Source organism: Chiroxiphia lanceolata, chromosome 3, assembly GCF_009829145.1.
Source record: "Chiroxiphia lanceolata isolate bChiLan1 chromosome 3, bChiLan1.pri, whole genome shotgun sequence".
Classification (NCBI taxonomy): domain Eukaryota; kingdom Metazoa; phylum Chordata; class Aves; order Passeriformes; family Pipridae; genus Chiroxiphia; species Chiroxiphia lanceolata.
The window spans coordinates 55972410-56044498 of NC_045639.1; the positions used below are offsets into that span (position 1 = coordinate 55972410).

General features: G+C 36.6%; 1 non-coding gene across 1 annotated transcript; it reads left to right on the plus strand.

Moving 5' to 3' along the window:
- Positions 1-12819: 12819 nt before the first annotated feature.
- Positions 12820-12891, plus strand: TRNAE-UUC. The gene has a single exon. It is a non-coding gene; the product is annotated as a tRNA-Glu (tRNA).
- The last annotated feature ends 59198 nt before the right edge of the window (positions 12892-72089 follow it).

A 72089-nucleotide genomic window follows, 5' to 3' on the forward strand; every position in this document is an offset into this window, starting at 1 on the left:
TTTCTTAGAAATCAGGATCTTCCAGCACATCTTTCCATGTTCTAAACTCTCAGGAAACTTGTTCCACATCTGTTGATGGTTTATTTCCAGCACTTTCCATTTCCTGGGCTTCATAAGCTGTATTACCAAAAGCATTCAAATCTAATCTGAAATAAAATGTGAGTGTAAAGAACAAAAGAATGGGAAAAGGAACTTAACACAAATGGCTTTCTTGAGCTTTGATTTAACTGAGGTATTTCAGTCAGTCTCCTTGAAAGCCTGCTCTTCATCAGATTTAGAACTATTCAGAGGAGAACAGTAATAATTTAAAAGTACTTAAAGTTTTATCCAGAATTTTTTGTGTCTGGAAAGGAAAGGGAAAATGTATTGCGGAAAAATAACTTAAATGTCTGTTTATATTGCATTACTTATGTTACACTGGCAATATCCTTCTGTTGCTCTACATTTGGATTATTTCTATATAATTTCAAAATGAACAGAGACACTGAGATGAAGTAGCTTGAGAAAAATATTATTCAAAGTTTTTGATGTTAATGAACATACCAATACAAGAGTTGTGAAGAAATTCAGTGTGAAGCAAATCCTTTTTTCTTATTTATAGAAGCCTGTATACCTGGAAGTGAGCCAAGGTGTTTTCAATGTTGATTTTGAGGAAGCTTGTGGGTGGACATTGCTTATTGTATTATATTTTTCAATAACCTTCTGAAGCATTGAGGGACTCTAGATTTTGATGTGTATCAATAAAAATATTTTTGTCTGTCCCTTAAATGACTTTTTAGGGGAGGGTTGGCTGAAGTTCTCACTTTTTCTCATAGGATATAACAAATGGACATTGGACGTAATTGGTGCTCCAGAGAACAGAGAAATTGTATTTTAGCTTAACCAAGACTGGTGGCAATAAGTTTCTCCTGAAGTCAATTTCACAACACTATGGAATCAGAAGTAATACCCATCTGGTGTTTTACCCTGTGTAAAGATTTCATTGATCCATGTTACCTCCAGTTAATCCATCAGCAAGAGCATTTTTCACCTATGAACTTGTAGAGTTCAAGTTGTAAGACCGTAAATGTTAAAGTGCTGTGTTGTTTATATGTTGCATGTGATAGTAGAACACCAATAACCAAAGCCTGGCAAATCTCAGAAGGACTTGCCTACATTTATGAGAACCCTGAAAAAAAGCTACTTCTTTATACCAGACCAGAAACAAATGAAAGTGCAAGTACTAAAAACTATCATCACCTTAAAGCTGTGGAAACAAGGAAAAGAAGTTAAAGAATTTAGGTGCTGTCGCAATTTAGTGGGAATTGAACTTCTCATACTCAGCCAGAAATCCTAAATTTTGGATCAGATTTTGAAAAAATTTTATGTATTGAATGAAGACATGCACACAGTCATGTCCTCAGAAGTATGCTGGCTGCCTAGCACAGTAACATCCCTATCCTACAGCTGGAGCCAAGTAATACCAAAAGTCGGTTAAGTGTTTGAAACTCTCTACTTCATTTTTCTTATGTGTTGCTTGCTGTTGATGACTCTTAATTTTCTGGCCATTTAAGAATACTTTATATTTATTCTTAGTCAGGAGGTAAAATAGCTGATAGTATATTGCTGTCCTGAGACTACTATAGTAATTATGAACAATCTTACTTATGTCAATTCTTCTGAAACGCATTTCACGGGAATTAAGCTAAATATTTTCCTTCACAACACTTGCAGAGATTTAATTAAATCTTTCTTTATCAATGATAATGATAAAAATGTATTTCTAATCCTTTACTGATTAAGTAAAAACTTGTTTTAAAGATTTTAAGCTGCTTATTTTTCAAATCTTCACACAAATAATTTCAGAGAACATTGATAACAGAAAAATTTTTCAATTAAAATAGTTTCTATAGAAGCTAAAATTCTGGAATGCTTAGGATGTCCCCCCAAGTTCCTTAAAATGATCATCTTACTTCATGAGGATCAGCGCAGCCAAGTCAGACATGGTGATGCACTTTTGGAGCTCTTTCAAATAACCAATGGTGTGAAACAAGGCTGCGTTCTCACACCAACTCTGTTTGCAATCTTTTTCAGCATGATGCTCCAAAGGGCCATGCAGACCACGACGAAGAAAATGGTATCTACACCCGATATCGTATCAACAGAAGCCAATTCAACCTAAGGCAACTGAAGGCCCATACTAAGATCTTAAACTGTCTTGTCCATGAGCTACTTTACGCTGATGATGAAACCCTCATCGTCCACACAGAAGTAGCTCTGCAGCGTTTAACATCCTGCTTTGCAGAGGCTGCTGAGCTTTTTGGACTGGAAGTCAGCTTAAAGAAGACAGAAGTTTTCTATCAACCTGCACCTCAGGAAGTCTTCCATCATCCCATTGGTGAATCAGAGCTCAAATCAGTCCAGCAGTTTAATTACCTAGGTAGCCTCATCTCCTCGGATGGTAAGATTGATGGAGAGATAGACAACAGGTTGGCAAAGGCATATAGAGCTTTCGGAAAACTGCATAAAAGAGTTTGGCGAAATAAACACCTGAAGAAAAGTACAAAGATCAGTATTTACAGAGCCATAGTGCTGTCTACTCTTTTATATGGGTCTGAATTGCGGGTCATCTACCACCACCACCTGTGACTCTTAGAACGCTTCCATCAATGCTGCCTCCGTACAATCCTAAACATCCACTGGCCAGATTATGCGACTAATACATCTGTTCTAGAACAGACAGCAGTTACGAGTATTGAGGCCATGTTGCTGAGAACACAGCTGCACTGGGTAGGGCACATCTCTAGGATGAAGGACCACTGCCTCCCTAAGATTGTGCTCTATGGTGAAGTTGCCACTGGCTGCTGCAAGAGAGCAGCCCCGAAGAGAAGATACAAGGACTCCCTGAAACAACATCTCAGCCTTGACCATATCAATCATCATCATTGGTCCACTCTGGCCTCTAATTTGGAGGCCTGGAGACACACTATCTATAAAGCTGATGCTTCTTTTGAGAATGCATGCAGGATCACTCTCGAGAAGAAAAGGCAACGTAGAAAGAATCATGTCTTGTCAGTATCATCTAAGGAGCCTTTCCACTGAGCCTTTTGCAACTGGACTTGTCTCTCTCGCATTGGCCTTTTTACCCACCAGTGAGCTTGTAGCAAATGTGGGTAGAGTCCTTCCCAAATCTTCATTCATGAAGCCTAGCCATGCCAGAAGCTAAAATAGAAGACTCTGCAATTTTTATAATCTAGTAGAGGTAACTATGTTTTAAAGTAACTTTTTTTTCTAGGTAGGTCTTGAAATAAAACAGTAGGCACAGTTGTGGGTTGTATGTATACAAACAGTATTCAATGGTATAGGTTGTATGAAGATCTTAACAGAAAAAGAAACTACAATCCTGCCACAAAAACTTTGTACAATAAAGAGAAGATTAATTTACCAGCTTCTATTCCCAGCTGAGACGAGTACAGAGATATAGTGAATTAAAAAATCTTGTCAGTTACTAGCCCAAAGTTACATATCTGAAGTCCCCATGGTTATCAATTTTTCCCTTGATATGATTCTAGATTCTTAATATCTCTTAAAATATAGGGATTAAGTTATGCTAAAGGAGTCGCATACATAATACATAATGTTCTGATGTAGTCCATAAGATAATTATTTCCTATACTCTTGTTTCTCTCATAAATTCAGCTGGTCACCTCATTTCGTCTGTGGGGAGATGCCATCCCTCTATGGAGAGACCTTGTAAAAGCCACCACTATACAAAGAAGCCACTTGGTTTACCACATGAAAATCATTCAGGGACAATATTACTCTGACATGGCAGTCAGAAAATGAGCTGGAACTAGAGAAGGTAAACAGCTTGCTAAGCTTGGAAGCACCTTGCCCTTACCATACTGAGGAGAGACGCTTCCAATGTGGCAACGAGGACAGGAGGATGCTCTTTCTGGCTGCTGTGCATTGGCTACAACAGCAGTTGTGTAGCAATCGGGCACGGAGGGACACAAAGAGGGAAAATGGAGATCAGGGACTGCTTGAGAGAGCAATCTCAGAGCTGGCCCCTCTCAGGCCTAAGCCACCCTCAGTATCAACCAAACCAATATCAGGACTCTATCAAAAGGGAAGGAAAATGCTTGAAGCGTCTTTTGCTTGGAAGTGTCTTTTGCTACTTGCAACAGAAGAGAGAAAAAGAGATGTTAAAAGTCAAAACCTGCAGTAATTCCCAGTATGAAGACTCTCAGTTAAGTCAGTTCCCATAATTTGCTTTCCAGACCCAACACTTTTCCAATAATAATATTATAATCTCCCTGACTCATAAATTTCTTGAGTTCTTTTCTGTATTAGCCAAAAATTTCCTCATTCTGTTTCCAACAGATGTAGTAAAAAGACACAGGTTGTGGCAAAAAAGTGATTTAATAACATTCTTACTTCCTCCAAAAAACTACCCAATATCTGCTTACAAAATGATCCCACTGTGTTAGTAGCTGTCTAACTAAAATTCCATGCAGCTCTATGAAAGTAGAGCGTGTTTATAACAAGATGATATGTACTCTATTTTAACGTGCTTTCTCACTTTGCTATTAACTGAATGTTACATTTGTTTGATACCTACAGTGCTATATATAACTGTTAACAGTCTCATGATGCTTAGTGAGCATATTCAGTTAGTCCTGATTTATAAATTTTTCTTGGAAATTACTAAAATTACATTTCATTGTTGTAGCTACATCTAGCAATTGTGTTCTGGTATATAACTCCTCATGTGGAGAAAACAGTGAGGAGGCTGCCTTGTCAGATGTGGTTTTACACAAAGTATCCTGGGCAACTGCTAAGACATGAGGGAAAATGTTATGATGTTTCTAACACAGGGGCTTTTGCTGCAAAGTAAATGAGACAAGCATAGCAAACTGATCTGTGCTCCCATGTGCTATTATTAATGGGAAACATCTGAAAAATATACATTGTGATTTGCCTGTCAGTGTGAGCAGGGACCTGTGCGAAATTGTGTCTCTATTTAACACATGATGCCTTTCAATGTCAGAATTGTTGATTGTCATCTCTGCCCTTTGCACTCAGCTGTCCTGTCATTAATAAAGCATCTGGGAGTGGAGCTTCAACAATTTATTGTTTTGAGTCTTATTGCCACAGAATAAAATCACCAGTGTCTCTTGTGTGTCAATCAAGAAATCTAACACAGGCATCTTCAAACATTGGTTCCCGCAAATCATAGCATCTCTGAAACATCAACACTCCATGGAGCTATTTCTTACAAAATATATATTTAAACAAAACATGCTTCATTATTTCGCTATATAGTATATGGTTAAATTGCCTTATTGCCTTTAGGATATCCTTTTAGTTTTACAGATAAATATTTTTTTCCCTACTGTTCATTTTTCTCACCCATTGCACCATTATTCATGACTATAAAGTACTCAGTTAAGATTAAAAGATTTGGTTACAGTCCAGGCAACATGATTTCACTCAACTTTAAATTTATCTTTCTACAATCTTTTTTAAAGCTAACGCCATTGCTGAATTTGAAGTAATAACATCACTGTAACTAAGTTCAAAAGCCTTTCAGAGAAGAGGTAAAAATAGGGGTGCTGAATCTGGTAACCTGAAGACAGAGGAATTGTTTTTTAGATACTGTCTACAAGATATTAAAAAAAAATAATCAGGAAAATGTTAATTGAAAAAAAAAAAGAAATAAAATTTGTTGGGGTAAGATCTAAATCAACAGCAGCTATTCTCTTACAATAGATAACCAGCACCTAGTTTCTTTCAGCATTTTGGCTTGCCGGGAATAGCCATACTGAACAATTGAGAGGTCTATTTACACTGCAGCCTGATTGACACAGAGACTGTTAGCTCTGTGATTGTGCAATGCTTGGTCTGCTCTGTTACTTTCTTTCACTCTATTACCCTTCATGACGGAGTAATAAACATTCTCTTCTTCCCACTTAACTCTGTAAACTGGTTGGTCCCTGTAGCAGAAATTAGGAAGAAAGAAAAAGCCCCGTAGCATGATCTTTCTTTGAGATGCCCTCTGCTAGGATACAATTAAAAAAAAGTAATCATTACTGAACAAGACATTTGTCTAAACATATAAATTTTATATAAATGCATGTAGAAGTGTATATTAATATATGACTTATATAAATGTATTACAAATATAACTTTGCCTTCATATATATGTCTGATTTAGAAAGTCAGTAATTTGATTTGTTCAATGTCACTCACTGTCATTTTTAATGTAGATTTTATATGAATAGGTGTATCAATACAGAGACTATTGTGTGGGAATGAATGGCTGACTAAGAGAGATTAAAAGTCTGACGTACAGTTCAGGAGTGTTAATGATAGATCAGTACTATTTTTCATGCGATTAAATGGTCAGGGCAATTATTTTTAGAAAAAAAACTAAACCAAAATCTGTATTACATTTAACAGGCTCATTATAGGGAGCTTGGTGGTATTTGATATTTAGCTTTATTAATTTTCACATGTATGTGATCAAGAAATGCAAACAAGGCAAATAAAGCAATTTTTATAATAAGCTATTCAATTGTAACTGAATAAAGTACACTTGAACTATACTGTTGTGAAGTAGGTTGGATGCAGGAAGGGAAGTTGACCATCTACCTATCTTCTGTGCAGGTATGTAATAGCAAGAGTTTGAAGGATGCCGAAATTGAAACCAAACACCGTTGAAAGCTCAACAAAAACCAATACTTAATACAAAGAAGTGGTGAAGTAAACGGGAACCCGAGAGAAAGAGAAACAATGAGGGAATACAACACCCTACTCAGGTGTCACTTATGATGTTATCTTACCAACTCCGAATGCCAAAAAATCCTCTGTAGCAGCTGCATTCTCGGAGGGTCAGCAGGCTCACACGTAGCGGGTGTCCCCACAAAAGGCAACGTGGTCCTTCGTGTGAAGCAAGCCACCCCAAAATGAGCTATCTGCTTTTTATACAATTAATTGGTGACATCTACCTGGGCAGGTGTGGCCAGGACCGCCCAGCTAGAAGCCTTCAGTCCCACTCCTTGTTATGCAAGTGGTATCTCTTCCGCGCATGCATGGGTACCTTGAAATTCCCCTCGAGCATGCGCATTATACCTCAGGGGTCTTTTCTAATTGAGTCTGGGGGTTTACTTCATCATCCTCCTCTTCAATTTCTTCTTCAAATACCGTTGAAAGGCTATAAGCCAATCATAGGACACCAATTAAATATAGTTTAGACAAGATACTCCCTTCAAGGACGAAGTTCCCGTTTATCAGTGCTTGTTTTCTCATAACTTGGCAGGGAAAAGATCAACTCTCACAGGCGGCTGGGCCAAACACAGACCAAAAGTATCAACGTCTAATTAAAAGACCAAAAGTATCAACGTATCTGACACAAGGTACCAGGTTTAGGCATTGCTTAGGTGTTGTTCATAGACCTCAGTGGTCAAAATGTCTACTACAGGACCTAGGTGCATGATAGTAAATTAAAGATGCTGTTGTGGTTTTCGTTCAACATTTTTATTGCCAGCAGAGAACCGCAGTTCCTTAGTGAGAAAAAGCAGGAGAGAAAGAGAAGCATGAAAGGGTCTTGCAGATCACAGTATAATTTCATCTTTCTGGGGCTGAAAACTTATGTGAAATTATAAAGCGGTTTCCAGAAGATACAAAAATACCCACTAGAATTTTGGCAATATCTTAAAATATCTTAAAATCTATCAGTTAATTGTGAGGGTATTATAAGCAACAGCATAGCCTCTGTGGATATTTCCAGTCACTATTTTGTCTTAAACTTTCTATTGTTGACAACAACCTTTTATTAATTTTCAAAATAAGAAATTGCTTGGAAATAGCAATATTAGCAACACCTCTTGTAATAAAGAGATGACATACATACAATTTATGCTGTCATTTTACATCATGACTATGCATGAATTATGGTCAGAAGCAGGTTGTCTTTGGAAGACAGAGTTAATATAGTTCAGGCAGTAAAAACTTGTATGAAAAGAGAATGGCAGTATTCTACACAAGCTAGTCTCAGGCTTTGCTGTGAGATGATGTCTAATGTGATGTGAAGTATGTGTCTGTGATGTGAAGTATGAGATTCACAACAAATGTTGGCATGTTGAATTTGGTAATATTGAACTTTTCATTGATATTGCTGGCTGTTGTTCAGCCTCAGATCACTCTTATATTCAGGAAAAGCTAAACTTGACGTGACTTTCAGTCAGTGTGCATGACTACATCTACATATAATCTGACTGGAGGTGAAACACAAACTGTGTCTGGGCATTCCCTTTTAGATTGTCATCCCTAAGGTGGGAGTATAGGATTCAAAATACTGGTGGTGCACAAGTCTGGCTTCACAGGTTAATTCTGCTTAGTAAGATAGTTTGGACATAATCCTAATTAATGACCTTCAGAACAACTCCTTATCAGAAACGTTACAATACAACTCGTCAATATGGGCAAGGCTGTGTTTCCAAAAAAACATTTTCAGCTTATGATCAGAGAATATGGCTCTTGTATAGATTCATAGGATGCTGTGAAGGGTTGCATGAGCCCACAGGAGATCATCCAGCCTATCCTTCTGCTCACAACAGGTCCAATTAGAGCAGGCTGTACTGTGTCTTGTGTGAAGGATAGCCACAGTTTCTCCTATAAGCTTTCCTTTCAATTCATACAGATGATGAGTGAAATAAAAATAAACACACATTTTTTTTCCATGTAGACCTTCTTCTCAAGTGGAATTCAACATTGTGTTCTGAACCATACCAGTATGAACAGCAGGCACTAAACTTGATCTCTCAGTTCTATACCAGGCTGTAAATGATGGAATATTACTTTATCTTTCAATGCTGTTTTTCTTCTTCTATTTTCATCAGGGCTTTCTCTTAAGCCTGGGAGATATTTGGTGAAAGGATTGCACACTGTTATACTAGTAGAATGAGCCTAGCATATCAGGTCCTCCTCACCATGACCTTGACATAGGACTGCAAAGGATTCACAGAGGCACAGTGAAAAGCTAATTCTAATGAGGCATCAGATCACTACATGGAACAAAGTACAGGATTATTTTAATGTATTCTGTCCCTGTTCACAGCAATTAAAACGACAGGCAAATCTGTGTTTTTAAGGAAATATTTTTACTCTAGCTAGATACATGTCAAAAGATAAACTGCATGAGATAAATGACAAAACCTCACAATTTAAGAGTGAAATTATGACAATATAGATTAAAGCAGGACAAATGTTTTCATGTAACATACATTGTGAGATAACTGTATTGCTAGGGACAGTGTGACTTTTAGTCTTTGACATGGATGACAAATTTTCATCTTACATTTGCAACTTTCTTATTAGACCAGAGAAGAAAAATTGGAGAAAGAAGGGGAGTTAGGGAATAAGATGGATAATCTTGGACTTTCCTTAGAAAGAAAGTGAAAAACAAAAAAAGTAGAGAGGAAGAGTGATATAACTGAGAAAGAGGAAATGTGTATTAAAATGTTGCTTTCTTAATCAAATGAGTAAGTGCCAAAATATCCAAGAATTTCCTTGCAAGAATAAATGAGAACACCTGCTTTATTCCTTTCTGTTTATATTGAACTGGCAGAAAAGAATCACCTATGCCTTTTTTGAGCTCAGATCCTGCAAGTCAGTGATGTAAGACAGTGGGGCTTCTGCTTTGGATAAAATAAATCATGTCAGTAAATCTTTGCATTACTGCACTTCTGAAGTGAGCTTTAGGATGGGAAAACTTTGCAAACAGCTGTAGAAAATTGTTCATAGAGATAGCAGCACAAAGATTTTGCCCAGAGAATATTTAGTTTCAAGGCCTGCTGACACTGGACTGTTTCTCATCCAGAATTCCGTATTTCTGAGTCTTTTCATTTCTCATTTTTGCCTAAAGTAGTCCACTTTCTGTAGATTTTGCTACTTGACTACTCACGGTGAATGCAATTTTTATTAGTATGCCATGAACTTCTTTTGCCAGGGGAAGATTTCCCTCCTACTTCACGTCTGAATCCTCGCTAGCTTTTAGGTGTCTCTGCATCACACCATTATTGCTTAGCTTCTGAAGTAACTTCTTGTGTAGCATATAATGAAATCTAAACTAAATTTGTCAGCAAATTCCCTTTTCTGTGATAGTGAACACCAGGAAACTTGTTCCTAGAGTCATGAGTAAGGTCTCTGTGACACGGTTTTTACAAGGTATCTTCAGTACAGAACCAACCATAAATGCATACATGTCTAAAAATACATAACATGTGTGACACCCAGCAACAGCAAAGAAAATAAAGAAGACTGTAGAAAAGGAGTTAAAATTGAGGAGAACAAAAAAGCTCATGAGACACTGATCCAACACAGATCACATAGGCCACTGGATCTCTGCTTGGGCTCCCATGGATTAAATCACCAAAGTTTTTTACGTGTTTTGAAGATGACATCTGGCTCTGATTGAGCTGAGAGTTTGAGATGTACAGGCAGCACAGTATACCCCTCCTCTTTTATATTAGGAGGTAGCTCAGGGGAAGTTCAAGTACTGAAGAGTGGGTGCAGCCTGCCAGGGCAGATGTCCTCTCTAATGCCACAACACTAGGGAGTAAAACAATATATTTGCAGCTCCACCTCCCCCTAAGAGTCTTGATGTTCTTCCTTCTCTGAAATAGGGGAACAAAGGTTAAAAAAATAACAGCTGGCAAGAAGTTTAGAAAATAGAAGTGGGAATAAAATGAGTATGAGAAATATGGACAGAAAAAGCAAGAGACTGTTAAACAGGAAATGTATTGGGAGAGGAGAAGATGGAGGACTCAGATAAAGAAGGAAGAAAACTGCAAATGTGATCACTGAATGCCCCAAGAGGGTATACAGAAAGTAGAGAGCATTGAATCATCAATCCATCACAAAGGGCTCTGATACCCAACCCCATTTACTAGACAAATGTGCATAAATATTCTTATAGACAGTTAAAATATTGCATTTTGAAGAAGAAGGGACTTATATAAATATATTAGCAATATTAATGATTTCAGACTGTGCTGGGTTGATCCTGGTCGCACTTCAGGTGCCCACTTAAGTTGTTCTATGACTTCCCTTCTCAGCTGGATGGGGGGAAGAAATACAACAAAAGACTCATGGGTTGAGATAAGGGCAGGAAGAGATCACTCACCAGTCACCATCACGGGCAAAATGGACTCATCTTGGGAAAAAATTGACTTAATTTATTGTCAATCACATCAGAATAGGACAATTAGAAATAAAATGAAATTTTGAAAACACTACCCCCCCCTCCACCTCTTTCAGCTAGGCTTAACTTCACCCTCAATTTTCTCTCCCTCCCCTCCCCTCCCCCATCAGTGCAGAGGAATAGGGAAGGGAGGCTGTGACCAGTTCATCACAAGTTGTTTCTGCCACTCCTTACTCCTCAGTGTGAGGACCCCTCACAGGCTTCCCCTGCTCCAGTGTGGGTCCCTTCCCCAGGGTGCAGTCCTTCAGGAACAGGCTGCTCCAGAGTAGGTTCCCTATGGGGTCACAAGTCCTGCCAGCAAACCTGTTCCAGTGTGAGCTCCTCTCACCATGGGTCCTGTCAGGAGCTTGCACCAGTGTGGTCTTCCCATGGGCTCACAGTCTCCTTCAGGCATCCCCCTGCTCCAGTATGGGGTTCTCCATATGCTGCAGGTGGATATTTGCTCCATAGTGGACTTCCAGGGGCTGCAGGGGCACATCCTGCCTCACCATGGTCTTCACCATGGACTGCAGGGGAATCTCTGCTCCCGTGACTGGCACATCTCCTCCACCTCCTTATTCACTGACCTTGGTGTCTGCAGGGCTGTTTCTCTCACATATTCTCACTCCTCTCCCACTGATGTTGCTGTTGTGCCTGGTTTTTTTCCCACTTCTTAACTATGCTGTCCCAGAGACTCTACCACCATTGCTGATGGGCTTGGCCTTGGCCAGCAGTGCGTCTGTCTTGGAGCCAGCTGAGATTGGCTGCATCGGACATGGGGAAGGCTTCCAGAAGCTCTGCACAGGAGTCACATCTGTAGCTCCCCACTACCAAAAAGTTACTACACCCAATAGATAAGCAACTGACTGATCATCGTAACCCTGACTGTGATCAGTGGAAATTTTGATATTGTTTCTTTGTAGTCTGTTTTTCATCTTCAGAGTGTCAGTGCTAAGGTTAAAGTGAGAAATGAAAGACAAAAATTATCTGTAATGCAAGCAATGATCTCAGGTGGGTGATGGATTACCCCGGAAGATTTAACACTGAGCATATATTTTTGAAAAATTTGATCTAAAAGCTGTGTTTTGTACTGCTTCTGATAATACTTAGTGATATTAAACTGAGAATCACAGAGAAGATGGATTTTATCCCAGTGGAAATAAGTGGTGGGATAAAGCAAAAGGAGAAGGGAGACAAAGCAGCAAGTCACTGAAAAAATCCCTAGGAGGTCAGCTCAGCAGTGCAGAAAATGTATAGACAGGGTTATGGTACACGTACTGCAAACAAACATCATATTGGTGTGTGTTACAGCTTCACATCCACAGCAGCACTCACACCTAGAAAGTTCCACGGGGTGGGAGCTTCACAGCTAAGATGCCTTTTCTCATGTGAAGAAAGTTGATCACCATCATGTGTTTCACAAGCATTATTATCCCATTGGCTGAAGAAGATACTCCTCTCTCAAGTTTTGTGTAGCTGATAAGCTAGCTGTTTGGAAAAGTTCTGTGGACTTTTTTTTAAAGTAAAAAATACTAAGTGTTGCTAAAAAAGTCTACTAAATTTTATCAACAGACCATGCTAATTTACAAATCGGCCCCCTGGTGGTCTAGTGGTTAGGATGCGGCACTTTCACTGCCGCGGCCCGGGTTCGATTCCCGGTCAGGGAAGTCCTCTGGGCAGATGGAGCTCGTCAGCGCTGTAAGGCCATCCATCTAAGAGAAGGTCACTCTAAACAAACCTACGTCCTGAGGACCTCACTGCCACTGTCCAAGCTTGCTTGGCCCCGGCAGATGAACCTTAGGATTAAAGGGTGGGCTCAGCTCAGCGCACACTGTGTCTCACCTAAAAAATCCACTGCGCAGGCTGAAGGGTAAAGACCTTTCCCAAATCTTCGTTCGCGAAGACTGGCCATACACATAATTATAAGCTCATTTTTAACTCCTAAATTATTTCCTTTCCAGATTTTTTCAAATTCATGATCAATAGAGCTTCATCAATTCCTTTCCTATTAATAACATCTGAGTGTATTATTTATTTGGTTGATTTCTATTCAGAGCAGGTGATGTACTTTTACCGAAAATAGAAAATTTCTAAAAACATGTTAAATTCTGTAATTTTGTATGACGAAATTTACCCACTTGTGATACAGTGTCATTAAGGCATTTTTCCTATTTTCATTCCCTGAAAATTAGGAAATATTCATGTTGTTTATAGGTTGATAGGTTGTTACATAGTCATATGCATGAACATTATAGTTTCAAATTGTGCATGTGCACACAGATTTAAGTCTCCTATTAATTCAACAGATACTGGAGCTTAGCTGTCTGGCTCTTAACTCCCATTGAGTGAATTATCTCTTGGTAGAGAGAAACCTTTTCCACAAGCTTCAAGGGCTACTGTGAGCTGCGTATGAAAAAAAGCAACCGGAGATCCATTTAAGTGGAATACGGTTAAAAATGAATTCTCAAGAAATCAGTTTTATATATGAAGCTGTGAAATCTGTTTTTCTCCTTCTCTGGATCTGACAAAGCCATGTGCCAGGTCTAGACTCAGCATGTGTAGCTTCTGTTTGTCTGTAAATTATCTAAGTTACTTGAAGAATCTTAGCTCTTTTCATTTCCTGCTATTCTTTTTTCTTCTCAGAGCTCCATGATAACATAGACCAAAAGGATTTCATTAGACACTCTTCATGTCTGAAAACCAGAAGACAAGTAATAAAGAAAAAGATATCAGGCATTCTGATTCAGGAGGTCAAACATGCTGAATGTAAACACAGATGTGGAAAATTTACAGGGAGGAATGACCACTGGTCCCCAGCGTTTCTTTAAGTGACAAATACAGTTGATCCACAGTCATAAAAGAGTCAAATAGACTACTGAGTGAAGAGTTTGGTTGTCTGCCTCCCTTCTATTGCACACAAATGTACCTACTTTCAGTGTGTTGTGAAAGACTAATTTGTGCATTTTCAATGACTTAAATATTAGTTAAGTCATTTACAAAACAGCAATCACTAAAACCTGCTGTTTAAAAACCAAACCAAACAAACCCCACAAAGATTCAAAAATGTTTTGAACATGTTTTCAACAATTTTATTTCTCAATATAGAAGTTGGCATATCATATAACAAATGCCTGGTTATATTTATGGTCACTCATAGCAATGAAAGATATGATCTCTACTTTTGTAGCATTGTCCCTTTGTAAATGCATTTTAAAAGAAAAAACAGCAGTTAAAATTTAAAGAGTTTCTTGTTTACTGAATTCTGAAATGATACATTAAAAACATTTAGTAGGTGCAGTTCATTATTGAAAAGGCGTGTAATTATTTTGCTCTTTAATAAAACATTCACTAAAATACAGAGGAATTAGATAAATAATACAAAACACCTAGAGATTGCTACTGTAATTACAAAGTAAGTAGACATTTGATTATATTGCTTTACAAATGAAGGGAAACAAAATTGCTGATATTTCTCAATAATTACAGGTCCTGCAGGTATTTTCTTCTCCCTAAAAAAAGAGGATTAAACAAATGCTGTGAGTCATTACATTTCTGTAATGACTTGCAAGGTCTAGTACTAGGAAACTGTCAGGGAAAACTGTTGGTTAAATGAGCATGAATGATCAAACAAGCTGCACTTTTATTGACAATCCATTCTAGAATACAATTTGAAAATTCATTTGAAAATTTGAAAAATCATTCAAAATTATTTATTGAAATTTCTTTTTTACTTTTTGCTTCTAAATCCAGAAAATCTTCTTACTTAGGTTTATGTTTGTTCAGTCTCCATGGATTTGAATGGAAACCTCCAATTCAATACTGTTTTGGTTTCACTCCACATAGTTGCAGGGCAACAGTACATAATTTAGGACACTGAAATTTTGCAAATAGCTGCACTTAGTAGCAGTACTAGGTTTTAATACAGACAGTAATTTTCAAGGAAGAAATAACCAAATACCATGGATGAAACTGAAATTACTTTGCAACCTGAAGACATTGTTGATAAGGAGTCCATTTATCAGGACTCAATTTCTAAACAAAATTAAAGGAGTAACTTAAAACATATTTTATACAAAAGTTTAATAATGATCATACTATGTATTGTCCAAAGTTCTGGTTTCAGTTTTCACCTGTTACTTGCACAACTATTTAATTTCTAATTTATCTTATGAATAATGAAAACATTACATTAAGAACCTAATAAGCAATACTTTATATGCTTTGGTAAAAGAGCTAGGACAAAATATTTAAGTTTTTGGGACAAAAAAGTATGTATTATATACCCAAAAGAACTTGAATTTCTGTAGATAAAGGAAATGCTGCAGAAAACTTTTGTTACTCTTTTCAGTTGGACAGATATTCTCTACTAGATTTTTCTAACTTATGGTCAAAAGCCACTTTCCAAGATTAAAGAATAATACTGCATAATCCAAAATGTAAAATGGACAGCTGGAAAGTTTCAAATACTGAACCAACTGATAGTGGGATTGAAAAATTTAGCAGTAATTTCCGAGATGTGCAAGTCAACATATATTAAAAGAAGAAGAAATATATGTCATAGAATCATATCCTAGAATAAAGATTCCATCTTATCCGAGCCCAAGTAGAACTTCCTGTTCCCTACCTGTGGTAGGGAACAGATTGACTCGCTCCTCATTGCTAACCTTTCCCTTCAGAATGAATTGACGTAAAATGTCAACAAGTTTACAATAGAGTATTAAAAGGCAATTGAAAGTAATTTCAAAGGGAAAGAATAAGAAAAACTCATGGACATGCATTATTAGAGTTAGGTTCTTTTTCACTAGAAATGAACTTTTCTCTGTAACAGTTTCCTAAATAGCAACAATTTATAGTGCATATATCATCTATATGTATGTTGTATGTATGATATGCATCTGTATCTTATCTCCGTATTCACATACATAAAAACATTTACATATATATATACACAGAGAAATGTGTACATATTTGTACACTCATAATTACACATATGTACACATGCAAAGCAATACTTTATCTATCAGTAGTATCCTGGACCATATGGATATATATATATATATGCTTACATGTATGCTTACATATACATATGTACACAGAAACACACATATCGGTATATGTATAAAATCTATACATCCTGTATGCTGTAGGCCAGTACTTATAGCCATATTACAGGAAAAAAAGTATATACTAGCTTCTTTCTTTCACTTGAACATCTGCTGTACTAGATAATTGTTTTTATACCTCCCAGTATGAAATTTTCATGGTGGACATAGCTTATAAAACACAGCCCATAATCACATTTTATACATCGTTCCTTCAAGGTCATACATATTTACATGTCAGGCCCAGTGCTAATGAATGAACACTTCAAAATGTAATTTCTCAGTTGCCCCACCTAGCTTCCTGTCAGTACCCAGGCTGGTTAAAACCAAATGAAGCATCCTTATTGCTGACATATATTTGCCAGAAAAGCTACAGGGGCAGAAGGGCTCTCTGCGCCAGTCTCACTTATTTATAGGGACTGGAGAGATGCTTTCTCCCGTAGCCTGTGACATGGCCATGCACCCAAAGAATGGCTAAGTCCTTTCCTGATTTCAAAATGAGGTGGCAGCACACATTTCTACAAATCAACCCAGTTTAAATCATGGGTTTTACAGTGAGAAATACCCAACCAATGTTTCCTGAAGGAATCTCTCCTCTACCATCCATTTGTGAGTAAGTAATTGGGCACACAGGGAACAAACAGATCAGTATATCAAAGCAGCCAGTGTTTGTATCCCTGTACCAATGTAGAACATTTTTTGGCAAGTTTGTCTTCTGAGTAGATTTAGTGTGGTCCCCTGGACTAAACATTTGCTCATATGTGTGGTTTAAAGTGAGTCAGACCACCATCAAGAGCTGGAGGCTCTAACACATTCTAACAGTGTTCTTATTTCTGTGTTTCTTGGATACTTTTCAGTGTGTCTTTGGGGACTTACTCCACTTCCAAATCATACTTTTACTAAACAAGAAAACCCTGCTGAACCATAGGTAAATCAGAAACAAGAACAGAAAGAAAGTTGCTACCCACTATTAAACTAAAGTTTGACTGTATTATTTGAGTGTGATGTAGAGAAGTAATTGATCTTGTGCCTACATGTGTGAGCACTGAATGTAGCTGTTTTCTCTGGGGAGACTTCGCCTCCTGCAGCGCTGAGGCATCAGGCTCTCTAGTGGGAATGAAATAATGATACCTGAGCAATCCCAGATCCATGACTTTCAGGAGTCTGCAAATGTCAATCATCTGCCAACAAAATATTTCCCAAGGTAATGTATTCCAAACTGGGATTATCTTTTAGACCATAAAGTGTCTTACAAAAATCTGTTAACACTAGTGCAGAGACCAGATGGATGTTTTTATGCAGTTTATCATCCAGTATACGTAAAAGAGAAGGGACTATTAAATCTAACAAGCCTTTGTTCTGGCACACTGCAGTAGGGCCTGTTGGATCCACCCTCATCTGAGGGGTATTTGGAAGAGGTAAGCTATGAAATACGATATCATCTGCCTTGAGAAATCAACTGGTAAAATACATAAAATGGTTAGTGTGAAAATCTTATCTCTTTCCTGCTTTTATGTAAAGTGATGGCATGGCTCTGAGTTCTGGCTAATGAAGAGCATCCTTGGTGCAGCAAGTATAGAGGCAAGCACAGCTCTTCTCCAAAGGAGCCTAGTAAGTTCAAGTGTGTGGGTATATTGAGGACAGGATCTGTCAGGTTTGTCTCATCTTGGGCATTATTGTGGAGAGGATCAGTGCAACTAGATCTCTTGATCTCTCATCACAGCCAACCACCCTGGATTACAGGTTGCCCAGAGAGGTTATGGAGTCTCCCTCACTGAAGATATTCAAGAACTATCTGAACGCAATCTTGTGCAATGAGCTCTTCGATGACTCTGGTTGAGCAGGGAGGTTGGATCAATGACCCCACTGTGACCCCTTCCAACCTGACCCAACTGTGGTTCCGTGATTTCAAAAAATGACCAAATCCTACTTTGATTTAAGTCTGCATAGTAACATTGACTGACTTTGCCAGAATTATAGACAGTATTGCCTGTCAGTGTCATGGATTGCTGATCAAATCTAGATTTAGTGTGTAAGTCCCCAGAAATAAGCACTAGAACACAAACCTTTGCATACCAGGAATATAGTTAGACACAAATCAGCCTTGATTTGTCTTTTACATGGCATACTGGACTAAATCAAGGGAGGATATTCACTATAACTTCTATTATACATATGTTATTATATTATTTATATATTCCATTGTTTCTATTAAAGTCAAACTTTGCGGGCATAGTAGGGGATCTGTATTTTGAAAACAAGGCAGTCCAGTATCCTCAGATCTGTCCCATAATCTTTATTTCAGTGTGATATATGGGCTCCAAGTCTCAATAGAAACAAGAGTGGGAAAGAAAGAAGAGGTCTTCATGCTAAATCTCATACTAAACTGGAAGAACATGTAAGGAAGGAACTCTGCAAGGCTCATGAAGATCAACATATTCTCTATCATCTCTGTGAGATATTTTCAAACAAAAAAGAATGTCTGATGAGTACTAAAAAGTACCTGAAATGATCCCTGAGAAATCTGACTGGCTCCATTTGTGGCAGCATCTTTCTGCTATCATTTCAGTGCATCTGTGACAGACCACCTACTACTGACTCATTTTTGTTCATCGAAAGTATTTTGTTCAGGACCTTACTGCTTCCTCATGTGACTTCAGGACAGCACTGGAAGATACTCTTATGCTGACTTCTCTAAATATGATTTTCAGAAAGACAACTTGAATATCAGATTTCCTGCCCTGAAAACAAAACAGTCAACTAAGAACCCCCAGTTTTTAATAGACTGTAGCCTACCTGTTAGTCTGTTTATTCCTTTTTTAGTAATAAAAGAGCTTTTATGAATTAAAAATATTCTTGCAATTATTGTAGCTGAAAATGTGTAAAATATTTATTAGTAGTTTACATTCTTATAATCTGTATGTGTATACACATATATTTTTACACATATAGGTACAGGAAATAGGTTTTGTTTAAATCACTTGTAGAGACCTCACATTTGAAAATGTGAAGACACTGCAGATTGTTTTTTTCTGTGTGTCTGAAAAGCCTCTGTAGCTGTCAGCTTAGTAAGTGTATTTGATATCTTTTGTGGTATGGGGTGACTCTGAACTTCACAAAATTTGTCTTATTATCATCCATCACCACTCCAGTCAAAAAATTCTGGAGCAAGAGAACATAAGATGCATCTTAACTGTGATAACACTGAAAAAAAATGAGGCTGTGGATTTCTAGCAGTCTCTGTCAACAGTTTGTATGAAATACTAATTTTCCAGGCAAAAGAATGTTTCTTTTTTTAATCATCTTCCTCTTTACAATTAATGAAGTGGGATGGTGAACTAAGTTGAAAATGAATTACCATATAAATTATTTGAGAGTAAAACTGAAGCACAAGCAAAGATTGGTTATGGTTTTGCATGCAAATAATCCTCTATGCAGCTGTTAAAATAATGTATTTTTTATCAATTCAAGCTATCTCATAAGGTAATACTACCTATATCATACCACTTAAAGAGTAATAAATATTTTGTCCCAAATACTTTTTACTAAAATAAAATCCAATAATTAAGCACATAATTTACTATCAGTACTTGCAAATATATCTTACATATGATTTCATATCCAAATTCTACTCTAAATTCTTTCTCAAACGCAGTAAGTTTGTCTAGCAGATTTATTGTATCTGTCATTTTTAGAAACAAATAAAACTCTCAAAAATATTTGGTTGTAAAATTTGTTAAGCAGCTCTAATAGATGAAACACTTTGCGTGTTAAGGTTTTGATATAGGGTATTGTGAGAAGGGTTTTGTTAGCAAAGTAGTCTGGAACTGTACACTTTTTGGTTTGTGATCACTCTTTAGATCAGCCTCAATTTAGGTGGCAGGACATCTAACAGAATGTGTTCTTTCAACCAGTGCCATGCTGTCAGAGACACTTGTGAGCTGTGGGTGGAGGTTAGAGAACGAGACAGAATGTGAGTGGAGTGGAAAGGTGAAAGGAGAAGTGATCTCAAGCCTCATGCTGGGAAATGGTCACAATCAATCGCCACCTTAGGGACAATCAAAGAAGGCACAAGCAGGATATTTGCATCGCAGATGAGTAACAACCGACAGTGTGAGCCATACCCAAACCTTCAAGCTGTGTGAACAACTCTGGACACTTTCTGAAGTTTAGGGTGATGTGAGGCATGATATCTTGATTTCACTTTGTCTTTGAAGAGAGCTTGATCATGTAGAAAGAACTCAAGACATCTTATCTTGCTTGTACTGGTTATTGCATGTTATGATGTTATTGCAATAATGAATGAAATAGATAAAGACTCAAGACCAAGAACATTGGTGTGACATACCTACACAGTTGGTAATAATTTAAAAATAATTTTTAACTTTTAAAACTCATAAGATAGTCAGGTTTCCTCACTTAAATAGAATTAAAGCAGCACCACCACGAGTATCCACAAGTGTCTGTAAACAGACAATACAATCATTAATTAGATTGGCACGAGAAGTACCCACTGTCCCCACCATCATAACTTTTGCCAATCTGGATCTCTCTGACTGGGGAGAAACATAATTTCTGTTGCTACGCCTGTTTGCAGCAGTAGTGTTAAAATCACTGGACCAAAACCAGCCACCAGTTATGCCAGGTGTTGTAAGTGAATGACAATAGGAGATAATTCTTTAAAGCAAGAGTGAGTATTTAATCTGAACAAAAGAAACGGACAGATAAGGGAGAGAAAAGACAGGGGCCAAGTGTCATCCTTCCTATTTTACTAAAGGGAAACTGTAATATAACAAGGTTAGGTAAACAAAAAGGTTTGGTACATCTGGGATTTGGAGATGGATCTCCTTGATTGTTGTTCTACTAAATCCAATTATATAGAAGATTAATTTTATATCCCTGCATCCCACCAACACCAATTTAAGTTACCCTCTGTAGAACTCTGTGAGAAGTGAATTGCAGAACAAAGAGAAACTCATATTCTGTGTATTCACACACCTGCTTTCCAGTTACTCTATTGCCCACTTTCTGTATATTTGAATTCTTAGTTACTATCAGGCTTTTCCCATAGTTTGATTATCCTAGAATTAACAAATACCATATTTGTTCTAAAGAAACAATATACAGTAAAAATATAATAAATTTTAACATTAGACAGTACAGGTAAACAAGATTACTTTCACAGTCAAAAAAGAAGTACTTCTTTGGACAGTTTACAGATATCTACAAAATACTTTTCTTATATTTGTTTTTTCTCCAAATGTACTTTTAATTTGGATTCTCTTGGCATTGATAATGTTGCCTTTTCTTTCTTAGAGTACAATTTGTTTTGCTCCTTCACAGCAAAGGGTGTATAACAAAGGTTTCTCTGAATTTAGATAAAGTAGAAGTATGTTTTTCTAGATAAAGGCTTCATACAAGAAACTTTGCTTTCTTTTTAGTAGTTTTCAATGAGATTACAGGAAGAAATCCTAAATTCATGGCTCTGAGCAGGACAGCACTGACAACATATAGCTTCATCCCAAATACTAACTGTGCTGCTTGGGAGACCAAACTGGGATCCACAGATGGTACTAATTTGCCTTACTTAAGCACACAGCCTAGCAAGGTACGGCAGCCTTGCAGAATCCCATGTATACGACTTTCTCATAAACATTATCCTCTGAATCTTGACTGTTGGGAATATTATCAGCACAGTTCTTGCCTTCATTTTCTTATATAATTGCTCCATTACTTGCTGTTTTGTTTGAAAAATCATTCTGTTTTAATCAGCTTTGGCAGAGGAACCCTGCCTTCAACTACTTTCTGCACATAGTTAAGAGTGGGTTTGCTTCTAAATGCAATTTAATCTGATTACCAAACAGAGGCCAAGTTCCTGAAAAATGTATACCATTGCTCTAAGTTCTAATTTCTCTTTTTGCAGTTTTAGATAGGGCTTCTTCCACATGATGTATCTGTTTTTTCTCTTGTGTTTTTTTGATGTAGAAGTTGTCCTTGTGCATCTGTACCCTGAGAATGTGTTCGGCAGATATTTGTGCTGAGTCAGTCTGGCAGATTTGGTAAGTAACGATCTGACTCAGTCAGATCTTGAGAGGAAAAGCAGAATCCTATTTGATGCCTATGAGCACAGAGACCTGTTTCAGACAACAGCTAATTGAGGCAAACCCTGACACCAGTGTAAAGCATTTCTATGTTCACATTTCCAGATGTCCCATTGTTTAATGTGCCTATGCAGTCTGATGGTTGCTTTAGTGATGTTAAGTAACATGGAACTCAATTACTAAAACATTAGCAAGCTTTTAATTACTTGCTTATTTTCCAGGTAAACAGGTTTTTCAACTGGCAATATTTTAAATAACTTGCAGAAAAAACCATTCTTGTAAGATTTGTATACTTTCTGTTATACACATAATCTGTTCTTTCAGCTCTCCAATGCAAAACCAGTGTTTATACTCAGAGAATAACAGCCCTGTTTTAGCCACAAATAGTTTGAGGTTTCCTTTGCTCTGCTCACACCTTTCCTTTGGAATGGCAGGATTTAAACCTGGAAGAGCGAAGGCTGCAAACCAGGGCTCCCACCTGCTCCAGCAAAGGGCTTGTCCCCAGCTCACAGAGGGTCAGATAAAGGTTCATACTCTTGCTGCCTCAAATCTGTGTTTTGAATAGGAAAAACCAGGATGAGCTAATGCAACAATTGCATGGGGAAGCTGGTTATTTCCAACAGTTCTACAGTCTGCACACTGATGTTAATTAATATATTGTGAATCAATAGTCTTGCTGGTCAGCTTTTCCAAAATGCTGTTTGATATTGTGCCTACTGATATTACGTGAAGGCGAAAAAATTTCATAGAAGGATTATGCTGATAAAAGAGAATCTGAGAACTTCCTGTAAGAAGATACAAGAGAAAACAAGCAATAAACAAGTGAGTAAAAATTAGCAGTGGGGGTAATACCCGTTTTACCCCTCTCTGCAGTTTAGGCAAAGATATGCTAAATGATCCTTCAGATGAATGAGTAGCGATGCTAATTATAAGAGGTGTTGTTTTCTTCGGTGTTCTTGCTGAGTAACAAGTCTTTAAAAATTCCCTTGTGGATGGATGGGTGAAAAGTGGAAAAATTAGAAAAAAACTGATGTTAGTTTCACTAGAAATTGTTTGCATGTGCTGCAATTAAATTACTTGCAGTTGCCTTGAAGAAAGTTTAAAAACTCTCCTTATTAAAATGGTTTTTAAATAGCTTTTTACTTTTGAAACTGCACACAACCTCTTTTTTTTGATTTGCTTAAATGCAATTTAATAAAAGTAAGTTCAGGCATACTAGGAAAAGAAGTAAGATGAGACATAACAGAAGTTAGATTTCTCAACTTCTAAAATATTTCTCCATAGAAAAGGTATAAGCCAAAGAAAAAATAAATTTGGCTAACCTCTGTTAGGTACATTTGACATTAAATTATGCAGCAATATAAATTTCCCTTGTTGTGGGAAATTATGCTGATTTTGGCAGATGTCCTGGAGACTGTTAGTTCGATTTTATTGTTCAATGCTTCCATTTAAAAGACCTCAGAAAAGCATTATTTAAAAACACGGAAACAGTCTTACCATTTTGCTAAACATCTGTTTTGCTCAGTTTACTTTTTTGCAGAAATGGCAACCCAAGATGGTCCACTTCTTCATTTATTTTATTTTCTAGTGCATATATAGCTGCTAAAAAGCTGCAAGTGATCTACTTCAGTAGGAATTTTTCCTGATGCAAACATACAAGCTGCTTTTAATGACCACATTATGGTTTATGCCAGTTATTCAGCAGCCTTAGAATGACCAGAAGTTGCAGTACTTCAAGCAAACATAATAATGATATCATGTTATTGCAACATAACAAAACATGTCACTAATCCATCCAGGCAATCCAAATTTTTAGATTATGAGAATGAACTAAATTAGTTTTCTTGCATTTTGTCGTTAATGGCTCAAACCAGCTATGATTTGGGGAAGCACAGAACCTTTTAAAATTCCTATTCCTGAAGAGCATTAAGTTTACAAAAGTGAGTGGTATGTCTCTGGCAGAAAGTAGGTGATTAGACACAGCCCTTAACTGCACACAGACACTGTACCGGCCTTCTTTGAACAGTTGTATTAAGTCAACGCATCTGGCCTGAAAGATAATTTGGGCAACGAGAGTGTAATTTTTGCATCCAGAATGAGAAATCTGGCTGCAATAACAGTTATAGAAGACAAATGCTGTGATCAAGCTCAGACAAAAGCTCTGAATCCTGAACTGTACAAACATATTTAATAACGTAAGGGAAGACTATGTTCAGAAGATTATAAGCCTTTAGACAAGTCCAGAAAAGTTAACTGGATTATCAAACGATGTTGTTTCAGAGATACGTCTTTGTTAGCGGACACTGACTTTTACTGTACATATATAGGTATAATACAAATGTTATCACTTTACCAGAAGAGCCAGAGGAACAAGAGTCTGGGCCAAAGGACTGGTCTCTTGTATAGCTGATAGACGTAAAGCAATCAAGTACACATGTTAGTTTGTATGTGTAGGTGGGGCAGAATTTCAGAACACTAAGAGGACAGCAAGAAATATGAATTTATGGCCTTGGCAAGGTAATATCAGCAACCATGGATAGTTAAACATCTTACAGACTGCCTTTGTAGCAATCCAAAATTTGGATACCAGAAAAAGAAACTGCTGGGCCTCAGCAAAAAGCCTTAGCAGGAGAAAAAACCTGCATTTGAGGACCAGACAGGATGTCACCTGTTTAGAATGTCCTGCCAAGATAAAGAGACACTCTGCTGTGATGTTATGAAGCCTCTGCATAAAATCCACCGTTGTTTTCCCTCTCCCTGTGTATCCTGTGTATTCTGTAAACTTGAATATCTCTCCCCCATGTAAATGCCCAAAAATATAATCCTAAAATAAGTGGGTTTTCCCCATGATGTAAGTGCTAAACCCAAAAGGTGTAACTTGGGTTTTTCCCTTACCTCATCCTTGTAAATCTCCTATCTGTAGTAGCTCGGCCCCCCTATGAATATGTAGACCCCAGACCCTTAAAAGATCAGCCTGTATGTCCAATAAACCATTTCAGATTCTGCCTCCCACTGGTATCATATTAGTTTCTTTGACTCCTACATGCCTCCAAATATGGGATAGTAGTCTCTGAAAGAAAAAAAAAAAATCTCGCTTAGAAATCATAATCTGGCATAGTGAATGGCTAAAAATCACACAAAGCAAACCACTTTGATCTAGTGGTCATATCTGGAAACATGCTAAACAACTGTGGATTGAAACTGCTCTTAATCATACTAGTCAGAATGACAATTAACCTAACAATGCAGATCAAGATTTTTGAACTTTTTAAATGGTACAGTAAATTGCAAAATTATCAGTGGATTAATTGTATACATAAAAACATAAATAAATACATCCACTTTAACAGATATTTCATATAATTTAATTATATTGGAACAAGCTTTGGTAGAATCTTTTAAGATCTCTTTTTTCCGAAACAGAAAGACTTATGAAGTTTTAAGTAGAACAGCTACTCACACACTTTGAATTGTGGGGGTCCAAGACCCAAGCCTGTCACATTCAGTACTATTTTTATTTGAAACTGTGATTAAATGTTGATGAAATAAACTAAAAGAGACTAATTTATATATGTTAATATTTAAGACATTATTAGAATAGTTAAGAGTAACAAAACATTCTACCTTTAAGAATAACTGCTATCAACTTCAAGATATTCATAATATATTACAACTCATCCCACTTACATAAAAGAAGCTAATAAACTATTTCAGACTTGTAGCAAAATTTAAACTAGACTTTTACATTCTAAGCATATGGAGGATGATAGCCTCAGTAGACTATTGCAAAGGAAACCATCTATGTGATGACAGGAGTGCAGGTTGTGTCCAAATATTCAGCAGTTAAAGCTTTACTTTAAATAAGTGACATAATGTGGGGGTTTTTTTGAGTCCAGCTCCCTAGGATAGCACAACTTGACTGTTCTCTTTTCTCTATGTCTTCCTATGAAGGTACCAATTAGCTACATAATAAAAGAAGTAAATAATAAAAAGCTGAAATAGGTGAATAAATAAATCACTATATCTAAACAGAGCAGTCCACTACTTTTGCTGTCAATGTAATTTATAAATTAATTTTGATTTTGGGTACTTTACAATTATTTACATCTCTTACTAAAATATTTGATTTCAGATTTAAAAAAAAAGAAAAAAGAAATTTACTGAAGTTTGAAGACTAATAGAATGCAAAACTTGTGAGCAGAAGCTAAAAAATCAAACAGTTTTGGATTACATTTTGCATAAGATGACATATTATTTGGCTAAGTTCCTAACAGGATTGTAATATTACCTTAATATTAAAGTTAAATACCTTCTAGCACAGGTTCTTTTATTGCTCTCCCTGTGGAGAGTCCACTGGACACTGAATAGTCTATTTCTGGACAAAAAATCTTTTTAGAATTGGATATTGTTGAAGCATCAGAGATGTCTTTCAAATTAGTTTGAAGAGGATTGGAACTATATTGAATGACATTTAAATATACATCCTAGACTATGTTATTCTCAGTGTGTTGCTTAGTTGAGTTATTTTTTGTTAGTTTGGTTTTTTTCCTCTGGACCTTATTTTAACAGTGACATGTCTTGCCACTAATTAGAAATATTTGGATAACAGGTCTTCCTTGGAGAAGTGAGCAAGTAATCTGATTTACTGAAGGCAATTATGCTAACAACTGTAGGTGGAACACAATCCTCCAGCCCTTACTTCACTTGCATGTGAAATGAGATCTGCACAGAAGCTTCCTGAGAAATGTCACTATGTATAAATCTACTTACAAACTTGTGAGATCCATTTTTTTTCTAGATATTTCTACCCACTCAGCATCAGAAATTTATTTTTGTATAAAAAGGAAGATTTGTGTACTGTGAAAAATTATCTGCAATTGAACTTACAAGAATCATTTATGTATGTAGATGTTTTAATCTAGGATGCTTTACTTTAAATTACAAAGGAGAATGTAACATATTAATAAAATTAAAAATTGTTATTCAACTATGGACGGTGAATCAAATGGATAATTATGGATTGCTGAGGACAATAAAAAAAACCCCAAGGAAACTACAACCTACAGACCTACTCATTGCTGAGACTGTAGCTACCACCAGAGAAAGCCAAACAACTTGAAAGCAGATTGATTTTGTGTGTACAGCTGAAATCTAGTCCAGCTTTGTTAAAAGATCCATTGAGGTATGTTACCAATTTGTTAAACTACTTTTACCCCTTTGAAAGTTAAGACCTTTAAACAAACAAAATTTCCCCAAACTTTGCATGATATATTTCAACAGGCTGGGAAAAAAGCAGTGTTATTTTCTAATATGCAGCCATAATCAAGGAAGTTAAGGTAAATTCATTAAGTTTCACTGTAAATTTTGATGAATCACTCAGACAACTGTTATAACCAAGTTGAAAGCCAATAAGGAAAACTAAGTAACTATATCTTGCAAACAATTGCTTTTTCAAATACTGGGAAAGTGCAGCACAATCAAAATATTTTCAAGAAAGAGAAATAGGTAACCTTGCTACTGCATAAGTATTATGTTGTAGTTTTTGTGGGGAATAACAGAAATGGTAAGAAAATTAAAAAAATATTTAAAAAACCCAAGCCAAAACTGTATCCATAAATATCAAGAACAGTTTCATCTGCAAATTGTAAACCTCTTTGCAGTAAACAAAAATTACAAAATCCAAGGACTATTATCCCTGGTATGATTAAGAGCTATCACTTTAATAGTGCTCGATACATTGTGATCTTAACAAATAATAGCCAAAGTATTTCCATAAGAGCATCATTCATGTAATCAAACGATGATTGGAAGATTGCATCAGAAATATCCAGTAAAATGCTTAAGGAAGTTACATTAGATGTTTTTTCTGTCTATTGTCCCTCATCTTCTCCATTTCTGTATTTCTCCTCAATGAATTTAGACATATAATCTTCTTACTCTGGTCATACTGATTGACAGAAATATTCCTTAAAGGGTTATATTAAATCACATAAAACTAGTGATGACCAAAAGTAGATATATGATTCTTCAGTTTATGGAAAGAGCTTAGACTGTGTAGAATATTTTGATGTTGACACCTTCTAGTGGAAAATGTCATTGTGGCAAGGGTGCTGGCACTAGATGATTCTATAAGTCTCTCCAACCCAAATCACTCTGTGATTTATGTTGTTTACACGGTCTCCCAGACCTTGCAACAATTTTATTATGCCAGAATTTTTCATCCCAGAACAATTTTATTAGGCTCCATTTCTTGATATTATTGATCCAACTGCAGGCTTTAATTTGGAGAAAAACTCCAAATATCCTCTGCACAACCCTGCCTCCCAATCTAGATCAAACCATGTAAAGTGACACATATGGAGTAATCAAGTTGTTTGTCTGTTTTCATTCATTAGGAAATTATTATTTGGGTTGTTGCATGAGAGTAAAAGTCTAAAAAATGCTTCCAGCTCTCTGATATAGAGCTAAGCTGATTAAAAAACATACTTGGAATTAAAGTTGAAGATTATATGCTATTTGTACCTGGAAAGTGGAAATGTAAGACCATGGATGTACCATTATACATGAATGATCTAAAGGATGGCAAAGAGAGCGAAAAACAAAACTGTGGACTAAATAGGATCTGTTGGGAGCAAAAACATTTTAGAGAAGGATGACAAAATCTGCCCTTCCCTGAGCTTTAGGTTTAATTCTGTGAGTCTGCTATAAATGGATAGATGTGTAGTGGATAATTAAGTTCTATGAGATCAGGGTGATATATGCCATCAGGGACAGCATTATTCTGTGACATATTCACTTCCTAGATACAGTTTGATAAATGAAAGAGAATAGTAGTGCTGGTGGGCAGTAATTCTCAGACGTGTAAGTTTTCTGTATCAAATAGTCCCCAAATCATCTAGAACAGGTGACATTATTTGTACTCTAGCTTTGGAAAGAAATGAGAAGATTATAGAGAAATGATATATAAAATAATCTTGGAAAAACACAATTACAAGCAGGTTTACTACAAGTAGAGCAGCAAGCAAAACTGGATTTGTAACTAAAGTTCAGATTTTGGAAGAGCAAACCTGAATAAATTTACATAACAAGCTAGTGAAACCATCTGGAGCAAGATACTTCGATACTTGAGTATGTGAAACATTTGGAAGTACTACAAAATAAAGGTGGGAAACCTGCCCAGAAAAAGGGGAAAAATACTCTGAAATTTATATTCTATAAAGGGAAATTGCATGAAACAGTGCCAGCTGTAACATCTCAACAGTTTTAGAAAGAATGATTAAAAGAATTTTAAAGACTAGAGCAAGAGGCAAATCAATCACAGAGGAAGTAAAATAAAAATTTCTAAAGCAGGTTAGAATAAAATTTCAGGCATTATTCAGCTAACAAAGGAGAAATAAATAACAGAATAAAGTGCTTAAAAGTTAAAGAGTGGAGGAGAGAACCAACATTAGTATGGTCTTGAAACTTGATCACCCTGTAGAATGGGAAGATTTTAGCAGAGTAGCTCCCTATCTTTTCTGCAGATAATTCCAAGTAAACTGATCATTGCTCAATCCTTAAAAGGTGTTTGGGCATCCTCACCTCCCTCTCAACACACACTCCTTAGACTAGTATCTTTATGTGTCTTCCCATGAAAATTTATGCCTTCTCTTTAGTCCTATATGTCTTCTGCTAGTTTGGAAACTGAGTGAATCTGCTAAGGGTGCTCTATGTAATTGCATACCCCATTATTTAGGCTTTACTCACCTATGCTTTCTACTTTAGATTTACAGTCTACAAACTCGACTTCTGTTGTAATATGTCAACACTTGATTTGATGGGAAACCACTGGCTTGTATAAAGTAGATGCACCACTACCACCTGCTTTTTGCTGCTTGGTGTCATAATACAGGAAATGGCAACTTGAAGGAGTACTGGAACATCTTTCTGACAAAAGCCCACCTAGTCTAATCTTTTCTTGTACTATTATCTAGGTGTGATGAGATGACTTGTAGTTTGCACACCCCTTTGTTGTTTCTCTTGTACAAATATTTGCTTTCAGTGTTGCCTATTTCGCATGTTATGAATAAATATCTTCGTCTGTATTTGCACTTCTCTTGATACAAATTAGGCATAAATTCAGGCAAATAGATACAGCAAGACATTCCTTACCCAAAACTGTGGGAAGAGACACACACCTCACTCATAGTGCACCTCCCTGGCATATTGTTAACTGTACTCTCTTGGTAACAGGTTAGGTGGCTTTACTCAGAAATCCCAGATGTCACAGGGAAAGTCACAGCCCTATAAATTTGGTATAATTTATTATCTGAGCTGTTATTGTTTCTATGACTGGTTCTGCAGTTGGCGCAGGCATAACTGCCTTAGGTCTGGTATACTTTTCACACAAAAATGCTAAAACAGCTGGTAAGTCATCTAGGCAGGTAAGAAAAAGATACCCCATTGCTCTTAAATTGTTTTATTTTAAAATGCTGTTTCCTTTCACTGCAGTTTGTTGGCCAAAACAGGGATCTAATGCTCCTATAGGACCTAAGCTGCCTATAGCTACTTCTCCAAGGTCACTTGTTTAATTATTGCCCACCACCCCGTTTTACTCTCAGATGCAGTGCTAATTGTTTTCAGTTCTGTTCTTCTCTATACTCAAAATGGTTGCTACTAGAATCATGGAATAGCTGATTTTTGTTTGTTTAATTATTTATTGATAATAGATGGGAAAAAATGATTTAATTTCAGGGTAATCACACATGCACACATATACACACACTACATTGTGGCCTAATGATTTCTCCCACTGTCATCCAAAAGATTTATAAGTTTCTACTCTCACTCACAGTTCCTTTCCTGTCATGGGGCAATGTGTTGTAAGATCTCAAAATAGTTCAGGACCACAGATGGCCAGAGGGTCATAGTAGCAGCATGCGGTCTGAAGTGGCAGGCAAGGCTGGTGGAAACAGAGGGAGAGCATTGTTCTTTCTTCCAGCAGTATTGGAAGAGTGCTGTGTACTTCTCCAGGACATGCCACAGAGCACTGGGAAAGGTGAGTCCTTGCTAGTCAGCAGCATATGTTGAGCAGCCTCTCTTGTAGCATGAATGGAGAAATTTAAGCAGATACAGAGCTTTAAGTATTTTTTTTCAACCATCTAATCAGTTTCTTAGGAAAAAAAATGGAATTAAGTAATTTATGGTGTGCATGAAGTTTAATATTTACAACATAATCACTTGGCACTGAAGGTGGAGTGTGGAACTGGTTGAGAAAGTACATGGAGACACCTGCTTCACTTTAGATAAAAGGTAATGCCTCATCTGTGACTTAAATCCTAGAGTATGAAATCACAACTCTTTTCATTGGAGCCTGTTTCTGTCTTCTCTGTGACATTAAAATTCTTCCTTCATTGTACATCTGAGTTAGAGTCTCTGGAGTGGTGTACTAGAAGAAATCCACAACATGTCCCTTTTCTTCCTAAGTTTTTCAAAGGTCTTAGAAACAGAAGCCACTCAAATTAATCTCCACATGCAGTAAGAACACATATTTCCAGTAGTAGCACAAGTCTTAAAAACCCAAGATGTAAAAAATTTCTTCTTAATTTTTTCACTCTCATGCTAATAACCGCTATTATTCAAGTTAATTTTTACAGATAAAGGGCCACAGTTACAATGTGTCACTTACTGTCATACTAGTCTGATTGTTTGTAATGGGAACTTCTTCTCCCATACTACTGCCAGGAAGAGTATGAGCTTCTATTTGTAAAGTATTTTGCAGTGGTATCATCATATTTCTACTACTTGTTTAGGAATGCAAGTGATGGCTAATTGAGAAAAAATTGCTGTTTAGAGAGAAAGCCAAAGTAATCAAGCAAACTTTTAAAGTTTGCTCAGAAAGCCAGTGAAGATTACTAAATGATGGTGTGACAATTAGTAGTGACATCTACAAATGCAGTCACTTAAAAAAAGGGCAATTAGTAACAGAATGCATCTTTATTCTTATACTGTGCTTGTAAACATGCATATTTATTTTGCCAAGCTCTTGAATTGTGAATTAGTGACAAAAATACAACAAAACCTCAAAAAATATCAACAACTTTTTTTCCTCTCCATTATGTTTGTCACCAAGAAGCATGTCTACCTTTAAAATATGGATAATTTTTGAAATGACTTCTTTCATGCCCTATGGTTTCATTTTTAGAGTGTATTTGGTGATATGATATTGTGTTATTTTATTACTAGAGAAATGTGGAGAGCATAGATTAACCAACTGTGTCTTCTCTATCCAATAAATATTTTTAAAAATAATTTCAATTGCCAATATTGTCAAAGAGATTGAAAGCGTCTATCCTTTCTACCTTTCTCCCTCTAAATTTCTCAGAAAAACTGTATGGATAATGAAAATTCATTTTAGTGTGGGAACTTTAAACATTGAGATTTTGTAATAAATATACACAGAGGTAGATCTGGAGCACTGAGAATTTCTCAGGTGGCTTTTCAGCTTTTCAAAAAGAGACATTTTTACCTGCCAATGCTATTTTACCCTAACATTTTTCACAGACTTTCAAATATATTTTTTAGTTTGGGTTATATTTCTTTAGAATGAATTATAAACCTTTCTTTCCACCGGAGCCTCAATCAACCACCTTGTTAAGGGAAATTTCAGTTCAGAATGAATGTAATACATGTGGGTCAGGGACAAACATTTTAGACAAGATGGAATTACAAATTAGCATAGTTTCTCATGGCTGAGGATTTGAATGCAGAATTTCATTTTGTCTAGTCTCTTTCAAAAGAGAAAACACTGTCCCTGTGCTTTGGGTAATGATGTCAAGAAAAAAATTAAAAAAATAACCCTCCATCCTCCCTCCCTGACCAAAATGGCAGATGCTACTGAATTTACAGTGCTAAGTGCTTATCTTCCACAGTAGAGCAGTTTTAAGTCTTCAGTAGTAAAGTTCCACCTAAGAATGGCTGCTTTGACAAGAGTGGAGAAGATAACTTTTTAATTAATGTGAGACTGAAGAGTTATGAACCCATTCCAGTATTTTTTCTTTGTAATTCAGAGGCAGTGTTTCAGAGTGTTAAGAACACTTATTCTACTTCTTCTTTATTGAAAGAGAGAGCTTGACTTGAGGTATATGATCAGGTATATAATTGTGTAAAAACAGATTCCACTAAATGTAACCCAGCCTTCACTCAGAGAAACATCTCCATAAGCTACCTCACATCTTCCAACCTGATTCCCCTCATATCAAGATAATGCACTTTGTGAATAACCTTTCATAGTAATCTTCCTGATAATGTAGTAGAAAAATGTTCTACAAAAATATTTCTCTCTCACAAATTGAGCTCACAGGATAAAATTCCAGCAGAGAAATTATTTCTTTGGCTGGAATAATCCCAGTTTGGAATGAAATTAAATGGGGGGTTGTGTCTGTTGAGTGGCTGAGTTTTGGAAATGTGTACAAGGCCTCCATGCATTATTTTTAACCTTCTTTGGTCCAAAGCAGAGCATTTCAGGGGAGACTTTGAAAGGATAACGCCTAGTTCAGTGACAAAAATGTATGACATTTAATTAAACTTATAACTCATCATGTTATTCTGCTAAACATAATTTAAATTCCTTCTAATAACTACTTTACTGGCAATTTAATCTCATATGAATCTAAAGTGCTTTTTAAAGTGTTCATTAAAGAAACAGAGATAAAGATCTGTGCTGCGACTGTTTTTTTTGTAAAGTAGCCAAGAATTGTCTAATTTACAATAATATCTGTCTTTAGCTGTGTTTTAAAATATTCGTTTATAATACTTTAATCTACTCTAAAGGTGAAAAAATTACTCTTAGTCTGATGATGTAATGTCTCAAAGACAACCCAGTCAGAGAAAAATTAAGCATTATTTTAACGTTAATTTAGATAATTTAAAACAAATACATATCTTTTCATTGAGATAAAGTAGCAAATGAAATAATCATGCTGGAACCATTCCTAAATTAAATACAGATTATTGATTTAAATTGTCTTTCTTTGCAATCAATCTTTAGCTATCCTTTCCTCAACATTTTGAAGGAACTCCCAGAAGAAATTATTCCTTTTATGTCCTTGTAAAGATAGTAAACTATATGAGATATGTCATCTAAATTCTAAAGATATGTAAAAGTCTATAGATAATACAAATTGAGATATTACTAGGCGTTTGATCTATGTCTTCCTTGCAATCTACAGAGTGATAGTTAACAGAAATACGAAAGTTTTTGGAAGCTATGATTCCCAATGATTCAGTGGAGCCAGAACCTTTGGTGCTACAGAAATTAAGTGACAATTAGAAATAGAGAATAGGGAAGTTGTTCAATAATTCTACTGAATCTGGTTAAATTCTGCCAGAAAATAAGGTAGAGTGCAGGGGTGTTGTGGGTTTACTCTGGCTGGATTTTCACCCCTACAAAATTGCTAAAAGGTGAGAGAGATTCACAACAGGCAAGACAGACTCGATGTGAGGAATAATATTAAAATTTATTGCTAACAGAATAGAAACTAAGAAGTAATAAAATACCCAGTATTAAACACACTTTTAAGCACCCCTCAGCCCCCTGCATCAATGAAGGAGGAGAAACTTTCAGGGCGATAGCTAAAGTCTCTCTTCATCGAGGTTCTGGGGGTCTCTGCCCCCCAGTGGTCCTTCATGGGCTGCAGAGGGATACCTGCTTCACCATGATCTTCACCACGGACCACGGGGAGTTAAAGCTCTAAGTCTTTCCCCCTGCTTTTGGTGGGTCCTTCCCACCGGAGCAAGATCTTGGGGACCCCTCCAAGTAGGGTCCACCCCTCCCCTCGCTCGCAAGTTCGGGGTTCAGCTCAGTCTTTTATACCCCGATAGTTTTCACCAAAGTCCTAGTCAGAAATAACCTGCTCTCTCTCTGTTGCAAGTTCAAGCGGCAGTGGTAGCTGTGCTGGCTGCGCTTCTCCTCTCCGCTCCTGGGCATGCTTTGTGCCATGTGCTGCTGCCGCTCTGGGCCTACTCTGGGCCCACTCCGTGGCTGCCACTGCCCCTCTGCAGGGTCTTCTCTGCTCTGGGCCAGCAGCTGCCGCGGACCAGGGTCATGGTTGCCACCCCTCGGCCCAGGCTGGCCCTGCTCCAGCACTGCACCTGCCCCTTGGGGGCCCGGCTCTGTCCCCAGCTCGGGGCCATCGCCGCTGCCCCAACTCGCAGTGGGGTGGGAAGCGGCAGGGAACTGCCCCAGCCCTGGCATCTGGGCTCAACAACTTCCTCTATCTCACCCTTCTGGCTCCAATTTCTTCTGCGACACAAGCCTTCTCTTCTGGCTCCTTAAATATGTAATTCACAGAGGCATTACCAAAACTTCTAATTGGCTCGGCACCAGGAAATCCACCTGGAATTAACCAGCTCCAGCTCCGGGGGGTGGGGCTAGTAAACCCATGACAAGAGGTTTCTGTATTACAGAACATACATTATTATATAATTAAGAAAAAGCCTCTGCCAAGCTAGTCCAGTGTTATTTTAGAATATTAGATTAGATATAAAAACAACAGGTATAAAACTTACTTTATAATTTCATTGCTTCTGTTCTTTTGTTGTTTTGTTTGGTTTGCGTTTGTTGTTTTATTGTGGATAGGAATGACATCCTTCAAAGCTTCTGTTAAAAAATGTTTAATTCCATATTTCATGAAAGCTTTATGGATGCTTTGTTCTTAAATTCTGCTGGTTCAGAATTGACAGTCAGAAAAGAAACTGGTGTGCACTGCTTTGACACAGTAATGTATTTTTGTTCATTATCTGTTTCGAAACTCTAATTTGCAACACAAAGTCTCTAAGGAAATTGACTAGAGAGATAAAATAACCAGAAGCTAAAAATAAACAGAATGTTTATGGCCCCGAATAAATGAAATACAAACCCAAACATTTTATACTCTAAAAATGAAAGTTAAACTTAAAGTTTAAATTATAGCTATGAATATTAATACAAAACAAGCTTTCTAATTTTTACAGTTAAGATTTTGTAGTCTGCAGAGCATCACAGTATGATACTCATAGGCCTTTTTAATTCTGTCTCTACTGGGATTCCTTGACTTTTTCCTTTCTAAATACCACTGTGCAGCTATTGCCAGCTCTCCCTGTTCATGGGGACATGGTAACCATGGAAAATGCAGCCCCATGACAGAATGGGGAATAGTATGACTCAGAGCTCCAGAATATTCGTACTGATTTTATGCTCAGGTATGAACATTTTTTTCTGTGGCTGTATTATCTTGAGGCTGGAAAAGAAAAACAGAGTCCTGGTGGACAAAGTAATGCTAAGTGAAAGGAAATTTGTGTTTCCAGCTTCTTACCAACTCCGGTTGGTGGAATTTTACTGTTTCCATCTTTTTTCTTTCCTAGAGAACCAAGTATAAATCCATCTTATTTCACATATAGGAAAACAAGTTGATTTAAATCTAGGTGGAGATAAAACTTTTTTAACTTTAACTCTGCAAATGACTGTCTTTGCTATAACTAACAGCATGAAAAGCAGAAAAGTAGGACTATAATAAATAAGAGCATCTCTCACAATCTTTGGTTTGAACATAACATATCCTGAGTATGCAGGTTTAAAGAAATTTTGACTTTTCTTAATAGTCTGTGGACTGTGAAATGATCAACTTTAGCATGTGAGCATCTTGGATATAGAAACAATGCAGGTGAAATCAGTAATAATTTTTTTTTTGTTTGTTTGTTTTTTAATGTTTGAACATAGTAGAGAAGACCAAAGATATATATCAAGGAAAAAAACTTAATCCAGCACAAAAAACTGCCTGCTGTAAATGTTCAGTGTGTCCTCCCAGCTATACTGCCAAGTACTCCGTCACAGTTGAGGCAGGAAGAGGTCTTCACTGTGTTTCTGTAGTCTCTAATGACTCAGCTAAAGACAAGACAGCTTCTGAGTTTCAAAAGCTGATGACAAGTGGCAAGGACACCGGGAAATGAAGTGATTGAGTCTTGTGAAGATAATTAAATTACTGCTCCCTCTGGTGATCTCCACTACATGACAGCAAAACACACTCAATGGACAGAACTTTTGAATAAACTAATTCTTAAGGCACAGATTATTCGTAGTGGAAAACGAGACCTCTTATCATGCCACAGAGAGCTCTGGAGGAGAAATAGTTGCATGTCTTTTCCTTATATAATTAAAAATTTTCTTGTATTTACCTGTATTTGAATTTCAGAATTCATCCACAGGTCTGAATTCAACCTCAATGCCAATAAAAATCTACAGTAAAACATCTGCTCACGGATTATTACTAAGCAGTTAAATCTGAGTTCCTAAACTGTAATGGATTTCCAAAATAAGGTGCTCTGCAAAAGTAGGTAAGTTTGTGAGGAAAAGCTGAAAAGTAGTTTGTGAAGTTATGGATATCTGTCTGAGTTTCAGGTGCAGTTGGAAAAAATAACACTGCCTACAGGCAGTGCAGAACAATTTCTTTAATTTTTAGGCAAAGAACATGACATTCAAATCAAAACAGAATTTGGATTAAGAACAAAGATCTTTCAAATTTTGGGGTATGAAGAAGGATTTATCATTTAATGGAGATGGAAAATGGTCCAGTTCCAAAGCTGCATTTTCTGTGGTTGATGTCTTCCAGGTTAACTTTACTTTTAATTATGAAACTAAATCCTGTTTCAAACTGATTGTTACTTTGTAGTAGTTTGGCTTATTGGTATTACTACTTAACAAGAGTGGAAAAAGAAAACATATTAACTTCTGCGAATCAGATGAGATGTCCTCCCTTCCCATGATGTTGTTTTTTCTGTTGTGAAGGTGTTGGGATTTATTTACTGAAGTTTCCACGTCCAAACACTTAAGATTTGAGAAAGAAGTTATTCTTTCAGTTACTTTAGAAGATATGTTTTGAAGTCCCTATTTTTCAGGGACTTCAGTAGACTTTGTTTTACCTCATAGCAGGGAAATTAAGTTCGTCTTGAATGTCTCAGATGTTACTACATTTTAAGTTTTTTCAAACAGTCTTTTCTAATTAACTTTACTCTGTTTCTCATGTAAAGATTGGGGCTGCATGTAGTCATGTCAACAGGATCCCTACCGGGTATGAAACAGTTGCTGTGATTTCGGTTATCAACTCACAACTACTAGTCACATGGTTTCTGCCCAACTGTGAAGAAAAAGTAGAAGACAATCAGACGAAGAGTTATTTCTTCTTTTCCATGTCATCCAAGAAAATATGTCAGCTCTTTGCAGATTGCTGGATGAGGTGCAGGCTGTCCCAAGAGGTGTTCTGTGGGAGAGAGTCACTTCAGTCTATGGCTTTAGATAACCTCCTCTGTAATGTCTCTAGAGACTCAGTAAAGTCTTGGGAAGGTTTTAAAATAGATGTGTAAACAATCCTTTTGTGAACCATTTCAACAGTACGGTGATAATATAGCTTTAACAACAACAAACTCATATCTACAAAAGAAATCCCATCAATTTCAAAACATTTTTGTTCTGCTTGTTGAGGAATACATTCAGTGCAGGTAACTTGAGGTGCAGCTGCAGTGGGAGCTGCAGTTTCAGCTCTGGGTGGCAAGTGCCCAAGGCAAAAGGCAGTGAATTGCCGATCCTTTGCATAGCAAAGGGCCTGGGGGACCTGCGGCCAGTCTGGCTGACTGGACACAGAAGAAGCCGAAGACCCTCAGATTTTCACACCCCTTAAATTCTAGGGGTATATAAGACTAGAAGTTCCTTGTCCAGGAAATCCTTGGAGGCACCCAGCTCAAGCTGTTTTTTAATTGTTTAGTTATCGCATCAAGATTAAACTTTTTTATTTGAACCATCTGGACATCTGAGACCCCAAGGTGTGTATGATCACATATTCCAGCATTTCAGTGCTGAGCTAATCCCTGCACTTCAAGAGCTTTATCTGTTTTTAGCTCTGCTGCACTGTAATCCCACTGCTTCTTGCTGTATCCAGAGTGGATATAGAGAAAGTATGTTCCTTTCTTTTTTCTAGTTACTTTTTATGTTCTTGTCCTTGCAGCTCACACTAGCCCCCTTAATTTTTTCATGCTTTCCTCTGAGATCATGTATTTTGATCATGCACACTGATTTCTAGACATTTTTTTCCTGCTGTGTAACATCTTTCCTTGAAGGATCTGAAACTGGCAGCTGAGGCTAGCCTAATAAGGTGGCATAGAAACATCACTTCAGAAGTCCCTCATACAATACACATTTTTCAGCACTGTGATCCTTATTGTTCAATTCAGACTATGATCCTCTGACAGCTATAAGGATGATGCAGGAGGAGAGAGGGGTAACCAAAACAGGAAGCTAAGAATATAGCAGTTAAGAGTAATATGCTCTTTTGAGAGTGGGAGCACAGACAGGGTGTGATAAATGGATGCAGGCTGTGATGACAGTCCAGTAGGTATTTAAAAGCATTTTGCTGCCATCTAGTACTTTTTATTAGTAGAAGCAGTACTCTTTGGAAAAACACTAGGAAAAATAAAAATAATATAAAAAAAGAGTAAGAATAACATACAAAAATAAGAATAACATACAAAAAGCCCTGAGTATGTAATGTCTAGTATGAGCTTCAGATGTCAGAAATGACAAACAAACCATGTGAGACATACTTCTGTGTGGGATATCCAGTCTAAATGGGAATTAAATTCATAATGACTCAGTATTTCTGTGAATGTGCTTTCTAACTTGCTCTAAAGCTGTAAGCATAGGGGACAAAGCAATTTCTTACTGCAGTATCTTTAAAATATGCTGTTGGTAATGCATATATTTTCCTAGTCCATGCACTTTCCTCAAGTCACTGGTTTAGAGTGCTCTCTGACAACCTGGACCCATCCAAGCTCAGTTTCACAATTTATCTGCGTCAGTCAAAATGTTGTCCCTAATACACTCCTAGACCTTGTTGAATGATTTTTGCCTTGTACTCCCCCTGCACTGGAAATCTACGTAAAAAGCCTCTCATTTACACACCATGCATCGTACTCTGATTAATTCTGCTAGCTGTAAAGAAAAACCCAACTTAATAATCTCCCTTCCTCACTTTGGTAAGCAGGAGATACCTCTCTGAAAATGCTTTGTCCTACTGAATTTCTCCTGCCCAGAAATATATATTCCCTTGTAAATTTCAAAGACCTATCTATTTCTTTCCGTGACAGATACCCATGAACAATTCTTACCTTCTTTCCAGTATGGCAATCATTTTTTATTTAGCCTCATCAAATTTCTTCATGATATTTAAGTGCTCTTCACAAACTCATGATTTAGTCCTACCTTATATAATTACTTGTGGTTTCCTAAGTGGACTATTTGCGTCAAAATAGTGTCTCTCAAGTAGCAATTTTGGGATGTGCTTGACGCTTAAACACAGAACTGAGAATGTTAAAAATTACTTTTAGGATCTTAAAAAACAATTTATGCATTTCACTCTCTAAATCTTCAGTAGAGAACATTTTTATTCATTCCCACATCTGTTTCCAAATAAACCAGAGAAAAAACCTTCACACATAGTTGAGGGGCATGATGATTGTCCCTCAAAAAATACTGTAAACTGTACAAATGTCTTCCTTGAAACTTAGCATTTATGAGACATGTATGTTACTTTAACACAGCAGTTACATATACATATGAAAAGGACCCTAGTTTATTGCCGCTTCAAGTAGAAGTAGTTGCTCTATTGCAACTACATCACCAAAAATAAATGTCTGGCAGGTTGCCAGATAAAAGTCCTTCATCCTGACATTTTTTATGAATGTTTGTTGCTGTCCTATTAACCTTCCCATCTACAGCCCCAAGACAGACTGAGATGTATGTCATTGGATGCACAAATACAAATCCTAATACGAAATGTTGTTTTTGTAACTTTCTCTCACGGGGACTAAATTGCAGTGTTTTGCAGACCTTCACTCAGCTATGAAGAGTGATGAAAATTCACACATTATATTTATCTTCAGAAGATGCAAGTAGTTTTTATGTATTGAGAGATTTTGACCATTCAGATAACTTGCCTTCAGAACAGTAAGGACATTCAATTGAGTTTCACATTGTGATTCTGTTTCTGAAAACTGTCATGCTTCAAAAAGGCTCTATGAACTGTCTGCATCTATGGACAACAGAATGTAAAGGGACTGTTTAGTCTGCATGATCATGAGCTTTGGCTTTATATTCTATGTATAATTTAAATCCTGCAAATTGTTTTGTTTTGCCTGTATTTTTGGTTCTCATTTGGAAGTTTAAACTCTTGCTGCAGGGTTTTAAAACATCTGTTGTTTTTTAGCATAAGAAATGATGGAAAATTAATGCTTGGTATGAGAGAGTTATTGGATAAAGAAATATATTAAAATTAACTGGCCTACAGATAAAAACTAAGTTCGGAATTCAAATGCCTTCCTATATTTCACATAAGCTTTTAAAGGAAAGGAGTACAACATCTGAGACACCAGAAAAGTGCTATTCAATATTGGCAAGGTTTTGACTGAAAACAAAATATTTATCAAATTCATCATTTTTCAAAAATAGGTTTTGGAAATTATATATGGACATAGAATGTGATTTGGAAAGAAATGACTGGTTAGCAATTATATTCTTTCTAGTTTTCTTTTTTCATAGTATCTCATTGGTTGTGATCTCTGTGTTATGATATTCACTTTTATCTAAATACAATATTACAAACTTATATGAGCTAAACCTACACGTGGTATATGATGACACATTACACTCTGTCATAAGAATATTTTTACTATCTTTTTGTTGCTTATTTTTCAGCTTATCTTACAAAAGAACATTAAAGATAGATGGTATTTAATACAGATTTAACTCTCTTGTCATCATTAAAATTTTTTCCTATTTGTATTGTAAGTGAAAGGATGTGACCTTTAACAGAAGTATGGGACTGTTGAAGTATCTTCTAGTACACTAGACTCCATATTGCAATTTGCCAAAAAACTGTAGGCTTTACTATGCTCAAAAGAATGATGTCAGGTCTGACAGAGAGCAAAGTGACAACTCCTATGAACAACATTGATTCCATAACATAACTGCATTTGTTGGACCCATGAGAAAAAACATAAAGGTAAAACCAGTTTCCAACCATGTAGAACTAGGAAGCATCACTACATAATTTCCCAGGACTGAGTATGCATTTGGCCTGCCACTGCAGGGGAAATGACAGCTTTTTCAAAGGAACAAAGAGTAGAGACTTTTGTACTGATTGCCATATCACATTCTCTATTTCATGGCACAGGTAGGAGGAGAGTTGTATAATCAATGTGTTCTCTCTCTCACCGTAACAATTGCCGCACAAGTGCTGCTCTACCATGGCTTTGTTTGTACCAAGATTACAGAAATTTTGTTGTGCTCATCCAAATCCAAACTCTTCACAGTTTTGTTAGCTTGAACTTCTGGTGCAGTAGACATTTGGCATTCTGCGATAAGGGAATGGACAACATTTGAAGAAAATATATGTAAACAGTAATATCTGCCCAATTTTCAGCATTTTCTCTGCATGTCTTTGTGAGCTTAGGACAATATTTAAATACATACTAATAATGGAGTGTAGAATTTGTTAGTGAATTTCAAAAGAGATTTCCCATTAAATCATCTCCAGGAAGCTGCTGTGGATGATGAATTGTGTCAGATTAGCAAGAAAGAATTAATTAAGTAAATGAAGATGTCCCAGAGAACCTCCAAGTGAATCAGGGAAGAAGAAGAGAATACAGCTAGTCTTAAAATGTCTTAATCCATTTAAAATCCAAGCCAGATGTTGTGAAATATGTGCTAATTTATGCAAAAAAAAGCAAATTCACATTTCACTCTGAAAAACATGGTGCATACCTGTCCGTCCTCAAAATAAAGCTGAGAAGAAAACAATTCTATCTCATATCTCATTAGAAAGTAGGTAACATTTACACTTGGATTAAACTCAATGTACTATTTTATAGGAGAAAATAACGTGGATTTCTTTTAGTGTAACGTAAGACTAGTGATGGTCAAAAATGTTAGGATGTGGCATTTACGTTAGTTTATTATTTCTTGCCTTTCCTAGTCTTTTTTTGGACAAATCTCTGTGGTCTCTGGAGTCTGTATGACTTTATTTTTCTAGTTCATCTCTTATATGGAAAATCCTTTGAAATCCCTAGGTACTATAGGAGATGAGCTGATTCTGAACTGGCTATTTAATAATACAAGCCCCTGACCTTACTCTGAAGGGGTGAGATCTACTTGCCCAGCAACTCTGAAATAAGAGGTGGAAATCAAATAGAAGAACTAGTATTAATGGTGTTATAATGCTAAAAGCTACACGTATTTACTGTCAAAATTACAGAATCACAGAACTACCGAATATGCTGAGTTGGAAGGGACCCACAAGGATCATCAAGTCCAACCCTTAGCCCTGCACGGGACCATCCCCAAGAGTCACACCATGTGCCTGAGAGCATTGTCCAAACACTTCTTGAACTCTATCAGGCTTGGTACTTTGACCATTTCCCTGGGGAGCCTGTTCCAGCACCCAACCACTCTCTGAGTGAAGAACCTCTTTCTAATATCCAACCTAAACCTCCCCTGACACAACTTCAGGTCATTCCCTCAGGTCCTACCATGGGTCACCACAGAGAAGAGATCAGTGCCTGCTCCTCCTCTTCCCCTCACGAAGAAGTTGTAGACTGCAACGAGGTCTCCCCTCATCACATGACTATAGATATGTTTGTCATATAAACTACTAAGTGCAATAGATACTAATCATTAATTCCACAGGAGGGTCTAGTTGAAGCAATAAATGCTTTACATTACATTATTGGCAATACTGGGCTCCAGCCAGGTGTCTTGGTATAAATCAGGACCAAATTAACCCATAATTTGGATAATCCATTGATGAATAATGGAGAACTAATGGCATTACATGCTGTAAGCATGCATGACCTTAATATTTGAGGACTTGACCTTTAAACAAATGCTGGTGATTGCCTGCTTCTAGCTATCTGCTTCTAATACTTAGGCACTAGTAAAATTTAAAGTTGCTGCTCAGTTGCTTCTTAAATATATAAATGACTAAATTTCAAACTGTGAACGTTCTGAAAGATTTTAAACATAAAATATCTTCCAAGTCCAGTAAATCTTCAACAGCTGAGGTTTGATTTGAGGACCCCCTCAAATCAGTCCTTTTCTCTGTGCTCATTGGTGCGATTTGATCTTTTGTGTGTACCTGAGTGGATGAGCAGAAAGAGAATTTCCTATCTCACAATAGTTTCCCTGATAGTACTCCTTTCATTGTAGATTGGAATGGAAAAAAACGAGTGATGGAGACCTGTAAAAAAAAATCTTGTGCCTTATTCAGACAAGTGGTCTGGAAAAAACAAGGTCTTTTGCTGATAACTGGTTTTGTATGTTTACTTATCCCTCTCAGTCATGGAAATGATCCTAACCATCTGCCTTCTATACACTCAAGCAACCTAATGTATGTTTTGCAAGGAACATGACTGCCAAAACCCAAGGACACAGTTAATGATGTCAAAGTGTACCAGTGACCTGATTTGAATTATACTCTCTCTCCTTTGGCATCTCTGGCCACATGTGAGAATTCCAGCCTGATGATGTGTTGAGACAGCAATTCCCATGCCTGGTGAACTCACACTCCCTGAAGGGACAGTGAAATTGTATCCTAGTGGTGCTTACAAAATTGTACCCCGAGGGAATATCAATGGAGAGCACAGTGAAAGGATCGTCAAAACAGCGGCTTTCAAGGCATGAGTTTGTTCACAGGCTTACAGTTTTATCCAGCTCTTATCTGGATGAGAGGGTATACTAGCTCCCAAACACAAGTCCCAGAACCAAATGCTTACATCTTCCTTGTGGTTTTTTTTTTTCACAATCACAGGTGCTTAGAATTGAACTATTTAAGAAAACAGTATAATTTTTTCATATTTGCAAAGACTATCAACAAATCAAAGCTGTTGCAAAGACAACATTCTTATGAGATTTGCACCTAATTTTGAGAGCAAAGTATTCTAGCAGGTTGGATGCTTCAGTCTAGAAGGAAACAGTAAACCTTATATCACCCATCATTACCAGGAAAAATCCCCAACAATAAACTTCATTATTATGAAATCATCTTTGTCATCTTATTTTGTTTTTCAACATCTTGCTGCGAAAAGGCAGAGTTGTTTTTTCTTAAGGAAGAAAAGTTGAGCAACTGACTATTATAAAGAAGAATTTATCTGTATATGTCAAGAAAACATTTTATCTAAGAATTGCAATAGTTTGTATGATTCCACTGGAAATCAAAATATCCAGCAAATGGCTAAATAAAGAACTAGGGAGAACATAAAACTGGAATCAAACACAGAAACACAACACATCAAAACATGATAGAGAATATACAGAATTTTCAAATTGTAATACAAATTAATAGATACTGGGAATAAAAATTATTTTTGTGTATAAAAATGATTGCAAAAGTGTATAGACAATAAATCTCTTTATGCTGAAAGTTAAAACTCCTCTGATGGACACAAATACTCCAGTCTTAAAATAACTTCAGAAAATTTTCTATGGCATTGTAAATCTGGGAAAATTGGAAGTGCTTTGGCAGGTTTTCCTATTACTTTGATGGATGACCTGAAAGGCATGTCATCCTGTTTAAAACTAACAAGGCATAGTTTATTCATATGCTACAAGGGTAATATCGTAATTAATATGCTGCATATAAAATTTCAAGTACCTAAGCAATATTGGATTTCTTCATTAATTTATGATTCTTTAAAGGTGAGATATTGATTTTTATATAGATAAGGATAGAATTATTTATTATTTAGCACAGATGTGACACAGTGTTCATTTTAAGTTTATATTGATGGCTTTTTGTTAACTTGTCAAGACCTCACACGTCTGCAAATCTAGGAATAGCAAAACATCTATTTCCAATATTAATAGAAATTTGAAAATAGCTTTGGGAAACACTGGTCTCCAGGAATGTCTCTAGTTCCATGTTCAGAGAAAGCCAACTTAAACCTGCGATAACACTAAAAGTAGCATTTGTCACTACCTCCTGGCTGTATGGTCCTCTCTGCTCAGGTACTTCCAGACTAACAGTGGATTTTAGAAGTTTAGGGTTTTAACTGAGTTGATCTGATTCAATTACAAATTATGATTACCAGAAATTTCTTCATCCTTTTTCAACTCTGTTTTCCAAAAATGCTAAAATTAAACTGAACAAGAATACAGCTTGTCTTCCTAAAACTGAGCTTTTAGTTGCACACTATCAAGAAGAATATACATTAAGTATTGTAATCAGACAACCTTCTTTTCGCTTTTAGTTTGTCATGTGTGACATCTGTCAGAGAGAGACACAGTTCTAGAAGAGCTAGAAATATGTGAAGATTCAGACAGTGTTTGGAGAAGCCGTGTGCAGAAGAGAGGAATAAATTTTTGGAATCATATGTCAGTTGGAAAATCCTTGGAAGAGTGTTTTTGTTTGCTTCTAGAGAATATGAAGTTTCCACAGTGACTGTAAAAACCCAAACCAAATAAAAAAAAAATTGCATTTACTATTTTTTTTTTTAAATTGAAGTAACTTATAAAACCTGAAATGTGCATTTACTTCGTAGAGAAGGCAGAAGATATAAAGTATTCACCCTTTGACACCTTCTTTGCATAGTCATGCTTGCCACTTTCATATTTCTAACTGTTAGGTTTTACCATTTGATTAAATCCTAAAAGATTTGATTTGATCTGATTGTTTCCACACTTGGACGTACATTCCAGGTGACAAATTTTATACGATGGTATACCTTTGGGGTACTAGATAAGTCTTTTTCTGTATAAAATATTTTATATAGATGATTATATATTTTAATTTTTCTCTTATAGTCTAAGAGTCTCAGTCCTCTTGTAACGTAAAAAACTATGCACTTTAAATTTCATACATATTTTTCTCATTCTTTTTATTGTATTGTCATTACAGACACAATTTCTCTTTTATATTTTCAAAGTAGAACTTGGAAAAGCAAATTGGAAATATTTTTCTGATTTTTCTTATTTTGCAGAAATAAATAAGTTTTTATACTTTTGATATATGTTCTCATACCACTTGTCTACATTTTTTTTTCTTTCTTTCTTCTTACTGGATTGTATGTTCTTAGTTTCTATTTGCTTTTTCCAGGTTCATAGTAGAAATGGATTTGGTGGACTTTTTATAGTCAGAATGAGTCCAGGTGAGAAAACAGCAGTCTGTTATGAGATAGTTCTATTATTTCATATTAGTTTTCTAAGAACCATTCTTCCAAGTCACTGGTTTTTGTTTTCTGATTTTTTTAAATTTCCTTTCTATAATTTTTTTCTCCCTACACTAGATTGTGTTAGAAACCAATTCCATCAGTTATCTCTAATCTACAAATTTCAGCTTTATTTTCAACTTTTTTATTTCTTTTATGTTGATTTTAGTATTTCTTTTTCAATAAAAGCTTTCCCTTCATGTTAAAGGCAATTGCTACAGCTTCAAATGACCCATTAAATATGAAACCCTTGAAACTGTTGTTCTGACCCCTGAGTGGAAAAGGGGAGAGAAGGCATAAAGCAAATATCCTTCCTCCTCCATTTTATTCAAGAAGAAAAACAAGGTAAGAGATTTTAAAAATGTCTGTCAACAACAAGCCTCTAATGATGTTCATCAACATATAAATTCAGTCAGATCAAAAATTTGAAACCATCCGTCTTCCTCTACAAAGAATAGCTTATTCACCATCTACATCAAAATGTTGTATGAAAAGAAGTGGCGTACTTTTGTTCCAGGGCCAATAACCCAAGGAGGATGACAAGAGGGCCATATCTTTCAGCAGTCTGCAGTTCCATCCCACTCTCTGGGGTAACATGTCAAACCTACTTCTCCTTAGAATAAATAAAGTGGATTCCACAGAGATGGCAACTTTCTTGGTTTTGGACTTTTGCTGTGAAAGAGAGTGATGGCCATTGTCTTGATAATGTGGCAATTCAGTTTTTTTTTTTTCACTGATTTCTACCAGGTGAAATGCCTAATTTTTACTTCTTTGAGAGACATGAAGGTCTGGAACTTCATTTTTTTTTTCAGAATTGCAAAGCTTTGTTTCACACAAAAGCTATACCCTGTATGGGTTGTGATAACACAGAGAGGAGGAACAGCCTCTTCACCGACACATATGCACGTACAGATGAGACATTCTTTCCCGTGTAACCTGAGTATCCAGTAATATCCCCCAGCAAAGGCTTTTGCTGATAAAGATGCATCCATAATTGCTAGATGGAAATATGACAGAAAAAGAAATAGCAAGTAAAGAAACATCTATATAAGCCCATAACGAAGTCTTGTCTCTCTTTACATGCTTCAAAAAGTCCCTGCAGAAAATTAATCTTGGGTAGTCTTCTTTGAGTAATTTGTTCTGCGTATAACTGTGATGGAAAATGTCTGGGTAAGATTGCCTTTCTGAGGGGCTTAGTAAGATCACAAAAACATGTCAAGCTCAGTTACCCAAGTGGGCATGTTCTGCACAGGACTTGGCCAGTATCAGCAACACCTTCGCAAACTCAGCACAAGAATGCTACAGGCCGGCCTCAGCAACTGAGGAACTACATTTTTTTTTCTCTATCCTTTTCTCCTTAATGTCCTAGTCACACTTTTGATGGAGACCTGTTGCCCCATCAGCAACACGCTTGCCAGCCCAGCCCAGCCCTAAATCTTTATTACATTTTTTACACAATTAGTGATCATGTTTAATGCATGCTTTCAGTGGGAATAGTAGATATTTAACTGAAGTTCAAGTAGAAATGAAGCAACTAATTTAGTCAGAGACTTGTTTTTTATGTTGCAATAATATCGACTTTAGAAGATTTAACTTGATTTGTTAATAAAATTTTAAAAATAAGACTCTCTTTCTTCAGCTGACTTTGATTCAGCTAATCTGAACTTGATTCTGGTTTCACAGTAAGGATAGACACTTAGAAACAATCCTAGCAAGCACATTGCACAAATCTATGCAGACTAGAGGCTGCTATTCAGTTGTAAATAAGGGCAGTTTTCCCTCACAGAAGTAGTTTATTTAGTTATTATTTTAAACTAATTTTGCCAATTTTGTTTGTTAAATATATTTAGGAATAGAGTAAAGGTTTCACTGTGACATTTTTAACATAGTATTTCACAAATTTAATGATAATAAAAATGTTTCATTTTAAATTTGAAAATCTGACTAGGAAAAGAAAGGTAAAGTATGAACAACATTTCATTTCTTTATGAAACTAAGAACATCAGATGAACATAGCTTTCAGAAGCAGCAGTAGCTCTCATCTTATGCTATTACAGGCAACTAATCAATTTTATTTATGTATATACTGAGATTCATTCTATTCATGCTATTATTAATTTTTAAATTTTATACCTCACTTCTCATATCTTGAGGAATCCCCTTAATTTCTGAGGCCATGGACCTCACATACGCTTACTAATAAATTAATATTGATGCTACAAGCAAAGATGTTGATCAGGCATACAGAAAATATTACCTGAGTTTTATTATTTAAGCTCACTGTTTCTATGAATTTTTAAATTATCAGGATTTTTAAGAATGAAAAATAATGTACTATAAACCACTAATAATGGAAAATCTGTGCTCTGGTTGTTAACATATAGACCAAAAGAAAAAAAAGTAAGGTGTGCTGCTGTATTAATCCTGCATTTTGCACTATGATGACTACACTCTCAATTGTACAATGTAGTAAAATATAAGCTGATAACCTTTGTTTTTTTTTTATTTTTCCATAACAAAAATAAACATAATACATTACTAGGCTAAGCACATACCACTATAAAGCAGAAAAAAAGAGACTACTCATTTTATTTTTATACAATAGATATTTTTTTTACAACCCACTTATTTGTAAGATCATGATGGTACAGAAAGCAACATGGTTTATTCTCCATGTAAAAAAAGAAAGCATTTTCATTAACACTGAATATGAATTTCTAATGGAAAATACATTTTTCTACTCTCACTATCACATATTTATATAAAGAATTAATTTAACCAGAAAGAGAATATTTTTTGAAAAAAAATTAAGTAAAGCAAAGAAAATCTAATTAACTAAATTACTGCAACAACTAAATGAATAATTTCCTTGGCTTCCTGGCTCTTGAGAGTCTTGCTACAATGCTCTATTAATGTTTTCAGTTATTAATATTATTAGTAAAAGAGCAGTGAATCTTTCAAGGAGGCTTATTACACTATACATTGTTGTAGCCAGCTATAAACTATTCTGGATACATATTTAATAATAAAAAAAATCACAATTATCCCAACTGTAATGAGTTCTTTTCACCCTCCTCCACTTGGTGGAAGGGAGTATCACAATGATAATATATTTTAGCTGTAATGCAACATGCAAAATAACATAGAGAATAGGTGCACTAATATATTCCAGGGCAGCAAACTTACTATGAACTCAGGAAAAGCAAATTTGACAGTCTAGATCATGAAGTTTGGGTGGCAAAGTAAAACAGCTCTGTTTTTATCAGTCTGGGCTGTAAGTATGTTTATAAAATAATTCCAACTCAGAAACTTTGCTTCAGATCTACATGATGTTTGCTGTTGGAGTGAGTCCAGAGAAGGGCCACAAAATGACCAAAGGGCTGGAGCCCCTCTCCTATGAAGACAGGTTGAAACAGCTGGATTTGTTCAGCCTGGAGAAGAGAAGGCTCTGAGGAGACCTTATAGCACCTTCTAGTAGCTAAAGGGGGTCTACAGGAAAGCTTAAGAGGGACTTTTTATGGGATCATGTAATGATAGAACAAAGGGGAATGACTTTACAATGAAAGAGAATAGGTTTAGATTTGATATTAGGAAGAAATTCTTTGAGCAACTTGCACATGGCAGGGGTTTGGAACTCTTTGTTTCTCTTTAAGGTTCCTTCCAACTCCAATCATTCTAGGATTCTGTGCTATGATTAGTAATTGTAATTCAACCATATATAAAATCTATATGCAATTTAAGCCTGGGACAGTAGGATGCTTGTGTTTCAACAACAGGCATTTGGAACCGTGCAAAAACAGTTTCACTCTGAGAATTCCTGTTTGAATTTAAGTGTTTAATCTTCTAAAATGATTATTTACTTACTACAGATCAGAAGCAACTTCTACTGTCACACAAACAGACATCTGTTCTTGTAGTACTAGGGTGACAATAGAGGTGGTCTGCAAGCCATCACTGTACTTTATCCCCTTCTACTCTGTGTTTCTTTTGACTGGCTTTTCTTTTGGATTTTGCTGTCAGGGTCTGTCTCTTGGATTGAGACCTTTTGGGACACAGAACAAAAGAAAACAGCCACAGCACCAGTATGGCACTACTATCTCTTCAAGGACCTTGTGCAAGGCAACATTTTCTGAGCTGGTTCCTATCTGACAGTAGGGAAGGATATTACTGTTTGAACAAAATAATCCCTTCTAGAGAAAATGAGGAAGAAGTAAACTCATAGTGTGTCATCAGCTCCTCCGTTAAAGCAAAAAGGAGAATGTCAATTCCAGGACCAATTTTGAAATGCATGTTTTAATGGGCTCAGAAAAATTCTGCCTTTTTAATGGAACATGTGTTTTATATGCAATGAGACAGCTGGTCCACACAAATGTATCTTGGCAGATCCCATTTCTATGGCAGTGAGACACAAAATCACTGTAAATGGGAGTTCATTTTTAAAACAACTCATTAACTTACAAGTTTCACTTCCATCTAAAGATATTTGATCTGTTCCTCTTGCAAGATAGATTCTTGTAATTTTTACTTGTGAATTATTGTAATTTTTATTTAATATCAATGACAATAGAGAAATGGACCCTAATAGCACTTTCATTCAAAAAAGACTATGTTATACGTAAGCAGTCCCATTGGCTTCATACTTCACTCTCAAAAATAGCAGGTGTATTGAAACAGATGTTTAGAAATGCCTAATAAGAAAGAAATGTGTCAGGTAAATTTCATTCTCCTTCCTAGTTGGTCTAAATATATAGACTGTGGATCTTAAGTACAGTATTGTACTTAATTCCTTTGGGGGAAGTAAAGTGAAGTAATATTCTTGGAAAAGGGGAATTTTTAGTAAACTGGATGTTCTGAGATTTTATTCCACAAAATAGGAAACAGAGAAGACTAAAAATTTTGCAGACATATTTTTAGAGCTATATCCCTGCTCATGGTCTTAAAGAGTATGTTTATTGACAAACTGAAATGTGTGTAACTTTAAATGGGATTGATTCAAGCTCAAAGCAGTTGGACTTGTCATGAAGTTTTAAGAGGTATTATAGAAAGACAATGATAAATTATGAATTTCAATTAAAGAAACTAGGTTTGCTAGGTGAAGCAGCATCTTTGATGTTTTCAGGGAGCAGTAAGATCTTTACCTGACATAGTTTACTTTTTCCAACTGTATGCTCCAATAGGTAATACTTCTGGATTTTGTCTGTAAGTCTGACTGAATACGACAGTTGTTTCTGGGTCACAGAAATCAGAAAGACAATGATTTACGTGGTAAGGCTGCATTGCACAGTGTAGTGATAGTACATAGTATTTTCTTTTCTTTCCTTAATACTTTACTGCAAGCCATTCATAAATTCTTCCTTTATGTGCTGCTTTTATGTTTGGTTGTTTTTTTTTTTTAAATTTGTTTTTCATTCTTCCTGAAGGAATTAAAAATTAGGTTAAAATCAGTTTCCCTGTTTTGAAGGAAAAGAACATTTACTAAAATGTGGGAGGTTGTCATACCTCTCTCTCTCTGTCTCTCTCTTTGTCTCTAGTGGACCATCTACCTAAGATTCATCTTACAAGATTACAATAGCAGAAAAATGGAGGGAAAATTGAGAGACACTACTTAGCTTTCCTAGGAGATGTATGCAGAAGAAAAGGTAGAGGCTGAATCAAGCGTATAATTTTTTTTTCAGTCTAAAAAACTAATTGGAATGCATAGCTTAACATCTGTATAGGTCTGAGCCATCTCAAAGGTCAGACATTTGTCATTGATTACTTACTCATGTACTGTTTTATAACTTGAAGTCATCTGTCAGTGTGAAAAACAGAGGTTCATCAACCCATCAGTTCAGCCTTTGGTATTCTTCAGACCATGATGAATGATTGTCCATGTAACTGCTCCACTGTGTTAGCTTTGAACTGCATTACCATCTCTGGACATCTTTCACTATGTCACTATGCAGGAAGCCATAGTGACTTTTAAGTGTTTAAAAAATAGGCTGGAAAGACAATCAGAGGAAATTTTCCAACTGTCATTTTCAACTCTGCTTTAATACAGTCTCAGATCAGAAAGGATTCAGAAAAGGCCAATACTCTTATTTGTGGAATGGCAAGGACAAAAGTATGAAAAAAGAATGTAGGATAACAGTATTTATGCTACATTTAATGGTTGCCCAGTATAATTTACTATAGGGAGCTCTGAGCTGGCTAATATGCTAGTATCTAGTAAATTAGCCAGTGGCACAACACAGCAACATGCAGTTTTGCATGCTGGGTAGGAGAAACATTAAATTTAAAATAGCATTTTTGTCTGTTCAGTGTGTTAAAATACGTTTCAAACATGACAAAGAGACAAAATGCTTCCCCTTTTGACGAACATTTCAAATATGCAAGCTTTTGTCTGAGGGTGCAACTGCTGGGGCAAACTGGATAGAGAGTTATGGCCACACTGTAGAGAGTTATGGCCACATTGATTCAGTTTGTCCTTGCCTCCTGAGTCTCCTTCAGGAGGCATTGTTGCACAGGCACTGGCCTAAAATACCTATCAGGTGAAGTGTGAAAAAAATGTTTCTTCATAGTGCCAACAGGGCAGAAGACAAATACAGTACCAGAAGTTGGCAGCAGAAGATACTCCATGACACAGAAGATACTCCATGACAAAATCTTCCAGCATTTCTCTTTCAGCCCTACCTCCTTCTGAGTTCTGACATAGCTTTACAACACCCTAACACTCTAGTATCAGTGTAAATCATTCACTTGCTTATTCCATTAGACCTTGCTTTCCTGTATTCCCAGATTTCACTCCAGCCTTCCGATTTTTTGTAGAGTGATGATTGATGAGTTGCCCTTTACCTGAAGGCTAATTTTGATCTCTATGGCTGTTTTTTACTGAAGTTCTCTTCTCTGATCTACCTGACTCACTGCCATCTTGTCAAGGTGGATTTATTTCACACAGCTCTCAATGACTAACTCCAATACATGAATATGAGTGGAAGACAGCCCAGATCTTTAGCTTTCTTCTAAAGAATCAGAATGAAATCACAATGTGCTTCCACCATTTCTTCTGTTTATTAAAAAATGCAAACTTGGTTAACTATAGCAGTAAGTAAACATCAAACTCCTTCATGTGGGTGTATATTGGCAAGCTCATCAGGACTCGCATTATAGAACCTTTTTCTCCCTTTCTTTCCTGTTACTCCACTGACATCATCAGTGACCTGACTGTGAAGTTTCCAGAGGAGAACAGAAACTTCATCTGACTGAAACCAGTGGAAAATCTGATGATCACTTACAGAGGAGTAAATTTTCAACTACTTTCAAGTTCTTACAGAAAGATATTGAAGAAAGAAAAAACCCCAAACCAAACTACCTCAACACTGTCAGCTCAGGATGCTTCAGTTTTTCTATTTTATTTCATTTGGTTATTCATGTGGGTTAAGAGAGGAGGAAGCCAAATGCTTCACAGGAGCAGTTTTCAGGAACCTCAGGAAAATCAGAGGGTTTCAAGAAATCTGACCACTAGCAATTACAGAAAGCTTAGAGTGTAACTAGAAGTGTGTTGAACCTTGACAACAAATAGAATTAGTAAGTTTTCAAAAGGCTTTACTGGTTTTAATTTATACGGCAGCCTCAGTAAACAACTCTGAGTAAAGTGTGACAGTTCAGTGAGTCCTGTGGGTATGATATGAACAGAGTGTGAACATTCTTCATTGGAAATGCAGTAAAAATGAGATTTCATGGTACTCAGGAAATTAAGATGCTTGTAGGAAAAGATTTTGGAAACAAAAAAATAAAACTCAATAAACTCTGCTATCAGTAACACATCCTATAGGATAGAATGCCAAAATAAATTAAAAAACCCCAAACCTAACTGTTTAAATTTGTAAAATGGAAAAGCCACTGAAATTTTCATGTGTATAACTGCATACAGTTTTAATACTCACTGTTAAGGGTCAAGCTGCCGTTACTTCAGTACAATTAAACATATTTGAAAAAGTCTTTTGTAAAGGGTTAATGGATGAAATTGTTTCCTTTCCCAAGGATTACTTATGTGAAGACAATCAGACATTAGAGTGATTAGTGACAGTGTAGAACTCTACTAGAGATTCATGATTTTAACAAAAATTGATACCAAAAGGATTTGTAGAAATGTTGAAAATCTATCAAACTCTTTTGTTAATCAAAAACAAAATTGTTGTAGAATAAAGACAGTCTATAACTACTTATATATTGATTACTAAGAATGATTTCCATAGGCATGGGACATCTCATAATCAGCCTGAACAGATTGTGTTAATTGAGATAAATTGATAGCTGCTACCAAATAAAAGGACCTTGGGAATACACTGAGTTAATTTCATCAAGATGAAATTGTATTGTTGCATTCTGACTCACGACTTGGCTGATTGAAATGTTCTCCCTGACTTTCACTGGGGAAGATGAGAAAAAGTAAGGGAGTGTTTTAGTATTCCAAAAAATAACGTCAAGTGATCTTAAATCTCAGTGCAATATAATGAAACCTGTATGCCTAAACAATATCTGAACCTCAGATCAGAGCATTTGATTTAGAATATTTTTACATTAATGATCCTGAATTCTTGCCAACCTGAGCTGAAGTTTAGTCTTGCAGTGTTGGGGTTTCTTACATGAAGGGATATCTTTCTATAGCAATTATCACTGTTTTATTTAAATACCTCAAGAAAAGAGAACTAAAGTTTTGATCGTAAAGATTTCTGCTTTCACTCTCCAGAAATCTGGAGATTGACTTGCTTTAGAACCAGAACAGCTTTTGAGACAAAAAAAACCCCTCACATCCCACACTTCATTGTTGAGTCTGCTGGTATCCTCAGTTGAAAGTAGCCATGACATAGTTTAAGCAAACCTTACTGAAACAGCTAGAGACATGCTATCAGTATTTATTGGCCAATAATTTTACCTTCTTAATGTGTTTGTGAAAGAAAAAGTTTTGGCTGCAATCTCATAGCATTTGAAAGTAAATTAAATAAATCAAGAATTATGGTTTTGGATGCTCATCTGAATGTACTAGAGCTTTAACCTGAAAGGTATTCTATTATCTAGGTTGAACTTGTATTATGATTAATTTTCTGCTAATGTTTTTAGTTCAAATACTCTCAACTTAAAGATATCTCAGACCAAAAAACTGAAATCTGGTCTATTTAGAAGAAAAACCGTAAGCCAGTAAAATGCATCCAGAAGATTTTAGGCATCCATCTCACTTTAACTCAGACTGCAGTATTAGAGATCAATTTATTTATTCAGATAAATATTTACATTTTTTGAGAAAGTAAACTGCTGTTTATTGGCTTTGTGAAGGGAATTTCAACAGCACACTGTATACTCACAGTGTGAAACCAAAGGGATAATTGTAATGCCAGATTTGTAACATAAAGAAATTGTAGAGAAATATGTACTTTTCTTATGTTCATTGGTTTCCTTTAATTTCAACGAGATACTGCTGGTTTAGATATAAAATCTAGAAAGCATTAAATTTTGTTTAATTACTCAAGACAATGCTTTCCGATTTGTGGAGGTAAGCTTCAGTGATGTCATGCCCTTTGCGTCACCTGGAGTACTGCAGGAGGGGAAAGTACTATTTTTAGCTCACTATTTTGGATGCTTCTAATTGCAGCTGAGATGTACTGATGTTGTAGAGGCCACATGAACCAAACCCAAGACTGAATAACTTGGAAACTGTTGAGAAACTTTCCATCTGGAAACTACTACAAATCTGAAGATTTGTTGATAGATTTGGAAATGTACTGAAGTGTTAGCTACAAAGGGGCCAAAATTTACTTCATCTATTTCTCAAAGGATTAATGTGGTTTTTTTTCATTAAGCTCATGACATACAGAGCAGCATAGTGATCTGTTGGCAGGTGCTTGTGGGCTGCTGTCAGGTCCCCACAAAGTTGTCTCTGCCCCACACTTAACCAGCCTCTGGCCCTCAACCTTTTTCACAGCTTTCATCCCAAGGAATTGCTATTTTATTTTGTCTGGGGGACAGCTGCAGAATAAATCAAGTTCCTTTAGACTAAAGTTCCAGTTGAAGGTTTTAGTTAATACAACAGATTGAACTGTACCATAAGAAATATGGGTTGTACAGCTATATTAGTTTAACACAGTTCAGTACTTCTATGCATTACATTATCAGGACAAGGGGAGAAAACAGGACGAGAAAGCTCATGAGTGTAGATGAAGATACAGAGCCTGCTTATCAGTATCTGTCATGAGCAAAAGAGGTTAGAGTTGAAGAAAATTAACTTATTACCAATTAAAATAACTCTGAGTAGTGAGAAACAAGGAGAAACATTAAAGTAGCACATTTCTGCCCCCTTTTCCCAGGTCAGCTTCACTCCTCCACTCCCCACTCCTGCACCAAGTCCTGGAGGAGTGGATGGGGCACGTTACATTGGCGGGTTTTCTCTGCTGCTCCTTCCCTCTCATACTTTCCCCTTGCTCTGGCATAGGCTTTCCATGGGCTGCAGTTCCTCCAGGAATATCCAGCTGCTCCAGCACGAGGTTCACCATGTGGCAGCCTCTGGCTTCTCCTCACAGTGGTCCCCTGCTGTCAGCAACTGGGCATGGACACTCAACCCACTGATCTATAAGCGTCAAATGATCCAAGCATTCTCACTTGGCATGTGCTTGTACAAGAACTTTGGAGGAAAATCACAGAAGTTTTAAAAAATCAGAAAAAGTTTCAACTCCAATTTATATGAGTGAGATTTTCTCAGGCCTATCAATACTGGATAATCAGCCTATTAAAATAAAGTATCTTAAATTAAAACACAATAAATAACAAGTTAAAACCAGTATCATCTCATGTCTTGAAATTTGGTATCACTTTCATTCTGTTTTACACAGATAAAAGAAGACATTTACTAAGGAAGGTGCACAGAAAATGCTAGCAGCAGATCTCATTAAGTAAAAAAGGGGCAAATAGAAACCCTGCTCTGAATGACAATGTATCCTCTGACAGCTAAGTTCCAATGGAATATAGCAATAGCACACACAGATAGAGTAACGAATAATTATGTTTTATCAGAGTGTTTCTCTTCATATCTCCACTTGTTTGTTAAATATCACAAGTCTGTTGTTACAGCATGGCCACAACAACATACCCCCCTCCCAGAAGAAAGTGAATATTGTTTTTCTAGCTCTCTTTGGAACAAAATTGATTTTTTTCTGTGTATGCACTTAAAGGCAAAGTGGAATATAATAGTGTTTATTCTGTCATTAAGCTGAAAACAAAAATGCTCATTTAATGTTCCAAGATAATTCAAAAAAGACTATGTTGGTATCTGGGGAGAGTTTGTGCATGTTGCTTTTACAGGGACAGAGAAGGGTAAAGACTGGATGTTTTCCTTCCGTAAGAGCATAAACAGATTTTGTTGGACTGCTGCAAGTCCAAAGAGACACCACTGACTTAGACAGATTTACTCTGAATGAAAAGTGGTAGAAGCTGATTCCTTGGATTTAGATTAGAAGAAAATAAGGTTATTGCATCCTTCCTCATTCTAGGAGTTCACAGATATTTATTTAATATTGCTGCCTATAGAATAACGTGCAGCATAATTAGCAAGAAACTTGAAAATGAGAGAACTTGAGTATAAATTTGTTAATCAACAGTGCTATTGTTTCATCAGCAAAACCTCGTCTGCTCTTTTTTACACCATTTAACATTGTAATTCCACTAAAAGCAGCACTTCTGCCACAGGGAGTGTTAGCATGAAGTGAATGAATCAGTGATTCTACAGGAGCAGAAGCCATATTTGACATAAACAAAACTACAGCTGGCTGCAGGCAGGGCTCTCTGCAGGTTTTGGGGAACTGTGGGTGCTGTGCAGCTGTGTGCATGACCACAGTCACTACCCTACGTGACCTGGAGTCACTCACTGTGCCTTGATGTTAAGATTCCCCAAACTGAAGAGGTAGATCCAACTCACTCAGCAGCTGACCTATTAACTGCAGGACTTCAAAAGGCAATGGGTTCTAAGTATTTGATGTTCTATAAAGATGACTTTTTGATGTACCTTCCTTTTTTTCCCTTATCTCTTTTCAACCTTGATTCAGATATTAACTGACCTGCTACAAAGAAATGCAAGTCTACTTTCTGTAATGCATATTTTTATGTGTTAAATGTTGTGATAGCAGATGCTTCCCTAGTACATGTATTTATTTCTTCACTATTAATTTATAGAAAAAAAAAGGAATTTGAATTAACTTCACACAACTGTGTCATCCTGGGAAACAACTTTTTGATAAGTACAGTGTAACTAATATGTATATTAAATTTTTCCTAAAATAACAGAATATTTTCTACAATACAGTGCAGTTAGAGTTGTCTTTTTCTAAACATTATCTTTTTTTAATACACAGTGGGTGTATTTGTAATATAATATGTTATCATGATTCATGACATGTACAATAATTTTTTCTCTATAGCTAAGCAACCTGGTCTAGTGAAAGGTGTCCCTGCCCGTGGCATCGGGTTGGAACTAGATGATCTTTAAGGTCCCTTCCAACTCAAACAATTCTATGATTCTATTTAAGTCTGGAAAAATATCACCAAAAATAATTCTATTGTCATCAGTGAGTACAGAACAGGTCCATACTTCAGCTGACGACTCCATTATTTATGTAACTAAGATCTATAAATAGGTATAGGTCACAAGATTTTGAGTTTTTGTATCTTTGCACACACTTTTATTTACAATATTATTAGAGTTCTTTGGCAGCAGGTTGAGAATACAGCACATTAATCTCCTTGCCTGGTTCTAAGGTAACAACATAGGATTATTATACAAACACAAATAAAGAAAGTCTTTTAGAAGCCTTGATTTTCTTCTGGCAATGCAGAAGTTCAGATGATTGTTCAAAGTAATTGTTACTTTAAGTAAAAGTTTTTTTGACCTATTAAACCTTGGCACATGGCATTGAAATAACCCATGGAAAAAGAATGAACCAACTGACTCAAGTGGAAAGGAAATTAAATAAAGATGATCTAAAGACAGTCTTTAGGGGCAGGAAAAGTTAGTGCTTGGTTTTATAAAGTATCTAAATCACACCAAAGGAAAGGAAGTTCATCTGAGGTGTAGAAATAATTATCTGATGCTAAGGACTGAAGCACAGCTACAGTTCATCTGAGGTGACTAGCATCTCTTACATTGAGGTTCTTTAAGAAGAAGCTTAAAAGGTACTGTTCAGTAACTCTATGCTTAGGTAAACCTGCCTTGGGCAGAATGACAGATTTGGTTGGTCTTGCAGCAATGCGATGCTAAAAAAGTCTTAGGTTTTTCTTGTTTAGATTTTTTTTATATTTGGATCTCTTTCTTCATGATCTTTGAGCTCTGAAACAATGTCTTAAACACAAGTCCTTACAGGCCTCTTCACATAAATTCTGTAGCTAACAGATCACTGTTAGCATCCTGAATCAAAATTGTGAAAGTCAATATTGTCTTTCCAGCTGGGAGTTCAGTTCAGAAATTGCAAAAGGGAGTACGTGGGAATGAAAGGGAGTAATCAGTACTGTGATTCTGTAGACCAGTGGGCTTGCCACACAGATTATTGCATGCAAAAGACATCTGTTTTATATCCACTTTGATATGATTTGATATCCTGGAGTAAAGAAGCTTGAGTACACAAATGGATTAACAAATACATTCTTTTGCTTTAATCCTTCAGTGTAATGACCAAAATGTGCAATAAGAACCATTGATTGACTACCAGCTGTGATAAAATATTGCAAATGCAGTTGCGTAGGGTGGTAATGTTAAAACTGCTTTGTGACAGTTCTGATTTATTGAATCCAACAGCGAAGCCTCTTGAGGAGCATACAAAGTCCAAATCCCGGTTGGGATGACTGAATTTCAAGTCAAAGATAACATGAAATACAAAAATAAAACCAGATCTCATTCCTAACTGTAATGCTATAGAATTGTTCTGTTTTTTCTTCTTTTACAATATCTTCTTCTAAATGTTGTAGTATATTTTTTCATCAGCATTTTTCATTCTGTGTGACAAAACCATAGCAATGAGGAGAATGTGTGGAAGCATGCTTGCTTGCAGTACATGCTTCCTGTAGGTTCTTTATCTTACTTCTCAGGTCTATTGGACAGAAGAGAACTCTCCAACATAGCATCATCATCATGGCTGGGCTTCGCGAACGAAGGTTTGGGAAGGGCTCTACCCACCTTTGTTGCAAGCGCGTTGGTGGCTAAAAAGGCCAACACGAGATAGACACGTCCGGTTGCAAAAGGCACAGCAGAAAGACTCCTTAGGTGGTATATTCTGCAAGGCACGATTCTTTCTGCGTTGTCTTTTCTCCTCAAGGGTGATCCTGTGTGCTTTCTCAAAAGCATCAGTAGTGTTATAGATGGTGTATCTCCAACATCTATATCTCCCCTAAACAACAGAGATTTACTGTGGAAAAATAAAACAAAAATTAGGTGCTAGGATTTGTTTTCTTTCTGAAACATAATAGTCATAACAGGAGACAATTATATTAAAATTGTGTTCAGAATAGTAGCAGACTTCAGGGATTTTGGTATCATTGTCCTGGAACAGAGTGATAATTGTGGAGAAATAATGCAAACTATAGCACTGTGTGCTGGCAGCTATCATGCTACAGAAATACACAAAGGCTTCCATAAGCACTATGAGTTTATTTAATTGACTATCTCTGTATTTTCCAAATTTTTTTTGTTTGTTTGCTTTTTGGTTCCAAAAATATGATGTGAAAAATAGTTTTCTCTATCAAAGACAGAGTTTTAGTTAATAAGAGTGAGAAAGAAACAAACCAAAACTGTAATGCTAGAAACAAAACCTCCGATACAGGACGGAAAATGTGAGACTATTTGAGACTATTTCAGTAGATTAGATATTTTTTAAATTATTCTGACTAAGTCTCATGGAGGAGAATTGGTTGAACAAGTCTTCAGACTTGTGTCTGCTGGTTGTTTTTAAGAACTTACAGAGCACAAGAAGACTGGGAAGAGATGTAAATAAAAGGGAAAAACCCCCTTAGAATAATTAAAATTAGTCTGATGTTTATGCTTCAGAATATCCTGTCATAAGTTATAGAGCCACTAATGGGAAATACATTTCCATGTGTTGAAATAAGAGATTTAATTCACGTGAAGTATTGCTAGTCTTATAATCCCACAACAGTTATTACAATAGTAGGTTGAATGATGCCATGTGCAACTAGCTGATATAGCTAGGCTGCTTTTTGCTTTGTACTTGGAGAAGACATTTTCAGCTTGCAGTGTGTACATGGAAAAGCAGCATTGTCCTGCATCACTAGAAGATGTTAGCAGTAAATCATCTTGTTACTTACAAATAGTGAGGACTGTTATGGACAATTTGCCCATTCCCAACAGAGGTAGCTGAAAGAGACAGAGAATATTTAAATGAACACGAGCCATCTGACAGTCCTAACGTTGACATCTGACCAGTTTCTGTACCTGTCAGTGGTCAAAACATAGGTGATGCTTTACAAGGATCTTGAATGCATTTCTGATTTCTGTGTAATAATACAGACAGAGGTGTTGGTGATTCTTAATGTCTCACCTACTTGGCATTTGTGGCATCCTTTGTAGCTGATGTTAGGAGCACAATAAAGTTTAGTGAGAAGGGCTGGAAGCATCTGCTTTGGCATAAACAGCCAACAGAAAAGAACCTCTCATTATCCCTGACCCTATCTCTTTTAGCTCTGCCATGCAAACATATTTTGATATATGTGTATGTAGCAGGTAAGAAGACTTTCAGAACTTTCTGTTACACCTCATACACATAAAAAGCCTTATGGTCTACTTTGCAGAAAAGCACCAGGTCCTGCTATTCCATACAATTTTGCAGGTTTTCAGCTGCTTAATGAGGCAAGAGTCAGGAAGCAATTATATGAGCATGAGGCTGAAATTCTACACACAAGATGCAGTAAAGGCAATATTTTATTTTCTGTTTCATTTCACTTGAAAGATTGAGGTAAATGCTAGCTGTCTTCTTTTCAATAATTGAAATATTACACAGAACATAAAGAGAAAACGAATGAGCATTTCTGGTCTAAATTTACATGCTTCACTTCTTTTTCTTATTCTGTGTGAATCCTCTTTCTAATACCTAATAATTCTATATAAGTAATTATAAAGTAGTAAGTACATGGTCCCAGTGTGTGATGAATTAGTACATTGGTTTATAGTCTGATTGGCAAATATGTGCAAGAAACAAAAATGAAGATAATTAATATTTTTAATGGCAAATGCATATTTTCTATCAGCAGATTATTTTCATTTTCTCCTCTTCTACCACTTAATGGTATTTTCTGTCAGCTCAAATCAATGTTTTGTAACATATATCACTACAATGTGAGCATCAAATAGTAACTGGTAAATTGCAAATATTTTTAGAACATGAGAATAGAATATCTGAAATTGCAAATAAAGGGTAAATAAAAACCTCATCTCTCACAAACTGGAACTATTGTGGAGCATTTGAATAGCATGGGAGAGCTATCTCAGAGTAACCTGGGGCTATCATATCAGAGATTTTTTCTGAAGTTAGTCAAAGCTTACTTTTAGTCTAGAATCTTATAGTTTTTACCGTTTCCTCCCTTCCTTCCTTTCTTCCTTCCCTCCACTTTCCTTCCTTTGTTGCTTTCTAAAAAAAGAAAAGAAAATCTTTATAAATTCTTGTTTTTATCCCTGTTCATATGGGGAGTCTTTGCAATTTGAGTTACTTCTCAAGTAATTTTTCACTCAACTCTAGCCTCAGTGGATTTTGTTTATTCATATCAAATCTAAGTCCAGTTTACCCTTGGAAGGTTATTCAGTGTCATTACAAAAAAGCTATTGATCACACATGACTCATATGCATAGTTCTCTTCTACTACTCTTCCAAGAAAACTTTGATAACACCATTTAAAAGAACTTTTTATTAACAGCTGTAAATAATTTGGCCTGGAATTTTCTTCAGATTCTCTATCTGTTGCTTTCTTCAATGACTGGTTCCAAAATATATATTTTTTACACCAGTAAGACATTATTATATTTAATGTGGTGCTTTGATGAGGCTATGACTCCTTCTTAAACTGTGAAGTAATGAGGGCTCAACAACAGAGTTTGGTAATTTTTTGGAAATCTCTTTTTCTGTGGGATATATGCCAGAAAAGCACTGTCAATGGGGACATTAGCACACAAGTTCAGTTCTTTAGTTTTGTTTATATCATGCCTTATCAAATAATGATGTAAGTTCTTGTTTTCACTTCGGTATCTGAACCTGACTGAATAAACTGACAAGGAATCTCTGACTATTCTGCAGGTCTGCCATTTCGTATAAAAATTTACATTTTCTTTGTTGTTGTAATTATATATCACATACTTCTTGCCTTGCTAAGAACTTGCTTCACCTTATCTCCCCTCAAAAAAATGTCGTACCACTTGTAAATGTTTTTCTTCCATTTTTATTGCTGCAGAAAGGACACTTGTTAAAATTATGAGATGTAGGATGAAAGCACATAATGTGGTATCTCTGCATCAGCTGCTCTGTCTTTTCTGTGTTTGTAAGGCACTAAACACAATATAGTATGCACTTCTGTTCATTGTTTCTTGTGGAAAGAAAGACAAATTCTTTTAGCTGGTACAGAGAGGAAAGAACAAAAAAAGAATCATTTCTTGTGAAGCCTCAGCAAGTGCCTTTCACCTTCACTGAGCCAAACTTCACCTAGAGAGGTTAAATTAAAATGCTGCATGGAAAACTGCTGTTAAACTGAAAGAATGAATCAGCTCTTTCCGGTAATGGTGTTTCTCTTCTGGCAGCTTGCTCTCTCCAGCACACTGGTTCTTAGTCTTTCCTGGCTCTTACCTAACGGCACAAGAAATCTCTCTACCTTTACTGTCCCTTTACCCGCAGTAATACTCTTGTGACTGTTGAACAATGACACACCTGAATTCTGCAATAGGGACATACATGAAGAAGACTGAACTGCACAAGGCATCATCTAAAATGTTAAAGATTACTTTTAATTATGAAACTTCGTAACAAACTATGAAACTATTTTGTCAGCAGTGTAGAAACAGGTCCTTCAAAATTGTCACAGAAGCTAAAATAACAGGATTTTACTGCATTTTGTGCAAATGCAACCAAACACCGCTCTAGGAAATCAGACTAAGAGTCTCTCATCCTTGTTGTACAACTGAACAAATGCCAAATTCTGCTCAGAGTATGACTGGAAGAGAATGACATTGAAAGCATGTCCCAGTCTGCTTCCATTATCTTCGCATAGACACAAAGACATTTCAGTGGATCCAAAATAGACCTCAGTGTAAGAACTTGGGATAATTATCTGAGTAGTACATAAGGACAAAGAGATTTCTAAATAATTTAAAATAACTTTAGAGCAAAACAAAATCTTCTCCTCAGAGATGCTGTAAACCAAAGTCTTTTCCCATAGAAACTGGGTTTTTTGGTGGTTAAGAATTCTGTTCATATAAAAGTGGTAATTGTTGTCACTTACTTGCACTATAAAGATTTATCTAGAACTAACTCAAGTTTAGGCTTTTCTTTAGAGAGTTCAGAGTACTTATTTTTTCTACCTGTAGCTTTGTCTGCCCTATATGGCATCTTAGTAGGTGTGGACATCAGGAAGCTCTAGTAGCTTCTAACAAGGATGTCAGTGACCCATGACCCAGGGTACCTGAGATCTTTGCTGCAGTGTCCCTCTGGTTAGGGAGGGTCAATCATCTATTCAGTTGGTGTCAGGGAGTGATAGTCATGGGCACAGGGGCTTAGGTGATGTTTTCCTCAGTCCTTCTGGTAAGGGAAAAAGGTGTAAGAAGGAAGGTAGTCGTACTGAAGATCAACAATTGATTGCACAGCAAGTGTTGGCAACAGAGTTTTGGTTTCTATGGCCACGGGAGCCTGTTTGAGCACATACAGATAAATACCTGAAGAAAGGGTGTAAGAAGAGGGAACCAGAATCTTTACAGCGATGCCCAGTGGCAGGACAAGAGGCAATGGAAGGAACAAGAAGCACAGGAGGTTCCCTCTGAACATCAGGAAACATTTTTTCACTTTAAGGGTGATTGAGAACTGTCACAGGTTGCCCAGAGAGGTTGTAGAGTCTCCATCCTTGGAGAGTTTCAGAAGCCATCTGAACATGGTCCTGAGCAACTAGATTTAGGGTGGCTCTGCTTGAGCAGGGTGGTTGGACCAGATGACCTCTGAAGCTCCTTTCCAACATCAACAATTCTGCCAACATAAATACCTAAAACAAGTAAATTTTGGGTTTTCTGCTATGTGTTGTAGACGTCCCTCAACCTGGTAAGTGTAAAATTTGAAGAAAAAATGAAAACATTTTGTTAGGCAATATCACTAGATTTTGAAAAGAATCTGGGGAATGGTAGAAAACAGTTTAGAAACAATTCTTAAGAAACAGCATTCTGTACACTGGAAATTAACGTTTTCACTGATGGAATGTCTGGAAAACATTTAAGACTGGATTAACAAAATCAAACAAACAAGACCTTCCTTAAAAGAATTCACTGGGGTTCTGTACAGAAGTTTTCTTGCTCAGAAAGTTTAAACATTGCAATTGCACTAGTATAATGATTTTTGGAGTAGTACCTCCACATAACAGGTGTTTTTCAGTTGCTGCGTGTTATATATAGCCAGCTACTGTCAATGTATTTTTTCCTACATGTGTTTCTTCCTTGCTATGTTAAACATTCTTGTGAAACAGATGCTCATTCATGTCTCTCTTTCGGAAAGATTTATTTCTAAATAGTTAAGCAGTGGGAGTTTAAGATTATGCCAAAACATTCCAGTGACTTTGGAGAATAGAATTCTAGTGCAAGGCAGATTCAAAAGGATTTATAATGAGCCATCTGTGATTTTTTTTTTTGTCACATTAAGAAAGCTAAAGATAACAGTTGTCTCCCATAAAAAACACTTTTCTCTTAATTTTTAATATACTACTAGGAAATAATCTTAACCTCAGAAACTAAAACAGAAATTAGAGTTTCTATAGGTAATTTGGCAAAATATATATGTATGTTTTTAGTCATAAGTTAGACAGTTATTTCACATAGATGGTGTATTTCAGTGATCATTTCCATTACATTTCTATCAAGCTTGCTAATGTAACAGGAATATACTTCAAAGTAACTTCGTTCCAATATTTTAAACTTTCCAAACTGCCACAGCAACCAGAACAGATAATAGTTGGCCTTGTGAGTAACAGGTTGCTTTCTGTAGCCTGGCTCACCTTCTAGGTAGCCAGTTTATTTACCTTTGTTTTACCACTAAGAGTGTCCAGTTATCCTTTAATTAATACGTTGACCTGAAATGTGAATCTTTACACAGCTGCAGCAAAGCTTAAATTCCCACTTTTGCTCTGAAATTTACAGAGAGACAAATAAAAATGAGCCGCCTCAGTCTTGCAGCAACCAATAAGTTATTGTTTGAAACACTCCCAGTGGTAAGGGCCGGTAGAAATTGTACACTTGATGAAAGGTGCTCTGAACAGCTTTTGGAGAAGAGAGTCATAATTTGAGCTCCTGTAGACAGGAAAAAATAACAATTTGGAATCAACTGGACTTTACTACCAATACAACCCAAACACAAAAGTAAATAGTTATTAAAAGAGTGTTACAGCATCAAGGAGAGCTGAATAATCATGGCACAGTATGGTGGGAATATATTCCTCATATGGTGCTAGAAGGCCATATAAAATATATTCAGTATATCAATAATCCATCATTTATCTCCAAAAATATCTGCAAATACATCTGAAAAATATCATGTCTCCAAATGAAAATACAGAGGCATCACTGGGGTATGAGGAATGACTATACATCTTCATATGTGGAATCAACAGATGTGTGATTGTCATGGTTTGAGAGCCCCAAAATCCAATTCTCTAGTCCTAGCCCCCCTCCCACATCTCAACCCAGAGTGAGATGGGTTTTCCAGACACCACACAAGACTCAAAATGGAGGGAAGGGATTATATATTACAATGACTGTACAAAATAAATATTACAATACATCATATACATAATCTTAACTATCTCTACCATGATGAAACAGTATTTACAATGGATCAAATCTCTTCTCCCTTCCAAATAAAAGTTCGAGAGGGAAGAAGGAAGAGATCCTTTCCACTCTCAGAGCAGCATTCTCTCTAGGGCAGCAGGCTCTCCTCTTTCATGCAACAGCTGTAGCTGGATCTCAGTACACACGAGGGAGATATCCAAGCCCTCTCGGCCCTTTGTCTCCAAGCGAGGGTCTTTCTCTTCCATGGGCTGTGTTCACCCGTACAAAGGTCACTTCACCACGTCATATCAACGAAGTACAGGAGCCTTCGTGACGGTCCGTATCTTCAGGGAATTCAAGCCCCCTTTGCAGAGCTCCCGTGCTCTGACTCAAAACTGCCAGCTTGGCAGTAGCAGTGGGGGGAGGGGGGGCCAAGGTCACCCCCTCTGCATTCCTTCTGGCCATCCCGGTCCAGCTCTCCAGGATGCCTGAGCTTCTCAGCTCCTCTCTGCAGTGCTGTAGCACTCGAAGACTCTTCTCAAGTAAGAGTCCATCTCCCTCCTCCTAGGAGGTCTCAGAGGGGTTTGGGGACTTTGGTTCAGTTCTTACCCAAACTTTCTCTCTCTCTCTGTAGAGCTTAGTTCTCTCTCTGCTACTGGCTCTCGTCTCTCAGACAACTCTGTGTCTTCCTGCTTGGCTGCATGCTTGTTTGCTGCTTCTCTCTTACCTCTTCTGGCTTTCTGCCACTTTTACTTGGTCAGTGCTGTTCTGCCACTGCTGCTGCTGCTGCTCAAGGTGGAGAAACTTCTACCTTCTCAGCTACAGATAGTTAGCCCAGTCTTACAGTGTTCCAAGTCCCTGTAGCCCCCCAGCCGGGGCTGGGGGGGGCTCATCCCCCAGTGGGGGTGGGGGCCCCTCAGCTCGTGGCTTTCACAACATGTCCACCTCTCCAACAACTACCACTACAACTTTCTTTTTTGGTCTAAGTGTGATATGTTTATATTTTGCAAAAACTCTCATTGGCTCAAACTTCAAGGGTCACCACCCCCTGGGGGTTTACCATTTTATAGCTTCAGGGGGAAAACTGTTTTCCCCCACCACAGTGATGCCTTGTGGTAGGAAGGACATATCAAGTTATGACACAGGCAAGAGCATAAAAGATGTACAAAATAGCTAACTTTTAAAGAATACATCTCTAAGGAGACCCAAAAAAATGACTATGAGTTTTTGTAACAGTAGGGTATTAGGTGCTTCTCTCTTAGCTACTGAAAAATCTTAATGAGGCCACACTCTATCAGGGAGATTGTAGATCCTAGGCAATCTATTCACAGTTTTTCTTCTACAGCTTCCCCTGTCACCATCTGTCCCATAAAATTTGCCCACATGAGGAAAGTAAATCCAAATCTCTTGTATGTTATTATAAAATATTACCTCTAAGTAGCTGGCTGATATGAGGCAGTTACCAAGAATGCTTTGTAAAATTCCTTGTTGTTGGTTCGTTTCTCACAACAATGTGAGAAATTGCAAAGCAGTAAGAAAACATTTGCTGATTGAAGTCTATATAAACACAGCATTTTACAGTATCCCTCATAATAAAGCAGGTTATCAGGGTTGCTGGCTGCTTCTTGGAGAAGATGCTGCAAATGGGGAATATTGATTATGTTAGTGCTTTTTCTTTTTAAAAGCACAATTTGTTATTTTGTTTCTATTTTCTAGAAGTAGATTTGAAGTAGTAAGACACAAGTAAGAAGTGTCACGATATTTGTAAACAGCAAATGCAAAATTAATGTTAGTTTAATGTAGTGGTATCATTATCTTCAATAATGATCCAAAATTTTAATGTCTTTTATTCAGGAATCCAAGCTCCACCCACTAGAGCCCACTCTTTTGCAGACATCTATCACTTTTATGCCTCTGATTCCTAAACAAAGTCATTACCATTTTCGGTTTGAAATCAAAACATTTATATGTTTTAAAAAATAGCTAATTTATTAAAAACAACCAAAGACCCAACAAATGAAAAACCAAACACACCTCCCCCCTCTCTTCAATATCACCCAAATTATTTCTTTCTCTCCAAATCTGATATTGTCAAGGGGAGGCAAGCTTTTCCTTCACTTTGTTTCATAATATGTCCTAACAGGAAATTGCAATTCATTTAGAAATCACATCATCCAGAACACTGTGTGCTTAAGTTTCTAAAGGAAATAACTTTTTTCCAGTTCACTAGAGTTTTATTAGTGTTTTGCTTTTAGCTTGAGTGCAGCAGCATTCTTAATGAGAACAGCCAACTAATAGTCAAAGTGAAGTTATGCTGGATCTGACCTTTATTTTCCTGAGGAAAGACAAGTAACTTTGACAAAGGTAGAAAATTGGTCAGAATAGTCATGATGAGGATGGAGCTAGTTTTATTATTACTAATTCCTTGTGATTCTTTCTGAATCCTTGGGCTTTCCATATGAACATGGGTAGATGAAATGTGTTAATTCTGACAAGCAGAGGAGGTCTACCAACCCTTACCATACGAGCCAGAAAAAACTTGGAACTGAAGTAATGATAGGTAGAACACCAGACATTTATTTTTTTTTTTACACCTAGAAAAGATTCTTCTACTAATTTATTAATAAAGCATTCTGTAACCTCACACCCTTGCTGAGTCTATTTGATTTATACAAGTTCTTCAACCATGCTGCACAAGGGAGTCAGGCACACTGCCTGTGATAGAGTTTTATCTCCTATGATCCTGAATTGCATTCTTACAGATGCAAATGGGCATGTAACATTTCCTCTCTGAGTTACCGTGTTCAGGCACTTTACCATTTGCAAAGAGAATTTGTAAGCTGGATATACAGAGTTTAAATGTAAGAAGCAATTATTGATATATGACTGATGCGATAACAGTGATATTTTGTCTGCCATGCAATCGCTATCAGGTGGACTGGGATCACCTTCTTGTGCTCTTTGGAAGAGAGTAATCCTCAGTGTTGATGAGTCACCATCTGAATTCATGATTTTCCTCCTCAGTGCTTTAATTGCTAATTCGCACCACATCAAACTATCTCACCTCTGCTGTTTTTATGAATGGCTCTTGTCTGCATACTTTCCCAACTTTTTGTCAGCTCAAGAGTATTCACAGAAATTGAAGTCAGGTTTATGCAGCTATGCTGTGTCAAAACCAGGCTGAAAGTCACATCATGCTGAAAGTCTGGCAGATGGATTTCATGTAAGCCTTATGATGACCAGTGAGATTTTTTCACAGAATCACAGAATATATTGAGTTGGAAGGGACCCACAAGTATAAGTGAGTTTGAAGGACTGTATTTCTCATCTGTTTTCTCATTTTGAGCTTTTTCTCAAAAAAAAAAAAA